The sequence below is a fragment of the Carex rostrata genome, chromosome 24, assembly GCF_964058835.1.
Source record: "Carex rostrata chromosome 24, lpCarRost1.2, whole genome shotgun sequence".
Classification (NCBI taxonomy): Eukaryota; Viridiplantae; Streptophyta; class Magnoliopsida; order Poales; family Cyperaceae; genus Carex; species Carex rostrata.
In genome coordinates this window covers 8,068,739-8,139,817 of record NC_135941.1, presented here as the reverse complement: position 1 = coordinate 8,139,817, position 71,079 = coordinate 8,068,739, and the positions used below count along the sequence as shown (strand labels likewise).

At 33.7% G+C, this 71,079-nt stretch overlaps 7 protein-coding genes, 5 long non-coding RNA genes and 1 other non-coding gene across 16 annotated transcripts in view; 9 read left to right on the top strand and 4 right to left on the bottom strand.

Annotated features, from left to right (window-relative positions):
- Positions 1-2,399: 2,399 nt before the first annotated feature.
- Positions 2,400-2,473, top strand: TRNAT-AGU (transfer RNA threonine (anticodon AGU)). Its single transcript has one exon. It is a non-coding gene; the product is annotated as a tRNA-Thr (tRNA).
- A 496-nt stretch (positions 2,474-2,969) lies between these two features.
- LOC144575595 (GDSL esterase/lipase At2g42990-like) lies at positions 2,970-8,439 on the bottom strand. Its single transcript, XM_078325792.1, has 3 exons — positions 8,043-8,439; positions 3,471-3,966; positions 2,970-3,369 (listed from the first exon to the last, which is right to left on the bottom strand). The coding sequence occupies exons 1-3, from the start codon at positions 8,415-8,417 to the stop codon at positions 3,179-3,181; spliced, it is 1,062 nt and encodes a 353-aa protein (XP_078181918.1). The 5' UTR covers positions 8,418-8,439; the 3' UTR covers positions 2,970-3,178.
- A 4,356-nt stretch (positions 8,440-12,795) lies between these two features.
- On the bottom strand, positions 12,796-13,304 carry LOC144575651 (uncharacterized). Its single transcript, XR_013518487.1, has 2 exons — positions 13,218-13,304; positions 12,796-13,117 (listed from the first exon to the last, which is right to left on the bottom strand). It is a non-coding gene; the product is annotated as an uncharacterized LOC144575651 (long non-coding RNA).
- A 5,254-nt stretch (positions 13,305-18,558) lies between these two features.
- On the top strand, positions 18,559-20,350 carry LOC144575768 (uncharacterized). Its single transcript, XR_013518524.1, has 3 exons — positions 18,559-18,676; positions 18,751-18,871; positions 19,719-20,350. It is a non-coding gene; the product is annotated as an uncharacterized LOC144575768 (long non-coding RNA).
- Positions 20,351-20,673: 323 nt separating this feature from the next.
- On the top strand, positions 20,674-23,713 carry LOC144575697 (uncharacterized). Of its 2 annotated transcripts, XR_013518501.1 has the most exons (5): positions 20,674-21,173; positions 21,290-21,351; positions 21,669-21,827; positions 22,542-22,810; positions 23,223-23,713. It is a non-coding gene; the product is annotated as an uncharacterized LOC144575697 (long non-coding RNA). The 2 variants fall into 2 exon arrangements; XR_013518502.1 differs by lacking the exon at positions 21,290-21,351 and having other exon boundaries at positions 20,675-21,173.
- A 3,487-nt stretch (positions 23,714-27,200) lies between these two features.
- LOC144575591 (GDSL esterase/lipase At2g04570-like) lies at positions 27,201-29,269 on the bottom strand. Its single transcript, XM_078325787.1, has 4 exons — positions 28,886-29,269; positions 27,919-28,411; positions 27,382-27,603; positions 27,201-27,329 (listed from the first exon to the last, which is right to left on the bottom strand). The coding sequence occupies exons 1-3, from the start codon at positions 29,267-29,269 to the stop codon at positions 27,410-27,412; spliced, it is 1,071 nt and encodes a 356-aa protein (XP_078181913.1). The 3' UTR covers positions 27,201-27,329; positions 27,382-27,409.
- Positions 29,270-40,724: 11,455 nt separating this feature from the next.
- Positions 40,725-41,423, top strand: LOC144575650 (uncharacterized). Its single transcript, XR_013518486.1, has 3 exons — positions 40,725-40,800; positions 40,917-41,001; positions 41,102-41,423. It is a non-coding gene; the product is annotated as an uncharacterized LOC144575650 (long non-coding RNA).
- A 5,910-nt stretch (positions 41,424-47,333) lies between these two features.
- On the top strand, positions 47,334-49,664 carry LOC144575816 (uncharacterized). Its single transcript, XR_013518535.1, has 3 exons — positions 47,334-47,668; positions 47,922-48,023; positions 49,323-49,664. It is a non-coding gene; the product is annotated as an uncharacterized LOC144575816 (long non-coding RNA).
- A 938-nt stretch (positions 49,665-50,602) lies between these two features.
- Positions 50,603-52,535, top strand: LOC144575659 (mediator of RNA polymerase II transcription subunit 11-like). Its single transcript, XM_078325869.1, has 3 exons — positions 50,603-50,797; positions 50,891-51,007; positions 51,974-52,535. The coding sequence occupies exons 1-3, from the start codon at positions 50,735-50,737 to the stop codon at positions 52,148-52,150; spliced, it is 357 nt and encodes a 118-aa protein (XP_078181995.1). The 5' UTR covers positions 50,603-50,734; the 3' UTR covers positions 52,151-52,535.
- A 1,443-nt stretch (positions 52,536-53,978) lies between these two features.
- On the top strand, positions 53,979-56,332 carry LOC144575593 (uncharacterized). The gene is made up of 2 exons (XM_078325789.1): positions 53,979-54,386; positions 55,936-56,332. Exons 1-2 carry the CDS (start codon positions 54,049-54,051, stop codon positions 56,153-56,155), a joined length of 558 nt encoding a protein of 185 aa, XP_078181915.1. The 5' UTR covers positions 53,979-54,048; the 3' UTR covers positions 56,156-56,332.
- A 1,862-nt stretch (positions 56,333-58,194) lies between these two features.
- LOC144575470 (phosphatidylinositol/phosphatidylcholine transfer protein SFH9-like) lies at positions 58,195-62,454 on the top strand. Of its 3 annotated transcripts, none has more exons than XM_078325622.1 (11): positions 58,195-58,394; positions 58,524-58,552; positions 59,442-59,525; positions 59,658-59,711; positions 59,801-59,878; positions 59,999-60,052; positions 60,145-60,204; positions 60,302-60,397; positions 60,640-60,741; positions 61,142-61,222; positions 61,844-62,454. In XM_078325622.1, the coding sequence occupies exons 1-11, from the start codon at positions 58,340-58,342 to the stop codon at positions 62,171-62,173; spliced, it is 1,023 nt and encodes a 340-aa protein (XP_078181748.1). In that variant the 5' UTR covers positions 58,195-58,339; the 3' UTR covers positions 62,174-62,454. The 3 variants fall into 3 exon arrangements, with proteins under 3 accessions (XP_078181748.1, XP_078181747.1, XP_078181750.1); XM_078325621.1 differs by having other exon boundaries at positions 60,637-60,741; XM_078325624.1 differs by having other exon boundaries at positions 58,280-58,394; positions 59,413-59,525; positions 60,637-60,741.
- Positions 62,455-64,126: 1,672 nt separating this feature from the next.
- On the bottom strand, positions 64,127-66,252 carry LYC (lycopene cyclase). The gene has a single exon (XM_078325620.1). The coding sequence runs from the start codon at positions 65,930-65,932 to the stop codon at positions 64,433-64,435; it is 1,500 nt and encodes a 499-aa protein (XP_078181746.1). The 5' UTR covers positions 65,933-66,252; the 3' UTR covers positions 64,127-64,432.
- A 4,615-nt stretch (positions 66,253-70,867) lies between these two features.
- Positions 70,868-71,079, top strand: part of LOC144575479 (cellulose synthase-like protein E6) — a 4,445-nt gene continuing 4,233 nt past the window's right edge. Inside the window, exon 1 of the mRNA XM_078325636.1 lies at positions 70,868-71,079. This exon is cut by the window's right edge and continues 153 nt beyond it. Coding sequence (XP_078181762.1) covers positions 70,967-71,079 — 113 coding nt within the window. The 5' untranslated portion in view covers positions 70,868-70,966.

Below are 71,079 nucleotides of genomic sequence, written 5' to 3'. Positions count from 1 at the left end.
AATTAAATAGATTAATATAACATTTATACCTCGTTTCCAAATTCATATTAGAATGCAGACCGAGTGAGAAGAGTGACTCAGGGAATGACTCGTCTCGGAGCACCAGACGTCTGGTGCCTCTATCGGTTATCCACCAGGACTAACCGGAGAGCGGTTTATTTCTTTTGCCATAAATACTATAAACCACGAGATTTTGCAAAAAAACACTATTCACCGAGAAAAGACGAAAAACGTAAAGACGAACTTGCAATTATTCAGATTCACTAATAAGTAAAACTGAAATACTGCGAAATTTAGGAAAACACTATTCACCAATCCCGTAAATATTATTCTCAACAACCCGAAATATTATACGTTAATTACGTATAACTTTCTTTTCAAATTCAAAACACTATTTGGGAGAGAAACCAAGAAAGATAGAAAATAACGATTCGATTCGACACGAAACGATACGAGTGAATTAGTAACTTTCTCTCTACCCTCACCCCTCTATTTATAGCCTTTTGTGGAGGTGTGAAATGACCGAAATACCCTCCACATGTGGCGGTTTCAAGAGGAGGAAATCAATTCAATTTTGAATGGAAGAAATCAAATTTGATTTTTGCACTTTGGCCTAATAAGCCTTGAATCGATTTGGGCTTTAATCTTAATTAAGACTTTAATTATTAATAGGTTCTAAGCCCATAATTTAAATTCATAATTAACAACAAATCAAACATATATATAATTGTCATGTACAATTATATTTCTTTCGATAACTTTTATACAACGTACCTTGTATGTTTATAAATTAACTTTTGTTTCTGCTTGTCATCTTATATGACATTTATAATTTAATTATATCACGTATAATTAATTTTAACCATCTTATTATTAATCATAATCAATTTATAATTAATCAACAAGATTCTCCGATTAGCTCCTATATGGTGTGACCTAATAGGATCTGTGTTATGTTGGTAAATAGAATTAAAACTATTCTAACTTTTATAATCATAGGAGGCACCTGGCAGAATGCACTATGACCATCCAATTACACAGATGATACTGTACTGTACAACACCATGATCTAGTAAACTATTTTACTCGTGTTAATTCTTTGTCTCATAGCTATCAGATCAGTTTCAAGGTAGGTGTGTGTCATCCTTGCAAACTTAATATTTTCTTGATCTTGAGCAGATTATCAAATATGATTACTCTTGTAATCATACCGTATGCAAATAATCTTACTCTATCAAGGGGCCCAGTGATACTATAACTCGTATAGAGATATGAGGGACAATAGTATTTTTGGTAAACCATCACTTCCTCAGCTAAGCTATGTTTCTTGAAGAGCTACCGTTATAACTGCTTTTTACGGACAGCGTTAAATAACAATCACACATACACATATCTTAGTAGGAAAGATGAATACCTCATACTGTAGAACTTAACACTGAATGAAATCATTAATGACACGAACACAATTCCATTTAATGTTTCATTCGGGGTCAGTCAAATATCATGTTACTAGAACATGTATCTGTGTGATTAAAATGACATCTCTTGTCAGTGGTCTGTAAAACTTGATCATCTTTTAATTCACATACTAACCTTGTAGCAGTAAATTAGTGTTCCTGCTAATTACCTTGGTTAGAGACTTTTTAAGAGTATATATTATCTGTATTATAAAGTTTCACAATTCTAGTCATGAACTCGGAATGATTCATAAATACAATAATACTCAAAACAACAAAATGATATATAATTAAACATCAAATTGAACAAAATATATATGATAAAATTATTGTATTATTGACTTCTATATTATTACAAATTAACAGGGTATGGGTTTGGATACATGAAAAGGTTATTTCTTACCCTTTGGGTAACTGATATAAAATAAATTATATCATAAGAATAATATTATGCTAACTTTTTACTTTTGTTTGAATGTTTTATTATTTAGTTAAGAAATTGAATTTGTTAGAAGAGATATTTTGATTTTGATTTTTTTTTGCTTAATAAAAACTATTACTTAGAATTAATTGCATATTTATATTTTAATTTTATATTAGTAATTGTGATTGCATATGTATGACATGATAAGTTTTGATGGTTTATTTGTAAAAAATAATAAAACTATTGTATTTGTATTATTTCTTATTTGCAAACTACCGTTTCGTTATCCACTAATTTTAACGGGTATGGGTAGGGTATGGTAAGGCAAATTCTTAACTGGTATGAGTAATGTTAATTCTTAGTGGATATGAGTATGAAAATGGTTCCACCCTATCCGTATCGTAAACATTGACACCCTAGTTGAGTTTGAAAGATGTGATTAAGGCTGTAAAGAAAATAGAGCAGCCATTTTGTGTAATATTTTATTAGTATTGTTTTTATTCTGCTTGAAAACAAAAGCTCTCGTAGCTCAGTTGGTTAGAGCACCCGTTTAGTAAGCGGGAGGTCTTGAGTTCGACTCTCAACGAAAGCAATAATTCATTTTGCAATTTTTTTACTGCTGCAACGTAATTAAACAGAAATAATTCAAATAATTCAGAAAAAATGACCAAAATTACAGATAAATCAGTAGACAAATTGCACATAAAAAATAGGAAAAGGATTCGCAAAAAAAAAAAAATCGCGAATCTTTCATAAATATGTTAGAGGACCCGTTTAGTATTGTTTTTGCGAATTATTTGAAAACAAAATCGTGAATCTTTCATAAATTTTCAAATTATTAACAAATTTAATGAATTATTTTAAATATATGTTGTATTGTTTTGTTTTCTTGAATTTTTTGGAATGGTTTAGGAGCACAGATCTATAAATATGGCTGTTATGTAGCATGTTTATAGTAGGCAGTTACAATATTTGTAAGATTTTCATTATAGGCAGAGCTTTGGCAACAATATAATATAATAATATATATATATAGGTTACATGTATAATTTGTTCATTTGTGTCAATTACATGCATAAGAAGATGTCTGATACATTAATTTTTATTACATTTATAGTTAGATGGAATATATATTGTTCCTTGTACAATTTCAATGGAATCAATTGGTCCCTTAATTATGTGACTCTGCCTCCAGAATTAATCTCATCTCATCTCATCTCATCTCATCTCATCTCATGCACTAATTAACTAATGAATTGTATCTTGGAAATTTAGAAATTACACAAAGTTTGGTGAATTAGAGAAACTCTCTCAAGGCCTGTAGCGTGAGATTAGCCATGAGACGGTTGATCTTCTCTGTTGGATGGAATGCATCCCAAAATAGGTATTTGGTGGCATCCGGGCATGTTAACGGGCATTTGGAGGCGCAGAGAATTCCCATTTCAAACCTTCCTGTGCCACAACAACCTTCTTCAACATTCTCAAGCCCTGTATTAATTTGTATTGTGTGTGTCAGTGTCAGTTTCTGGGAGACAAAACATGAAGAGGTTTGGTTTAATTAGATTAGAGAAATAGTGTTTAGTGTTTACCATAGTGAGAAGGATTGGTGATGATTTGAAGCACACTATCATAGACTTGTGCATATCTCAATTTTAGCCCTGGCAACTTTCTACAAAGGTTGGAAATCATCGTTTGCAATTTTGCATTGAAGTCCCACGCAACTTGATTGTATTTTGCGTTACATCCTTTACCTTTCCCAATTACATTGGTAGTTCTCTCCAACGGCAAACACCCCATCGGGCTTAACCCGGCAAATGATATTTTTCGAGCACCGAGCCGGTATATGCTTGTCAGAAACTCTGCTGCCTGACTGACAAGAAAATCTTCAAACTCTTCAACAGTGAATTGAAGGAACCTGCCTGTGACAAATAAAAAGTAGTTTTCTAAAAAGTCATTTGTGCCGATGCTGATGATGTAGATCGCTTCGTTTACAGTGTACTTTGCTCTCGCTCGACCCATGTACCGCCGTAGCTTCTTTTGGTAGTCCTTGAAGAATTCTATTTCCATCCACAGGGGGATAACAGCCTTCAATATCAAAAAACATACAAACTTAATATTCTTTCTTATTCAATCGACTTGTGTGCTTCTAGATCTAGACAAGGTACCAACTACCAACCAGTAAGAGTGAACTTGCGCCATGGCCCATGGCCCATGGGTGCTTCCAACCAGTAAGAGTGAACACCCGACACCTCTTAATTCTTCTCTTGTCCAGTTGTCCTTACTCCTTGCACCAATTGCCTTTGGCCCACATTTAATTAATTTTCAACATTAATTGTAGCTAGCTAGCTGTAGGCCTCTAGCCTATCCAACAAACGCACAATACGACGTTGCAAATTTCATTTCCTTGTTGTACCGACTTTTTTAAAAATACCCACTCAAAAAATTATTTTATTAAAAAATAACCAGATTTCAGCAAAATTTTTAAAAATACCCAAACCGCGGATTTTTTCTGCGCTCCGAAATTTTTATTCCGGGCCGCAGAAAAAATTCGCGCCCCGAAAAAAAAAAAAATTAATTTTTTTTTCCGAGCGCGGATATTTTCCGCGGGCCGGATTTTTTTTTTTTTTTTTTTTTTTATAGTTTGGAGTTAGGAAAATAATGTTTTTTTGGGAATTTTTTGTCCAACTTTGCACCCCTGATTAACATATCAAAACACCTTCAAAAAATATGAAAATTTACCGACATGTATTCTTGACTTCATAGAATAAGACTGTGAAGTTTCATACAAAATCTCAAAACAGATCGTGAGATATCGGCTCTCAAAAATTGCCCGAACTGCTGAAGGAGTGCTTCTGAGCCCAACTTTGCACCTCTGGTTAACATATCAAAGCACCTTCAAAATATATGAAAATTTACCGACTTGCATTTTTGACTTCATAGAACAAGACTGTGAAGTTTCATATAAAATATCAAAAGAGATCGTGAGATATCGGCTCTCAAAAATTGTCCGAACTGCTGAAGGAGTGCTTCTTAGCCCAACTTTGCACCTCTGGTTAACATATCAAAGCACCTTCAAAAATCATAAAAATTTACCAACATATATTCTTGATTTCATAGAACAATATTGTGAAGTTTCATACAAAATCTCAATATTGTGAAGTTTCAGAAGCACTCCTTCAGCAGTTCGGACAATTTTTGAGAGCCGATATCTCACGATCTCTTTTGATATTTTCTATGAAACTTCACAGTCTTGTTCTATGAAGTCAAAAATGCAAGTCGGTAAATTTTCATATATTTTGAAGGTGCTTTGATATGTTAACCAGAGGTGCAAAGTTGGGCTCAGAAGCACTCCTTCAGCAGTTCGGGCAATTTTTGAGAGCCGATATCTCACGATCTGTTTTGAGATTTTGTATGAAATTTCACAATCTTATTCTATGAAGTCAAGAATGCATGTCGGTAAATTTTCATGTTTTTTGAAGGTGTTTTGATATGTTAATCAGGGGTGCAAAGTTGGACAAAAAATCCCAAAAAAACATTATTTTCCCAACTCCAAACTCTAAAAAAAAAAAAAAAATCCGGCCCGCGGAAAATATCCGCGCTCGGAAAAAATTTTTTTTTTTTTTTTTCGGGACGCGAATTTTTTCCACGGCCCGGAATAAAAATTCCGGAGGGCGGAAAAAATCCGCGGTTTGGGTATTTTTAAAAATTTTGCTGAAACTTGGTTATTTTTAATAAAATATTTTTTTGAGTGGGTATTTTTTAAAAAATCGGCTTGTTGTATGCCCTTACCTATTTATCTTTTCATTTTTCTAATTCATTCTATAAATGACATTTATATTTTAAATTTTAAGTTATTAATGTTTTAAAATTGAAGACATAATAAAGAAACAAAAAATAAAAGTATTTGAACCCAACAAATACCGGAGCCTAAATAATTATCTTCTTTCTCCTACTTTTTATATCGAAAGCGAAAAAATTTTCATTAATTTGTAGCAGCTAACAGAGAAATTATAGTTTGGCAGTTGCGAATCTAATTTTTGTACTATTCTTAGGAAGCAGGAAATTAGATATTGTCTTACTCATTTGTATGAATTGTCCTTTAGCTAACAGTAGCAGTAACAGTAGCAGTAGGTTGTAGGTACCCATAACAGTAACTCATAAAGCATTAGCAATAATTAAGGCTATAAATACAATGAACTACTCAACCGCATGTCAGTCACGGCTGCTCAGATGCTTGCTATGAATGGGACATCGGTCCCAAAGAAAAGAAGAGAACAACACTTTCTTAATTTTCTACAGGGGAAATCATGAATGACCACCGTACTTGTAAAAAAGTCAAATAGTAAAAAATATATATATATATATTTCTAGAACATCACCATCAAAGTTTTAAATGTGCTGATCAAGATAACCCAATTAATTAATTAATTAATTAATTAATATATATGGGTTGATTACCTCTGTCGGCTTCTTGCTTCTAAGCATTTAAAAATGAGATGGTCCAAGGGGTGCGGGGTGCCCATGAATTAATACGGTACAAGTGGGATAAAAATATTTTCATATTTAATGTATCCTTTAAAATTACTCTTATATATATAAGGCCTAGTGGGGTTTTCTTTCAAGGAAGATAAACATTTACTGAATGTATCAAAATATATATGCATCCATTTAGATATATATATCAGACCTACTGCATGGGGTTTTCTTTCATGGAAAAAGCGGAGAGAGGAAAAATGGAGAGTGATCAAAGAACACTAGCTGCATATAAATGTGAAAAAGATGGTTGACTCATCCATCATTTATACTTTTAATTCGTCTGACAAATCATATTCTATTATTTCTAGTCATATTTTGTTCTACTTGCTCACACTTGTTACACCCACATTATATATATATGTGACCTATATATTATCAGAAGTGAAGTCAAATTTTTGAATTGTGAGAAACATGAATCGGTCAATTATATAAAGTTTTTATGTTAGAAATGCGAGTTAATTTTATAATATCATTAGTCATAACATTTTACTCTAAATTATATAGAAAATTATATATAAATATTTTTTTTCTTTTAAAAAAATAGAGGTCAATTGACTACATGCATTCACTCTTCATGTCTCCATCCTTGACTATGACCTAGTAGTACATTGAGAATATTGAGATTGGAATGACTAATTAAATGGGGAGCGTTCGCATGCATATGCCACATGTCTCATTGTGACTTATATTCTATATCACCGTCTTCAAAGTTCAAACTGTCAATACGAACCACTCAATATGATATTCATATTAAAATATGCTTGGAGATGAAATTATATATATATATTTTTAAATTGTTTACTTTTTTTAGATAGATACAAAATTATTGTTTTTGGATGGTACAAAAACAGTACATCTATCTTAAAAATTAGTAATTTTTTTTTCCAAATACTATAAAATTTGATCTCCAATCATATTTTAAAATGGATATGATCATGTTGAGTGGTTCGGATCAATAGTTTAAACTTTAAAATGGTGATATAGAATGTGAGGCACAATAAGACCAAAAAAAATATACGAGGCATTTGAACCCTCCTCTTCAATAAATACATCTCCTATTTTCATTTAATGAGAAGAACAAATAGTATTAACTCTTTTTTTTTTAAAAATTAAAAAGAAAAAAAATGATAAATTTCAATTTATAACCCTCAATTAACTTCCCTCCGCCTAATGGTTCCGATTTAAATATGGATTCAACAGAGGAGCTGCCAATGGAGGAATTTGGTATAACGGCAATACGGATTATCACACTGTGAGGGATGTAGGATATCAATATGTGGCTTAATTAGTTTGGATGCACATTAAATGGTCCTCTGTCGCTCAGATAATTAACAGAGAAGCTGCCAATCAAATCTTTTGGGTTTTGGCTGAGCTGCAACTTCCTTTTTTGCGTAAGTCCATAAATATTAAATTATTAATAGTGGTTGTTAGTTATAAATAATCACATGCAACAGACTAATTATAGATGTCTAGTAAAATTTTTTTATTTTTGAATGATTTTTAGTAAATTCTCTCCGTCTCCATTTATAAAATCCACAAACTCATATTATCTCTCAGTTTGTAATTGCACTAACGTCATATGAAAATCATATATAAGATAAATGTACTATAAAAAACTAACTTACCAGCACATCAGATGTGGCATTGTCAAGTCCGGTACCAGCTGAGGCAAAAGAAACCCCCTTTGCAAAATCCTTGATACTGTATGCAGGGTCAAGATATGCTGGCACAAGCGATGGCAAGCCGACTGCCTCAGAAATGAAATCAGTTGGCAGTTTGCCGTTGCAGAACCGACCCGTCGGCATTTTATTCTTCAAATCACGGCCGTACGGTGGGAAATTACTTTTCAGAATAGTACCGATCACATTATTATTACCGGGATCCACAGTTGAATCGCCGAATACTATAACGGCTGGGATGTGAGCCGCGGTGGAGAGAGAAAGAAATGTGAGAAGAATGTGAGAGAGAAGGGTGTGCTTTCTAAGGTGATGTGGTGTCATTGTGGAGAGGAACAAAGAAAGGAGAGATGGTGTCTCATGGTCTCGTTAAGGTCATTAAATAAGTCCATAGAATTGCCTGGATTAATTACACTATTAATTGCTAGGGATGAATAACACAATTGGTTTTTACTAGTAACGCAGTGCAGTTTTGATTCTATAGTTTGTGGCTGCATGAAACCCAAAACAGCTTTGTTAAAATCTTTACCCGTTTTTACAGTGCAAATTAATACTACGATAATTAAACAAGGGTCACTCACTAACTAAGGGTCTGTTCGGCTGCCACTGTGGCTATGGGAAAAAAGAAATTCACTCTGAGTGAATTTCTTTTCCTACGCGCACAGTGTTTCAGCCATTTAAATTGGATCCAAATCCAAACTCATTTTCTGTTTCTGCCTGGCAATCAAATATGTCCTAAGTGAGAGGGGATCAAGTGTGAAGAATCTTAACTGAAAGTTTGGAGATAAATTTGTTGCCATTTAAGATATTTTTTAATATAGACTAGGGGTGTCAATGGTACCTTTTTAGCCGTTTACTCGACCAGTATCTATTCGATAAGGCGGGTATGGGTAAGATTTTTTTTTTCATTAGCTTATTGGGTATGGATATGGATAAGAATTTTTTTTCGCTAAATAAATGGGTAAGAGTATGGGTAATGACTATTTCGTACCCGTTACCCTATAGGGTAATTATAAAATCTAAATATATATTCAATTCAATTTTCAACCCACTTAAATGTATATTCAATTCAATTTCCAACCCACTTAAATGTATATTCGTGTTTTTGAATTTTTATTCTTTATAAAAAATAATTTAGTTGGAATTGATTGCATATTTTTTTATTTTTTTTATTAGAAATGCAATTATGTATATGTGAAATGAATGAGTTTTTTATGTTTAATTTGTAAAATATAATAAAACTAATTATTATACTAGTATTATCCGTTATTCACCCGCTACCGTTTTCTTACCCGATAATATTAACGGGTAAGAGTAGGGTAGGGTAAGATCAATTTTTAATGAGTATGGGTAGGATATGGGTAAAGTCAATTTTAATGGGTATGGGTATAAAAATGTTTTCACCCGATCCGTACTGTACCCATTGACATCCCTAATATAGACGTTCCAATTTCATGGTAAAAAGGATGTGTACAAACTATTTTTTAGCAACTGTAATAAATAAGTCTAGTGATTAAAATGGGGGGTGGGGGGGGGGAATTTCATGTATACCCCTCAAAAATCTTGAAATTATGTATTCCCCTGCTCTAAAATTCATAATATCATATTTATCCTTCTAAATTTTAAAAAAACTCACGAATGTATCCAATTTATTGACTTTTCTATTAAAACTCATTTTAAATTTCTAAAGTACCTATTTATCCTTTATTAAAAAAAATGCAGTATGTGTAACAAAAAATGTTATATCTTCTAAGGACAAATAGTTCATTTCTCTACGTGTGACACATACACATACACATACATAATGACATTTAGACATGCTTGTGTGTGTCACAGATAAGCAAATGAACAATCTCTCAAAACCGACCAACTAGAGGATTTAATAATTTAAGGGATTTAATAATCTCTTAAATATGCTACATATTTTTATTTTTTTTAATAAAAGTGGGTACTTTATAAATTAAGTAAATTTGGAAGTTTTTGAAATTTGGAAGAGTAAATATGATATCATGATTTCGAAATTTTTTTAGGAGTATACATGAAATTTCCCCAGTAAACTATTAATCTTTATTATAGGAGATTGTATGTTCAAAATTAATATAGTGTCCATATTAAGAATGATTTGAGAATTTTCACCCTCATTTCTTGCAAGTTCACAGATGTTGTTTTGTTACATCCTATCTTATCTTTCTTTTTTATTAATTCTCCATTTCCAAAGGGGTAAAAGTTATTGCGTCCTTCAATATATATATATAGGAATTAGGAGCAATTCTATAATTAATCATAATTAATTTGCAAATTGCAATTGCTGCTCACATCTCCTCTCTCTTCTCCTATTTTTCTTCAATTTGTTACCAAAGCTGCGCTGAGGAGACGTCCGATGCCCCTTTTCATGCTCGCACGTCCAGTACGCCTCCCATTGCTGCCTCGCCTCGCCCACAGGTCATTTGACACGGTCGAGATCGCATCTCATAAGTGCTTGGTGATTGCAACTATAGCAGCTATAATACATAAACTAGTATCGTGTCCGTGCGATGCAACGGGATATATTATAAGAAAATGAAAACATATTTTTATTAAAAAAAATATTTCAATAAAAATAATGATTATTTTGTTAAAAAAGTAATGATATTACATAATTGTTTGAAATAGAATTTGACATGATAGAAAACTACTTTTAAAAAAATGGCAACCCATGAATACAAGTATCACATAATTCCTATATTTTGAAATTTCACGAAATCCTACCTCTATTTCAATATTTATTGATTTATTTTCCTATAAATAAAAAATCGGGGTTTTCTTCGCTGTGATATGAACTGTTCCACCCTGTATATTTTGTCATATTTATACTTCTGATATACCTATTTGTCAATATTGAGCTTTGCAGCTATGCTGGTGATTACATGTTTCGATTTTTGAATTTGAAATTAAAATTATACCGAACTTTGTTAAAATAGAAAGAAAATTGTTTCTGCTTGCCATTTAATATGATCATATGTTGTGAAAAATAATGCATTGTACTCAATAATGGAATGTACTTCGCAAATGTATTGTGTTCAATATATTTTGATATCGATCAGATGACTCGAAACAAACAATGTACTCATAGGGTTCAAATACACCCAAATTTTTGTGCATCCAAATGCACCCTATATTTCAAATTCTTTTTCTCCATTTTCAAAGTCCGAATAGTTAATCCGAACGGTTAGATGCGATCTATATATTAAGATGTGCTTGGAGACCAAATTTTACATTTTTTGAAATTTTTTTACTATTTATTAAGCCACTTTGAAAATCGCTGATTTTACATTTTCTGAACCATTGGATCAGCGATTTTCAAAGTGGTTTAATAAATAGTAAAAAAATTCCAAAAAATGTAAAATTTGGTCTCCAAGCACATCTTAATATATAGATCGCATCTAACGGTTCGGATTGACTATTTGGATTTTGAAAACGGAGAAAAATGATTTGAAAGATAAGATGCATTTGGGTGCATTTGAACCCTCCTCTGTATTTTTTTCTTATCTTGAGAACAACTTTTATTGCAGTAAAAAAATTATTGCGGGAATTATTTTGTTAGAACGCAAGAAAATTATATTTTATTTTTTATATTAGCTGGAGAATACAAAAGTTGATCCACATTGTTGGAAATAAATCTGCTGCGATTCCAAAGAATCGCAGGGTCTCCTGCTATTTCAATTGAACCGTTCATTTATTTTGAGATTCGTGCATAAAAATCAACTGCTTGTGAGATTCGTGCATTTCAAAAAATTTAACAGTTTGATTTGGAGTAGCAAATCACAGCAGATTTATTTCCCGTATAGTTTATAGTAGGCAGTTTTGGACTATCGGTTACAAATTTAAATTAAGAAATGTAGTCTACAATCAATATATTTTCTCCTCGTATATAACATACTTAATCTTAATCAACTAAACATTTTCAAATAACGTGTTTTAATATACTGTTTTATTGTAAAATTTACATTTTTTCTTAGTTATATCAATTGTCTAAATTTTACATGTTATCTTTATTATATTAAAGAAAAATATGTGCGTAAAATAACTAATAATTTGAACCAAAATAACGCACAACTTCAGCATTTACACTTAATAAAAATGAGAACTTTCAGTTCAGTACTGGGACTCCAAATTTGATTATTTGAATTATCACCGTAAAGATGGTAATTAACGCAAATATAATAAAACAACAGAAGCCTCTCGATCTTAAATATAATCTTTGATTGCGCAGGTCAGATCACACATATGCCAAGAGCAACAGCGCCAATACTTCAATTTAAGAACAAAATAAAACTCTAACATTAATAATTATCAGAGCAAAAAGAAAACATCCTACACCCAAATACAACCTTTAGATGGATCAAAACTTGGTAAGAGAATCTTATGAACCAAACAGGCAAACAGATTTAAAACATATAATGTCTAAAAAAAAGATTTAGGAATCAGTCTTGACTATTGTGCTCAACATATGCTGAATTTGTATAAATTACTGGTCTCAACTCCCTACCGAGCACCAGCTGAAGCTTGTGCAGCCACTTGAGCAGGCTCAACAATGTTCTTCGCCAACATATAGGTACGCATGTTCAAATTCTTCAAGCTTTCTATTATTTGTTCATGCCTGTAAAACAGATAGGACAAAATTAATTGTTATTCCTGCAAATTGACAAGCTCACAACTAATGATGATACACAAGTATGATCAGTACTGATACCATACCAGCTAATGGATTCTACAAATAGAAACTGAATAATGTGCTTCCCAAAATATACATGCCATTTTTTTGGTATTGGCCCACTTTATTTCAAATTGTTGCAACTGGATGGTGGTACCAGTGGAGTCAAGAATGAGGCTAAAAATGGACACAAAAGTTATCAAATTAAATTAGAAAACAGAAATAAAATTGACAACAAAAAAGCTAGATCCGATGAACATACCTCCAAGAGCGCCCGAGCGGTGTTGCACCTTACTGACCTCGAGCATATCGGCCACCTCTTTTGCACAATCTGCTACAGAATCAAACTGTTCTTTAATCTCCTCTTTAAAAATTAATGAACATAATTTCATCTCTTAATAAAAATAATTAAAATTAGAGAAAGAGCTAACCTTAGCAATCAAGACAGTTTCTGCTTCATTGTAGTATGAGGCCAGCTTTTCATATTCCAGTACAAGCTTTATGCAATACCCACACCTATTCAAATATATTATTTTTTTTGTTAAATGAAGAAATAAAATATGAAAAAGTAGATTAATTGTTCTTGAAAACATATATTAAAATTAGAATGGTTGAATTAATATGGTTCATACCTTATACCTCACTCAAGACCTCCCGGTATACTATATTTTTTGTATACACTCCTGGGGCATCAATTTTATCTTTCCGTTTCAACATGACTTTTGTTGTTCGTCATGACGTACCTCTTGATAATGTGACATATAATTGGCAGTGCGAAAATTTTTTATACAACCAATGTAGACTGTATACAAAAAAAGAGATGTATACAACTGACATTGTATACAACTGATAGTCCTCTGAATACCTCTTGACAAAAAAAAGAGATGTATACAACTGACACTGTAATTCTTGTTCTGACTGTAAAATGCTTGTCAATTTTAACATAAGATTGAGAAAAATGTATATAAAATACAAAGGGGAAAAGTGATAATTATAAAAGTACCATCTCTAATGGTCTGAATGTCCATCTCACACTGAGCAATCTTATCTGTTAGTTTGTAATAATCTAGAAGTCAATAATACGATAAGTTAATCATAAAGCTTTGTTCATGAATTGAATGTTTATTTATATATCATTTTGTTGCCTTGAGTATTATTGCATTTGTGGATCATTTCGAGTTCATGACTGAAATTGTGAAACTCCATAATATAGATAATATATACTCTTAAAAGGTCACTAACCAAGGTAATTAGCAGGAATACTAATTACCGCTATAAGGTTAGTATGTGGATTAAAAGATGGTTAAGTTTTACAAACCACCTGACACGAGATGTCATTTTAATCACATAAATACATGTTCTAGGAACATGGTATTTGACAGACCCCGAATGAAACATTAAATAGAATTGTGTTCGTGTCATTTATGTTTTCATTCAGTGTCAAAGTTCTACAGTATGAGGTATTTATCGTTCCCACTAAGAAATATATATGAGTGAGTGTTATCTAACGCTGTCCGTAAAAAGCAGCCATAACGGTAGCATTTCCATATGTATAACTTAGCTGAGGAAGTGATAGTCTACCAAGAATACTACTTGTCCCTCGTATCTCTATACGAGCTATAGCATCACTGGGCCCCTTGGTAGAGTTAGATTATCTGCATGCAGTATAATTACAAGAGTAATTATATTTGATAATCTACTCAAGATCAAGAAAAGATACAGTTAACAAGGATGACACATATCTACCTTAAAACTGATCTGATAGCTATGAGACAGAAGAACTGACACAAGTAAATTGTTTACTGGATCGTGATATTGTACAGTACAGCATCATCTGTGTAATTGGATGGTCATGATGTGTTGCCAGATGCCACCCAAGACTAACAGAAGTTAAAACAGTTTTAACTCTGTTTACCAACATAACACAGATCCTATTGGGTCACACCATATAGGAGCTACTCGGAGAATCTTACTGATTAATTATAAATTGATTATAATTAATATTAAGATGGTTATAATTAATTATACGTGATATAATTAAATTATAAATGTCATTTAGAATGACAAGCAGAAACAACAGTTAATTTATAAACGTACACGTTACGTTGTATAAAAGTTACCGAACAATAACCGAAAAGAAATATAATTGTACATGACAATTATATATATATGATTTGGAATTTTAATTGTTAATTATGGGTTTGAATTATGGATTTAAAAGCCCAAAATCAAAGCCCAACACTATTCATGCCTTAATGGGCCAAGGGCAAAATGGTATTTTTTCCCTTAGTGCCGACTTCCCATGTGTTGACATGTGTCATGTGAGGTGGCAAGGGTATTTTGGTCATTTCACATGATAAAAGGGTGAGGTGTCAAGGGCTTTTGGTAAATAGATTTGTTTTGAGGGGTATTTTGGTCTTTTGCAAACCTCCTCAAAAGTCTATAAATAGAGGGGTAGGGGTAGAGAGAAAGACTCACTAATTCACGTGTTAATCTGATTACTTCGTTAATCGGTTTTTCTCTCTTCCTTGATTTTGGTTATTTCGAGATTAGGAAATAATATATTTTGTGTAATCCTGCGGTTTAGCTTTTAAGCAAAACCGAGTTACTTCGGGACACAAATATATTTATTTCATCATTTTCTCGGTGAATAGTGTTTCTGCAGAATTCCGCGGTTTACGGTATTTCTGGCAGAAGAAATAAATCGCTCTCCGGTTAGTCCTGGTGGATAACCAATAGAGGTATCACACGCGTGATACTGCGAGTCGATTCCATCCCTGGTGAGGCTCTACTCACTCGGTCTGCATTCCAACTGAGATTTGGAATCAAGGTATAAATTGTTATATTAATCTATTTAATTTGTAAATAGATTTAATGCTTTAGAAAATCAATTATGGAGTAGATCTGTAAATGAATTAAATGAGGTTTTGATGCCGAAGGAATACTGAAGGTGGACCGCCTTGGAAGGTTTCCTGACATACCTCGTTTAATTTTTAGCTTAACTTAACCGTAAATTTTTGTTTTACACACTTCCGTTGTTAAGCTAAACTAATGGGTTTGAACCGTTCCATAATTATCTTCATGCTTCAGCTGAATTTCACATTGCAATCCAAAGACCAAATTAAAGAAAACATCTACTTACAGTATTGGAACCAAATGAAAAATAACACAAATTACAAGGTAGAAAGTATAAACATGGGTAAAATAAATCCACTAACCAAATCATCCCTTATTTTCATCAGACGACCTACGCAAACATTTGATTATTGTCTTATTTCCTGCAAACAGTGATAGAAGAATATTATCTATACCTTGCTTAACATAGGTTTCGATGATTGACCTTTTTGTAGGAGTGCATGGCTTTGAGTTTACTTCCATTAGTTCCTGAAAAGGAAGAAAAAGAAACAAAAAGGCATTACAAACCTAGGGTTAGCAGGAGAGGGCGGCTGGGGGCGTCGGAAGTGGCCGGCCAGCGTCCGGAGAGGTCGCAGGGAGGAGAGACATCGAATAGACTTAGGGGACGGGGAGGGGAGACTCAGGGGACAAGAAGACTCAGGGACGGGAAGACTCAGGGGACGGCTCCTTCGGGAATCGAATTAGTTTTTTTTTTTGCGTTTGGGAAGAAAGGGTCGGGGAGGGGAATAAGGGGATGGCGCAGCGAATTTTTTTTTTACGGATCAGTGAAATTTTTTGCATATCTGTGAAAATATGTGTGACAATACGTGTGGCGGGTATAATTTTCACTAAATTTAGACTTCTACACAGAAAAATAGTGTATTTAATCAAAAGAAGACAAATTATTTGTTTAGATGGTTCAGATTCAATCTGATTTTAGATCAATAAATCTCAATCATTAGACTTTCTGTCATCTAATTCAATTTAAGGTGTATAATATAGAGGAGAGATATATATTCCTTTAGGCCATAGCTACTAGTTAACAACCGATCCAAAATTACGCCATAACAACAACAACCGAACAAAAATATAATTATTCTGTTCCGAAATAGGTAGAGCAGCTTCGACCTCACTCACCCCTCTCTTTCTTCTCTAATTCATATGCGACCACAATAAATTAAGGCATTCACCAAAGCAGGGGAACAATCTGGAAATGTATATATATATATATATATATATATATATATACAAGTTTATGACTTAAAGGTTGAATGCTCAATCTGATCATAAGTAAAATTTAATTAATCCAATATAGCATGTGTCATTGTGTTGCATTGGGTGCCAAAATTTTACCATGTATGTATTTCCTTTCTCGTTTTCTTGCATTTCATGAATCTCACTGCACAAGGCCATGTCCCCTAGGTCCTAACCTAAGTAGACTAGACACTGTTTGGCATTCCTCTTTAGTGAATATCCTTATATCCAGTGTCAGATGCTATAATTGCAATGGTACAGCGTGGCTACAGTTGACAGTTGTAGCTCTTAATTAGCGGTGAGCTGTTCGGACTTGGGACATTAATTAATTAATTAATTAATTAATTAAAATATAGAAGACAGATGAAGCAAATTAAACATGAACAGCCTATATATCATTTCTTTTAAGTTTTAATAGTAATTCCTTAACAAAATTATTTGACAGTAAGATATTAATTAGTTCCTCTGCTTATACACAATTCTGACACAAAAGGGAGACAAAAAGTCATTTCCATAGTCAGACTCAGATATTGAATAATCTGTCGGTTGATATATAATATATCTGCGCGCAGCTACTGAAACCTCGCTGCAGTTTCTTTTGCTATATTATATTATATTATATTATATTATATTATATTATATTATATTATATTATATTATATTCTATTATATTATATTATATATGCTGCTATCATAACCTTGTTGTTAATAAAGATGGCAATCATTTATGGGGCCGAAGATCACGTTGCGCTGCTCAACAATGCGAAAAAGTTAGGAATGATCATGCTGTTTAGAAATTCATCCCCGCTAAACAAGTTTTTTTTTTTTTTTTTGAGAACCAATGTTTGATCTAGTAGCAAATATAATACTCTCTGTGTGGGTGATCATAGGTTCGAAATCCAAATTGAGAAATTATTTGTGAATATTAAATAATTAGGTTGCTTGACCTCCAATTTTTACTAAAAAGAACAATTTTTTTAAAAATATTATGCAAATTATGAATATGAAAATATATTTAGTAGGATTCTTGAAGAATCATTAGGAGATGTTTTTTTTTATATGGCTTTTTGTTTATTTATAAGTATGATTTGAATCTAATTATTAAACATTATCTCTCCTCCTTATTAAGAAACTTAATGTCTAGATTCTGCAAGGGTTGTGATTAAAAGTTGAATTTTCGGATTGAATATCAGTCCTTCAATCATATAACTTTTTTTTTTTATTAAATTTTTTTCTTATGTGTAGAAGTCTATATTTAGTTAAATATTTATCCGCTGCACGTAATGCCATGCACCATTTCGATTCTAAGATCTGTAAAAAACTTTCGCTGGGTGCGCCTCCCTCCCCGATCCCACCCCTCCCTTCCCGATCCCTTCTTCCAAAAAAGAAAAAAAATCCTAGAAATAGAGAGAGAAAGGAAAGAAGGACTGCGACTGCGACTGCGACTCCGCCTTCCTTCACCGTCTGCACTGCGACTCTAGAAAATCAATTTTTCATAGAGTTTAGGGTTTAGGCCAGATCAGGTACCAAACTGTATATGAATTCATTTTTCTAGCCATCTCCAACTTTTTACAGTGAATATTACTGGATGTACTTTATATATTTGAAAGGTATATTTGAAAGGGATATTTGAAAGGGAGAGTGGGATTTGTGCAACAGAGGCTCAGGCCATTGGTTAGAGATGGTGCGAGGGTTAGAGATTGTGGAGCCCACAAGTCAGTCAGTCTGAGATTTAAATTAGGTTTTCTTTTGTCATTCTCTCATCTTTGCCAAGATTAATTGTCTAATTATTTAAGAGGTCTAAATATGTTGTAGATGTTAGCTATTTTTTAAAGAAACTAGCCGAGAGGTCATCAATACAAGATGATGTCATACAATTGCCGATTAGTCACTGCCATGGCTACAATTACCTCAGATTTTCATATTCCTTTTCACAGTAAGTCATATTTTAATTTTAAGGTTATCTTCTTTACTGTCATACATAAACAGTGATTGCTCTTGTTTCTTTCAATGATTGCTCTTGCTTGGTTCAATGATTGCTGTTGTTTTCACAGGAAGCACAATTTAGAATCTGAACTTTGGATCTTTATCTTTCAATGATTGCTCTTGTTTCTTCTTCACCGTCATACATAAACAATGGGTCTAAAGCACTAAAACCTGATCTTAATCTCTCAATGACCTTTAAACAGTCCCCTAAGCTTAACCATCCACTTGTACCAGCAACCAACACAAGCAAACTACAAAAACACCTAAACTGGTACTTTGCATCCCAAAAATAGCCTCCAATTGAAGAGAAAATGAAAAACACTGTTTCCAGGTCGAGTTGGACAAAATTGTTATACATGAACATAGAGGACACTCATGTGAACACACTGAAAAAAGAATTTCTTGATTTGGAATTTTCTACTATTTATAGTGAATATTTGAAATCCAACTTTTCAAAATGAGGCTAATGTAGAAATACTGCTGTCAGTCTGAAATTTGTCAGTTAGAAAACCACCTGTTCATATTAGATCCTGAACCATGAAAATTCTGAAATTAATTAGGTATGGGGTTCAAGTATTGCTGGTCATTTCCATATAAATAACTCCTACTTTGGCCAAGTCAATTAATCACAGTAAAATTGTGAAATCAGGTTGTCAGAACAGTGGACAGCAGCTAAAAATTAAATTACCAGCAAATACCCCTGCAAAAAAATATACATTTAACATATAATGCTATATCTTTACAAGTATGAATTTATCAAAAATTGATGATTTGAAACCTTGATGTGTCTTTTACAGTTTTGATGCAGCAAATTCCCATAGTGTAAGGCATTACAAACTCAGAAAAGTTAGTTTTGAACTGCAAAGGAGCTACAAGGTACTTTGTTTTGATTCAGTAGTATATATTTTTCTATCACTATCACAATTACTAAGCATGGGGTTTAAACTATCACTGAATACTTTGTGGGTCTGAAACTGAAGTCAAAATGGTATGAATTAGCTATATAAGTACCACCATCTACTGACTTGAAAATCATAAAGCACTACATCCAACAGAACCAGATATTAAAACAAAAAATTATACATTTTTATAGGAGTGATGCTACGGTACTATGCATAGCACATATTGGTTCATACTATGGATCACTATCTCCATCTTCAAGGTCTAAAAACTTTCGAACTGAACCGTTCAACATCATGATCTCTATATGAAAATGTACTTGTAGATCAAATTTTACACTATTGTATATATTTTTACTTTTTTTAGATAAACGAAATAACTTAATCTGAAGAAATAGTAAAAAAATCAATAAAATTACTATGGAGATCATGTTGACAGTTTAGATCGACTGTTTGAACTTTGAAAACAAAGCTATTGATACATAGTACAGATCGATCCGCGCTATGCATAGTACCATAAACTCACTCAGCATTACCAGTTTGGACCATGCTATGATATCTCTTCTCTCCTCCTTATTAAGGAGTTTAATGTCTAGATCCTGCAAGGGTTCTGATTTACTGTTTTTTTTGTTGATTGAAGCTGAGTCATATAAACAAATAATCTGCTTTCTTTTGATTAAATATACTATTTTTCTGTGTAGAAGTCTAAATTTAGTTCAAATCAGACCCACTACATGTATAGTTACACATCTTATCACAAATATTTTTGTTTTGCACCATTGAATCTGAATCAAAAATCTTGGAGATTGAATCTCAGATGTGGAATTTTTTTCGCTAGAACTCGAGCGCTGCGCTCTTCTCTTCTCTATCCTAATCCAATCTGCGCCGCCTCCTCTTCACATCCCTTCTCTTCGCTGCGCCTCTTTCTCCTATGTCGCTTTTTTTTCCTCGCTCAGCACCTCCTTATTTCTCTCGTGCGCCTCTCTGCTCCGTCTCTCCCAATCCCTCTTTGCCCCGTCTCTCCCAAACCCTCTTTGCCTCCCCGTCTCACCGCCTCTTTGCTCACCTCAGAGAAGTCTCCTCTCCAATCCCTCTCTCCGCTGTTCTCCGATCAGACCACCACGCTGGTGGCACTTGTTCTGACAGGAACGAACGGAGCGCTCTTTGATTCCGTCTTGTTGTGCTGCCGGCACGGTCTCCGCTCGGGAGAGGAGACCACTGAACGTGGAAGCGAACTTCTTCGTGGTGAGAAGAGCATAATCTGTCTTCTCTGCTTACTCTTTCATCAAATACTGCTATACCAGTAAGACAAGAGCAAAACTCTAATCTCAGTCTTACCGATGGATGTCTCATGTATGTACTTTTCTCTCATTTTTATCAAGATAAAACTCTCTTGGAGTAATCAATATACCAATTTCAACTGATTAATTTTTCCTAGCTTAGCTAATCAATATTGTACCAATATGCAGGGCCAATACAAACTGTCAACATACAGTTAATTAAAGAGAGGTTGATGTGATAATTAGAATGGGTGAGGCCTTATACTCATCTGGGGGCTACTTCTGTGTTTTGTCTTAGAGGGTTAAGTAAGTTTAGGTTAATGGTTCGCTTTGTAATGAAATTGGTCTGGCTACTTTTTCTAAAACAAACAAACATGTTGTATAAAATAATAATTAGTCACATTAACCGAAATTTCAAAGCCGTGTATAATTTAGGACCTTCTTAACCCAAAAGAAGAACCAAAAAATAAATTAGAAAGGATAAGTGCTAAAGGTCGTTGTGTAACTGTGTGCCACTAAAAAAAAATAAATCAGAATGTACTCAATTGATCTATGTTTCATATTCTAGCACTTGTGTCAGCAAAGTGATGTGCGGAGGGGAGGAATAGAACTAGAGGGGTGGATAGTGTAGAGACTTGAAGTCGAACCAGAGAGGGTGAGAGCGACGTGCGCAGTAGAGCTAGGAGGCAGAGACGATGCTTCAATGCACATGGTTCGGGCTATAAAGGTACAGTCTATTACCTGACAAAATTTCCAGCGAAATCTCTGTAAGAAATGGTTGACCTTGTCTTCTCTTTTCAAATGTGTTAATAACCTATGGGCATATTTGAGGACCAGTTTTAACTTCAACAACGAATTATGGGTGTTTTGGAGAGTAGCAAACAGAGCTTTTCGGTAAATTTGTTTGTTTTATAATGCAGGGTGTTTTTTTTTCATAATTTAAGGATCAAATTCCTTGTTTATGGATATAATTTTCTTACAATATAATTACGAGCCTTCTCTTGGTTAGTACTAATCTACTCTTATCGAGGTCCTTAAAAATTTGTATACATTAACATTTAAGTGCCGTGACTCATTTTTCATGGCTGCAAGTCTTGGTCACTTTCAAGTTTCATCACGTAAATGACTCTTGAGCATAGTAAATGTTAGGATGTTTGCCTTAACCAAATATTTGCAAATTTTATTTCGTATGGCATTAAAAGCTGCAATCAAAATTCACTGTTCTTGATTTTTTTTAATCCAGATTTGATAAAAAGGCATTACCTGAGTTCGAAGGAGAATACTTATCAACTCCTAACACGTGTCCATCAATGAATTGTAAAAGTTGGTGTTATACCTCAAACAATTTTGGGTTAGTTGTAAATTTGAAAAATACAAGGTGCTATCTGGAAATACATTTTTATGTAAGGTGCGATTGCAAAATTTTTGGGTACATTTGCAGGATCTGTATTATGCAGACGCAAGGAGAATAGCAGTAATCGGACTGGGTCCTATAGGATGTGCGCCACATGTCATGTTGCATAGGAGCAGGAACAGTGGATTGGATAGAAGGAATTGTGTGGTTGATGTGAATGATCTGATCGAGGGATACAATGCTATACTAGAAACCAGGCTGCAAAAATCTGAGAAATGAGCTTCCAAATGCTCAGATTTTGTTCTGTGATGTGTACGAGGGTAATTTGGAGATTATCTCAAATCCTAAAATCTATGGTACTAACTTCCTCTCTCTTTATTGTTGGATATTATATACTTATGTTGTTGTGTAAGTGCTGATTTATTAGTTAAAGTGAATAGAAGCTGTTTGTACTGTATGCTCGGATTGAGAATTAAATTGATTTGCCTTTCTTCTATCCAAGTTGCAACAGAGACCTTCACTTCTCAAACTTGAAATAGGTATTTTAATACAGGTATATATGTGTACTTGTTATAGCATACATGTCATTATTGACACAAGGCAATTCAAGGAATAATTGGGCCTACCAAATTAAAAACGAATAATGTTTGATAGCAGAAGGTAATACCTTAAAATAGCACCATTTGTGTAGTAGTGTTATCACCACAGTTAATGCTACATCAAGTCATTAACTGGTATCTTCCTTCATTTGTTTTCCTTTTCCAATAGGATTTGAAAATGTGCAAGGTCCATGTTGTCGGGTGGGCCCGCTTACCGGTGTACCATGTAAGGCTAAGGATATGGCATGTGTTGAGCCGCATAAACATGTTTGGTGGGATCCATATAGCATCACTGAGGTCGTGAAATTCTCTGCTTGATGATTGGTCATGGTCAAATTCCTCATTGACCAGCATTTGTCGACTTGCGCCATTGCAAGACTTAGCTTGAAATGGGCTTGAGTTGGAGATAGATATGGCTCCAATAATTAATTAGGATGTATATTCTTCCACTTTTTGTAACATGGAAAATTAGTTTGATTGTTTTTTTGTTCTTCTTTGGGGGGTCAAAGACCAAATATAAAACCCAATATATGACAAGGTGAGATCGTTGTAGAACATGCCCCGATATTCCTTTGTAAAGAGAAACAACAAGATGTCAAGAGAACACAGGAATAACTACTGTTGGTGTAGTTCAAATAATGAAGATAAGACTTTTTAGTTCATTGGTAACAGACTAACTAATAAGTTCATGAAAATATCCCAAATAGAATTTGAAGAGCATGAGTTCATGAAAATATGATTGAATTTATTACAACCAATAAGTTCCCTGGAATATTTTATTTCTGGACTGGGGGAATTTGTTCTGATCTACTGGATGAATCACTACAGAGAAAAAAGGTTTTAGGACTTGTAACTGAAAATGTTCCCATCGAGAGAAATTTCAGTATATTGTCTGATATGCTGATACTATTATTCCCCCCTAGACAGAAACAACACCTTTGATGATTTGAAAAATTCAGATGCGGTACCGTTTACCTAACTCTTGCTTTCTTGAACCATTACCTAACTATTTTTTTCCTTTTTACATTTTGTTGTTCATTATTTGCTTAATTTAAATGGGACAAAAGCAAGCTCCTGAGGCGCATGCGAATTTAAATATTATTTGACAGTACAATTAAGGTTTAAGAGGATAACTACCTGAACCGAGTACTTTGTTGAAGACTTGAAGGGACTAAAAGAACGGGTACAAATAGGAATTTTCGATTATTGATGTCTTCTTAATTCTTATCATAATTATTGCCTTCTATGTCCACTAATTAAATAACATATGCTTTTAAATTTCACCTGAATTATTTTTGTAATAAAGTGAACTAGAAAGGAATTTTTATTAGAAAATTTATAGAATACAGGTACTAATTATATTAGAGTATTAAACAAAATAATATTAATCACTTTAGTGTTCAGAGTACTCTCATAAAAATAATTGCATATTTTTGTAACATAATTTGATTGTTTCTTTTTAATATGAATAAATTTCTATAAATAAGGTCATAATAATAAAACAATATGAAAAAAATAAAATTAGTATACTTTTACTTTTCCATCAAAATGAACAAGCATAAATGAAAATACATGAGCAGAGGCGGTAGTACAATTGACTAGAATTTTAAGACCAGTTCCAAATAATTGGTAAGTAACGTACACTGGTACAGTGGTATGCTTGTACACTGTCTCATATGAAATAATTGAAATCCTTTTACAGATGCATAGTAGACACTACCCTGAGCATTTAGAAACAATTTTCACATTATTATGGTTGTGAAATATTTCATTGTCGTCATTTCAGCAATTAAAAACAACTAAGGCGCTGAAGACATAATATCCCTGTTAATTTCATTTGACCTGGATTGTTGGTCTATGTCTCTAAATAGGTCAGATATGTAAGGTATCCCACTATTACCATGTCTTATTTTTTTGGAAGTAAAGGTGTCCCATTATTTCAAATGTGCCATTATATAAAGTCATTATCCTAGAGCCTTTCCTATAAAATTTCAGTATTATTTGTTCATATGTATAATGTTATAGTATGCAGGGTTACCAATTATGATCATCTTAAGTTTGTATGCAGGGTGGTGGTTGAATGGGTTTCTCAATATGTGCAAGCAGCAAATGCATCTCAGGCGAAGGCAAAAGCAATGCTGGCAGGTTGCAAGCTACTGGTAAAATAAGCTAATGGAGTGGGTACTGTATTTTCGGATTCTCAGGAAACAGTAATATCAGTTAGCAGTTATCCACCTGGTATGCATGACTGGAGATTGGCTGCTGAGGTGTGGCAAACTTGGGTAATGACAAAAGATTGCAAGATACTGGTAACATCCTTCTGTAATTGGAAAGACAGCAATATAGAGATAGCTCACAGATTGGCCAATTGGGGTCATGTAAAGAGAACACAAGTGGGTTTGTATCTCCTTTCTTTGTGAATGGGGACTGATGTAAATCGTATGTTATGAATTGATTGTGTATATATATATTTTTTTGTACGTGTGTTTTGCACAGAATGATCTCATTGATATCCAGATAATTTCATTGGGTTTATTTTTTTAATTTAAATATACTATTTTATATGAGAAATTTTTTTCTTTTATTATATATTCACGTTACAACGTACGGGCACGATACTAGTATTTAAATAGATACTCACAAGGTTTAGATTTTGTTCTCCGTGTGAGAGGTCGTAGGATTGAAATCCCGATAGAGAAATCTCTTGTGAATATTAAATAGTTGGGTAGCTTGATCTCCAACTTTTACTCAAAAAAAAAAAACAAATTAAAGAAAGATTTAGGTTATGTTATGTGAGGTTTTTAGATACAATAAATATTGATTTGCTTCTATAAGAGGACAAATATATTGCTATGGCCCTGAGATAGGGGCCAGAACAAAAATAGTTGAAATTGTGGGGATTGAATATGCTATTGTAGTATAATTTTATTTTATGAGGACTGAAGAGTCTTAGCACTTGCAAAAATTACAAAATATGAAGGAAAAAATTGTTAAGGTAGCTATAGTCATCCTACAAATCTGTAGAAAGGACAGGCAACAATGAGATTAGCTCTTAAAACCCAATATCTCAGCTTGGAACTCAGAGTCTCAACAACTAACTTCAATGGGTCTTGTGAATAAGAGTTTAAAGTTTCTTAGAACTAGCTTTTGGTCTAGTGACAGAGGTTACTAAGCAAAAACACATAATTATTGGAACTTTTCAGTTTTGACCTTTGAAATTTTAATTTTAAAAAACTTATATTATTAATCTCTCTCATAAAATGAAATTACAAAATACTTATTTATCCAAACTCTCTATCTCAATTTTTTAGTTCTGCCTCTAAGTATAGGATATATACTCGTTGTTTAATTTCTTTCTATTTAATTAGATGTGTTAATAGTTTTTCGGGAGTAATTTTGCGCATCATATCACCAATATAAATGTCCATTAATATTAATTATATATAAAGAATTGACATTTATTAAAATTTGTGTAGAATTGTCACTTAGATATGCACTATAGTGCAAAAATGCAAATCCTCTCTTTTCATTAATTGCCTTCCCTGCCATTAATTATTCCGTATAGAATGAGGTTCCAAAGTTGATTGGCAATTAAAATGAATTTAAATTGTGTCTTACTGTGGCATGTTGAATTCAAGTATTGAACAGTGCCTGCTACGTACGGACTGCTACAAACCCCTGTCACAATTTGGCATGGACCGCATGAACAGTACGAGCCTTATTGATTTTCACCACGACCGTGTTAAATGCAATCTAGATTCTTCAATATTCATTTGCTTTATTTTCATTGAATTAGTGTCTTTTCTTATTCGGTACTAAATTACATGTGGTAATTAGTACCAGTACAGTAAAATTTTAAATTTGCTAATTTAAGATCGAAAGCCCACTAACATACTAATATGGTTTTCTCTTTAAATGTTAATTACTCAAACACTACCAACTACCAATGTCCTCTGAAAACATGGTTTCCATGAAATTTGTGATAAAAAAAAAAAAAATTTAACTTTATTTCCTCCGAAATTTTTTTCATTTGATGATACTCTGGTCTTATAATTAGAACTTTTCAATATATGCAAATTTTTAAACACAATACTTTTTAATATTTTGTTAAAGAAATTACTTTCCAGTGTAGAAGACACTCAACCGGTTGTTTCTGTTTTAAAAATATAAATGCATCCATAGGAAGATAATCATTTAAAAGTACTTATTTTTCTTCTTATTGTAAACAATCCATTATCCCCTCATATAAAGTTTAAGCTTTGAACATTTTAATTATCTAATTAAGACCATATATACCAAATATGACTGGTATGAAACAATCTAACAACAGTACTGGCACAAGCATTCAGGTCTCACTCATAAAAATACAGAGAGTGTGGTATTCATCATTTTGTCTGCGATAATTTTATTGAGCTTCTCTGTTGGATGAATGGAATCCCAAAACGCATATTTACCAGCATCAGAACATGTCAAAAGACTCACGCTGTTGCACATATAGCTCATTTCAATAACACCCGTCCCGCAACAACCAACCGCCACATCTTCAAATCCTAAAAATATTTTAGTTATTGATACAAGGATTCTAGAAAAGAGATCAGTGCAAAAAGGGAGGCTATAGTCGACAGTTGGTCTTAGAATTTTTTGGTAAATAGAGTATCTGGAAGCCTATATAAATAGTTGGTGTACTTTACCTACTCCCTATCTTTGCATTAAATCGACTATAATTTGGTACCTACGATTGAAGTAACATTCACATTTATGTATTCAGTTACTATCTGTCATGTTATGTTTAGTTCATGGACTTAATTTGCTTAATTCCATATTTGAAGAAGCAAAAATCCAAGTGATAAACAAAAGGAACTTACCATAAAATCCAGGGTTTTGAATCACATCCATCAAAACACCATAGATATCTCCATAAACTAATGTGGCATTAACCAAATCTCTGTGCAACACATCCATCATCTTCTTTAACTTGACATTGAAATCGGATGCAACCGCATTGTACTCATCATTGCATTCGCCTATAGAAAATAATCTCTTACTCCTTTCCAGTGGCAAACAACCCATAGGTGGAAGTCCTATTAGATTAATTTTTCGAGCACCCAAATTGTAGAGACTTGTTAAAAATTGTTTTGAAATTTCTAAAATAAAATCCTCATATTCTGGTATAGTGTACTCTGTAGAACGGCCGCGAGGCACTGTGTAGTAGTTCTCTATGAAATCATTTGTGCCAATGCTTGCAATGTAGAGAGCTTGAGTTATGGTTTCTTGACCTCGAGTTTCTCCTTGGAAGGCTTTGAGCTTGGTTTGGTATTCTTTGAAATAGTCTAGTTCTTTCCACAAAGGTATGACAGACTGCAAAGAAAATAACTCATGATGCTAAATTTTGATGAGAGAACTATTATATGTATTAGGTATAAAGTATGTATCAGTATTTAGTAATTATGTATTGAATTTCCATGAAAAAATAACTGAAAAAAAAATAGGAAACTTGCAAACTTTCATTGAGGTCTCTCAAAGTCGATTTTATTTGGCAACATGTAGAACAATGTTGTAGCTACATAAGAAATGGATTTTTAGTTAACATAATTTGGCAGAACAGCTGGCAATCGACTCTTGTTACATCTATATTTAATTCCAGTGCTTCATATACTGTACATTATTTTGAGCTGCGGCAGAGCTTATATACTGTACCAGATTATAAAACTTTATATAGCAATATATTACAAACATATAATTATAGCATTTTAAGTTTATCTAATGAGGTTATGCATAGTACTATGCCAATTCATATTCAAAAGTAAAAGAAAACAGAGCACAAGAACTTACAAAAACATCTGATGTGGCATTATCATAGCCAGTAGCAGCTGATGCAAAACAGACAGCTGTAGCAAATTCCTTGATGTCATAACTCGGGTCAAGATATGCTGGCACAAGATTCGGCAACCCGAAAGCCTCAGAAATAAAATCAACTGCCAATCGACCATTCGAAAACCGACCCGTGGCATTTCCTCCTTGAAGATCACGACCATATGGCTTGAAATTGCTTTTAGCGACAGTTCGTATATAGTTGTTGTTTCCTGTATCAGCAGTTGAATCACCAAATATAACAATCGCCGGGATTTTTGCAATGCATGGGAGTGTCATGTAGATTATGAGTATGTGTAGGAAGAGAAGCCATTGTAATAAGCTTAGTTGCATCATTCTTATCATCTAGTACGTGTGATTAATGTTAATGAAATTTAAGTTTTGATATAATGTTAAGTTTAAATTTGAGATATGGTCTTTAGGTTAGGTCATTTCTCTCTGACTTTATGACATTGTAGGTAGATGAAATCATGAAAAGGGAGAGCAGAAAGAGAAGTTGTCACAACTACCACAAAAAATGGCATACGAAAGGGAACGAAACAGTGTAGATTGATATAAATTAAAGCAACTGTAACTGTGGCAATTAAGTAAGCTAGCTAATTAAACCAAATAATATATGTGTGATTTGTGGATGCCTCAAAATGTAGTTGTGTGGTGATGTAACTGTTAGTTAGTTGTTTATCTTAGTGGATCTTAATTTGGCTATGATATTATTGGTCTAACCGTCTATTGACCTTTTTAATTATATATATATATATATATATATATATAGGAACATGCTAGCATGCTATGCATAGCATAGAACCTCTCCGTGCAATGGCATGGATTTCGAGTTTTAAAAATCCTAACGGTCGATCCGAACCATTCATCTTGTTCTCCATATTAATATGTGTTTGGAGACCAAATTTTACATTTTTTGGAATTTTTTTACTATTTCTTTAGATTTATTGAAAATCGCTGTTTTTTTATGGTCCAGATTTGCTGAAAACAGCGATTTTCAATAAATCTAAAAAAATAGTAAAAAAACTCCAAAAAATGTAAAATTTGATCTCCAAAGACATATTAATATGGAGAACAAGATGAACGGTTCGGATCGACCGTTAAGATTTTGAAAACTTGAAATCCGAGCCGTTGCACGGAGGGGCTCTATGCTATGCATAGCATGCTAGCATATTCCTATATATATATATATATATATATATATATGCTTCTGAAACCTGTCCATTTTGTGGATACAGCAGATTTCCTGTTCATTATCATACAAGCCTCTCTCAGATCATGTGTATTTTGAGATAAATAAATATTTTGTAATTATTTTTAGGAGAGAAGTTAATGATATATATATATAATTTTTAAAGGACAACAGTAATTAAAAATTTCAATTTGTATGGGGTGGTTCCGTGCTTAGCATCCCTTCCCCTCCATCTACTTTTGCCCTCGTATGAGGCAGACATATGAAACAACACAATATTATTTCTATTTCATTTTTATTAGATATCGAGGACTAGTGTTAGTAAGTGTCTAAGGATTTATAAGGTCATGTCCGGTTGAGGGCCAAACTATATATATGGAATAAAGGGTTTAAATCTCGCTTAAGTCGTCAAATGTAATTTAATTAATTGAGTAAGATCAAAATGGCATATATAAATCGGTCTTAATTAATTAAGCTTGCAAATATCAAGTATAATATAATTCAAATATCTACATATCATCTATATATCAAACCTATTAATTATATGATTCTCAAATTACAATAAATTTATACTCGTCCCTAATTTTAATTTTGTAGAATGGGAGAATTTCATTAAACAGTTCAGCATAATTGTTTGAATTTCACATCTAATTAATTTGTACTTTGAATCTTTGATACTAAGTATATTTTACTATTTTAGTAATATTTTGCATCAAATTTTATGTAATCTATATATATATCATGTCAACGTGATTCAATTATCTAATCTATATCAATTACATGCTCTAAACGAAACGAATAACAGTAATTAATGAATAAATTGAAACAATAAATATTATACAATAAATACATCATGTATCTACTATTATAAAATATACAAAATTGTTGTTTTTCATCTCATTTATAATTTTCAATCCCCTTTTAAATTATTTTAAAAGATATAAATTATTAACTAAAATAATAAAATATTGTATAAATTAATTTTGTCAAAAAAATTACTAATTAAAAATCTACATAAAATGTTGGATGAATTAATTTTATCATAAATTGCTAAATAAAAAAATTATATGAAATATAATATGAAGAGGAGGTTCAAATGCCTCCATTTTTAGTGTCTCCATCGTGCCTCTATTTTTAAAAATAATAACTCAAAATTTAAAACTTAAAAGTCAAAATAAAACCGTTGAATATGATCTACATCATTTTATCTATGCACTTATATAAAATTATGACATTTCAACTTTGTTTTGGTTATCATCAAGAGCTTGTAAGAAAATACTAATGTGAGTAATTTCTAGAAGTTGATTTTTCAACTAATTGATTCACATAAAAAGAAAACCAAAATGTGATAAAAAAAATTTGAGGACATAGATAAAATTAAACTTTGACCGGCTATACTTAAACTACAAACTTTAACCAAATAAGAAATAACTTAGTTATGACTTAACTTAATTTAGATCTCAATCAAACATGAATAATTTTGATTAGAATAAATTGAATTGAATACTACAGTAATGAATCATATATCAATTTAGCCATTTATTAGTTATAAACATTGCTTACAGATTATTGCAAATGTAGCACATGTAAATTTGTGTTTAAGAAGTGTTCGATCCTTCCATTTTATTCTGGAATAGAAAAAAGAATAATTATATCATTCCCCTCACTCCTGTCCTCCCATTTATCCTCCCACTTTATCTCTTCAAATTATCTTCCTTAACTGTCTTTCATCCCCCTATTAATTCCGCTAAGAATTTTCATTTATCCCCGCATTAATTATACTGTCCTTTAATAACAATCATCGCATTAATTATACTGTTCTTTTAATAACAATCATCGCATTAATTAACTGTCCTCTAATAACAATCCCCGCATTAATTATACTGTCTTTTAATAACAATCCCTGCTAACAATTATTTATATATTTATTGATGTTCAAGAAAGTATTTACCATTGTTCTGACAAGTATTTATCATTATGTCTCAGAAGTATTTATCATTGTCCCTGACATGATAATACTTTGATTTGATTAAACATTACTTATTGACAAGTTCAAGAATGTATTTATTATTATTCTGACAAGTATTTATCATTATATCTGAGAAATATTTATCATTGTCTTTGACGTGCATATGTTTTACTAAAAATTGCAATTATGTCTGAGAAGTATTTATCTATGTAACATAAAATATTTATCATTATGCTTGAGAAGTATTTATCGTTGTCTTTGACATACATATATTTTACTGAAAATTGCAATTTAAAATTGATAAAATTGATAACAATAATTATTAAAAAAAAATAACGTTATATGGTTTAAATTATTTATATGAAAAATATACATTAAACTTCTGTTGGACCAATTATTATATATGAATTCATATAAAACCATAACAGATTTTAATTCATACAACATATATACATATTGCCTTTTGTGCACATGCAATCCCATGTGATCACATAACATATACTTCTCAAGATCCAATATAATATTTGTATAGAAGTTATGTCCTTACCACTTAGTTGGGCTCATGTTGCCAAAACGCTTGGTTATGATCTAGTTTGGACCAAAATTTCATACATACCTAGTTGTATTAGATCCAACATATCAAAAAAAAAGTGTGCATGTGATCCATGATATGATGCCTCTTTGTTAAAGGTCTCCAACAAAATTGCATCTTCAATGAAAAAATACAAGGATCAACATATATATGCATACATACATAAGAAAATTATAATGTGCATGCATACATACAAAAATTCTCAGTTAAAATTTTCATCCAAAATTATAAGAAAATATTTATACATAAGAAAATTGCAATTATGTCTGAAAAGTATTTATCCATATAACATAAAGTATTTATCATTATGCTTGAGAAATATTTATCATTGATGTTTTACTAAAAGTTGCAGTTATATCTGAGAAGTATTTATCCATGTAACATAAAATATTTATCCATGTAATATAAAATATTTATCATTATGTATGAGAAGTATTTATTATTGATGTTTTACTGAAAGTTGCAATTATGTTTGAAAAATATTTATCCATGTAGCATAAAGTATTTATCATTATGTCTGATAAGTATTTATCATTGGGTGAGGGGATTGTTTATTTAATGGTCCCAAGTTGTGCGGAAACAATCCAAAAAAAGAGGAAATTTTGTGCGGAGATAACTGACAAGTATTTATGAGGGGATTGTTTATTTAATGGTTCCCAGTTGTGCGGAGACGATTAAAAAACAAAAGAAATTTTGTGCGGGGGCAATTGATGGATTGATTTATTATTTCATAAATAGAGATCATTGCATAGGGATTAATACTTTGCAAATTCAAAATAAATACTTTAATGCTTCAAGTTAAATACTAACAATTTACAAAACGTTTATTAATGACTGAGCAGCCCCCCATGATTTTTTTGGCAGTCTGTGTGGATTTTTTTGCGAGAATAAAGCTGCGGGGATTGTTATCAGAATCCCAGAAAAAAAAGATTTCCTTAGGAAAAAAAATACAAATTAATAACGTATAAAAGTTAATTGTTAGCTATTTTTTGGTAGAAGGATTTTCTCTTCCGGAGAAATGTCAATTTTTTGTATCTTTGGTTGCTGAACCACCCTCTATCTTCTTCAATTATATATTTTTTTAATAATTATTTTATTAGTATTTTTTTCGTTAAAAAAATTCCACCAAACCTTCAAAAAAAATATTCGACCAAAATCCTTTTCCACCAAAATAATTATTTATTCTATTTTAGCATAAATGTGCGGTGATATATGGAGCCTAAAAAGATTTCAATGTTACTAAACTAATCTCAAATAGTTATGTGTAATCCATTTTTCTTAAAAAGCTTTTGATACTAATTACTATTGCTTTAAAGAGATGTTGTAGCCAATGCTCCTTAGTATCAAACTTAAACATTCACATCCACAAAAAAAAAAAAAAAAAAATCAAACTTAAATTAATATTTTGTGAAGTTGTTCGTATATCTAGGGGTGAGTAAATCGCTCATAACTCGTGAGCCGCTCATAACTCGCTCATTAAAAGCTCATCTAAACTCGCTCATTTATCTGCTCATTTAAACTCGCTCATTAACAACTCGCTCATTTACTTAATGAGCGAGCATGAGCATGACCCAACTCGCTCATAACTCGCTCATTAAGAATTTGCCACACCTAATCCCTGCCACATTTAATCTTATGTAATTCTGTATAACATCAACCTTGCCTCATTAAAATTGATAGATAATGAGCATAGTTTCATATTTAATTATGTGTAATATAATGAGTACAATGTAACATTTAATTCTGTGTAATATACTAATATTCATAGTTTCATATTTATTATTTTTGTAAATCGGCAGAACCAAAACCTCCGCCAAAAGCCCAAAACAAGTAATAGTCATAACAACTCGCTCATTTAAATGAATTATGACAATTTGTTGGATTTTATTATGATGACTTTTAACAAATTTTGTTATGCGTGGGCACATTATATAATTTTGTTATGAGTCATAAGTCATAACTCGTGAGCCGCTCATAACTCGCTCATTAAAAGCTCGCTCATTTACAACTCGCTCATTTATCCGCTCATTTAAACTCGCTCATTAACAACTCGCTCATTTACTTAATGAGCGAGCATGAGCATACCCTAACTCGCTCATGCTCGCTCATTAATCACCCCTACGTATATCCATACTCTTTAAACATGAATAATGAGTTGCCATTTGAACCGAAAGTTTTTTACTTGACACTTTAAATAAATCATAATTAAATGATTATCACCTCAATATATTTCAAAACATACCACCCACGTCAACTCAGTCCGCGCATCAAATTGGGCTGGTGCGCAGACTAAGTTAGCGCACCAAATTGGCCACTGCTGCCCAGTATGCACATAAAAAACACCAGTTTAGTGCGCCAACTCAATATGCGCATTCCCAGTCGGCGCACCAATCCAATTTGATACGTATACTAAATTGGCGTAAGTGATATATTTTAAAATATATTAATTGCGATTTTCTAATGTGCTAATTAAAAAAATTTCAGCCAACTGAACCCAGAGCAATCAAAGCTAACTATTTGACGCGGAATGGTCGACAAGCAACTTGCAGAATGCAGTTGTGTGCAAACTATTCCAACCAAAAGCAGGGATTACTTTTTATTTGAGATTTACGTTAATTAATAATTCGTATATATATGTATTAAATGAGGATGGTTCAAATGCCTCTATCGTACTTTTATTTTTAAAAACTTAAATAACTCAAAATTTAAATTATAAATGTCAAAATAAAACCGTTAGATGTGATCTATATTATTTTCTCTATATGCTCATAAAATATTATCACATTTCAATTTTGTTTTTATGTGAATTAATAAGTTGAAAAATCAACGTCTAGAAATTATCCATATTAATACAATTTTTTATAATTTCTTGGTGACAACCAAAACAAAGTTAAAATGTCGTAATATTTTACATGTGCATAGATAAAATAATATAGATCATATTCAACGGTTTTATTTTGACTTTAAAATTTTTAATTTTTAGTTATTAAAGTTTAAAAAAAATATAAGCATGATGAAAACATAAAAAATAGAGACAGTTGAACCCTCCTCCTCATGTATTAATTGCACTATCTCAAAAAAATTATAACTATTAGATATGCACAGACCAACATCTAATTGCGGTATAGATAAGTGTGTAAACAGGAAATATCCATTTCGTTCTATTCTGTATATATATTTATTCGTATTTTTATCTGTAAAACATTCGTACTTATAAATACACGCTGTCTATATCCATATCCAAATTTATGAACTACGACGGACTCCAATAATTTGCAATCCCTTAAAAGATGTATATATCTATATTCATGTATGCTTCAAATTCTCATTTTATTTAAATACTCTCTATTTTATATACTTGTCGTTTATAATAAATATCAAATACCATATAGAAAGATTGTTATAAAATATATATATAGAGAGGGAGATGGACTATGGTGCATTGCAATACATGGGCACCCGAAATTTTTAAATATACCATTATTCAAAAAGTAATAAATCAAAACACCATTTTTCTATGAAAATTTTAAAAATGACATGGCCGCATCCCCTAGAAGCGGCCACTGTTTTGGTGACCGCATCTACAAAAATTGGCCTTTATTTTGGGCCGCCTTTATGGGCTGCGGCCATGGCCGCTTCTAGGGGCGCCTTTATGTGCAAATTCACCATAGCCCATCTCCCTCTCTAGATAGGCTATGGTGAGTTGCGAAGTAAAGCGATTATTTTACTTCACGCTCATATTTTGCGATTTAAAAGTCCAAATGACCGATCCAAACCGTTCATCTTGTTCTCCATATTAATATGTGCTTGGAGACCAAATTTTACATTTTTTTTGAAATTTTTTTACTATTTATTAAGCCACTTTAAAAATCACCGATCCGGTGATCCAGAAATTTGTACTGTTTTTACTGTTCATTTAGATTTTCAGATTTTCAAAGTGGCTTAATAAATAGTAAAAAAATTTCAAAAAATGTAAAATTTGGTCTCCAAGCACATATTAATATGGAGAACAAGATGAACGGTTTGGATCGGTCATTTGGACTTTGAATCCGTGATTTATAGTCCAATGCAAAAGGGTGCCCATGCATTGCAATGCACCATAGCCCATCTCTCTCTATCTCTCCTCTATATTATACACCTTAAATTGAATTAGATGACAGAAAGTCTAACGATTGAGATTTATTGATCTAAAATCAGATTGAATCTGAACCATCTAAACAAATAATCTGTCTTCTTTTGATTAAATACACTATTTTTCTGTGTAGAAGTCTAAATTTAGTGAAAATTATACCCGCCACACGTATTGTAACACATATTGTCACAGATATGCAAAAAATTTCACTGATCCGTAAAAAAAAAATTCGCTGCGCCATCCCCTTATTCCCCTCCCCGACCCTTTCTTCCCAAACGCAAAAAAAAAACTAATTCGATTCTCGAAGGAGCCGTCCCCTGAGTCTTCCCGTCCCTGAGTCTTCCTGTCCCCTGAGTCTCCCCTCCCCGTCCCCTAAGTCTACCCGGTGTCTCTCCTCCCTGCGACCTCTCCGGACGTTGGCCGGCCACTTCCGACGCCCCCAGCCGCCCTCTCCTGCTAACCCTAGGTTTGTAATGCCTTTTTGTTTCTTTTTCTTCCTTTTCAGGAACTAATGGAAGTAAACTCAAAGCCATGCACTCCTACAAAAAGGTCAATCATCGAAACCTATGTTAAGCAAGGTATAGATAATATTCTTCTATCACTGTTTGCAGGAAATAAGACAATAATCAAATGTTTGCGTAGGTCGTCTGATGAAAATAAGGGATGATTTGGTTAGTGGATTTATTTTACCCATGTTTATACTTTCTACCTTGTAATTTGTGTTATTTTTCATTTGGTTCCAATACTGTAAGTAGATGTTTCCTTTAATTTGGTCTTTGGATTGCAATGTGAAATTCAGCTGAAGCATGAAGATAAGATTGCTCAGTGTGAGATGGACATTCAGACCATTAGAGATGGTACTTTTATAATTATCACTTTTCCCCTTTGTATTTTATATACATTTTTCTCAATCTTATGTTAAAATTGACAAGCATTTTACAGTCAGAACAAGAATTACAGTGTCTGTCACACCCCGCGGCCACGGGTCGTAACAGTCCCCCGCCGTAAGCATACAACGCCGTGTATGCTTACAAGGCTACTCACATTTCAAACCAAACAACAAGCAATTCAAACAAGTTTCTAATATATATATCAGAGTACACAGTCTGGTCAGCATATAATACAACAAAAGTATCTCATCCGGATACCAACCACGAGGCCTACCCTAAATCTATACAACAAAAGATATCTAGGGTCATATACTGGTAAGCTACTAAGGCCTACTACTCTCGTGCCTCTCCGGAATCAGTCGCACCAATACCTGTAAAATAACGGGGAAGGTGGGGGTGAGAATAAATTCTCAGTGCGAATTTGCCACATTTGAATTATTGGACTTGCAATCAAACTCCATATTCAATAATGAAACCCAAACAACAACAATGCAAACAGTTATATAAGAAAACATAAATAACAGAATGCCACTACTCGACAACAGTTAATCAACCTGAAACACAGTTTACGGAATTTCCAAGATGAATCTCAAACACAACATATATTTTGGCTTAACTCGATTCCTAACTCAGTTCAGTAGGGCTTGTAGCAACTACAGATGTTCTTTCGAGCTGAACCTTTATCAAACCCACATCTGTAGGGTTACTGACACCTACAGATGGCCAACCGCTGGACCCTTTATCTGACACCCATCTGCAACCGCTTGGCTTAACAGTTTATTAAGGTCTGGTTCAAATCATGTAAAGAAAATCCACTTTAGAATCGTTTCCAATATTCGTCATATTCAATCGACCGTTCAAATGCATTAACACGTAGGAAAATGCTACCGAGCCATAGACGTTACACAAGTCAACCACGATTTCCAATCACACATCTCATAACATAATCACCCTCCCTCGTCCCAACCGGTACTGGGAATATCGAGGGCCGTTCACCTAAGGCCATTTAGGATCCTGGGAATCCAAGTCAGCATACAGCCCGACTTGGCAAATTCATTGGATCCAAGTGCTTAACTTCGTAAATCCATTCACATACATTCACATATTCAATCCAATCGTGGTGACTTTCAATCAAGATCAGATCACAATAGATCAACATAACCTATAACCATACCAGCATGCAAATCATTCAATTCAGATCAATTCGAGTTTACTTTGATTGGGCTATGCAAATGCTCTACACAATTCAATGATGCAATCAATGATATTCAACATGACAAAACGAATACACAGTTTAATTCCTGAAAATAAAGTATCAAACAAGTCCAAGAATCCCGCACCTTAGTATGACGAGCGTACCGCTTAATTTAAGGATCGGACGTCTCGTATTGTCTCGCAAGTTCTTGCTCGACCGAGCCTACACCTATATTATACGTATACTTGGTTTAATTTGGATTCAGTGGTCCATACGTTTACTTAGGGTTTGTACAGTCCTAAATCAATTCTTATGTTTTGGTATCGATTCTTTTCGGTTCTTTCTTTCTTACCAAAATCTCACATAACGGTACACAATTCCATCTAGGCCCTCTAGCCTTATACTATTTCACTTTGGTAACCATCAATCACCGTTTCACTACTTTGGTTCTCGGATCAATTCGATTCACCGTTTGGTTAACCCTAATTTGGTCAAAACCTCAAATCAGCCGTTAAATGTTCTAAAAATTCACGATCAGGAGGCAACCCTACCGATTACAAGTCTAATTGGTCGGGTTAAACAAATCAAATCACGATTATGCCAACTTTCAATTTTGGCACGAAACCCTAGAAATCAGATTTCACAAATCGGAAGAAATCGGGAAAAAGATTGACAAACAAACTAGTAAGGAGTGTAGAGGAACTAGTCCTCGAGCAATTTGAACACAAATCTCGGGTTTGAAACGAGAATCTGAGAAATCGAGAAAATTCGAGGTTTCGAAAGAAAGAAGGAGAGAAAGAAATACCAAATAGGAGAGCTGGGAGAGATCCTCAGCTGCTTACTCGGTTCCAAAGTCGATTTCTCGCAACAATCGGGAGTCTGAAAGAAACGAAAAGTTCTCGCACTCTTTTCCTTCTCTTTGGCCGAAAATCACGCAATAATGGGGAAAATATGAAGTGAGAGAGAGAGAGAGAGAAGGTTGGATTTGAGTTTTAGGGCAAAAATCACCCTGAGTGCGGATGCCCCCATCCGCACTGCGGGTGCCTTGACCCGCACTCGGGACTTAGAAAGTTTTCAGACCAAAATCAAGAAAATCCGAGCCTAGTGCGGATGAACCCCACCCGCACTTTGGCTGGACCCTTACCCGCACTGCGGATGGACCCTTACCCGCACTGCGGATGGACCCCATCCGCACTCACTACTTAGCCGATTTTTGGACCAACACAGAATTTTAATGAGTGCGGATGCACCCCACCCGCACTGCGGATGGACCCTTACCCTCACTGCGGATGGACCCTTACCCGCACTGCGGATGGACCCCATCCGCACTCACTACTTAGCCGATTTTTGGACCAACACAGAATTTTAATGAGTGCGGATGCACCCCACCCGCACTGCGGATGGACCCTTACCCGCACTGCGGATGGACCCTTACCCGCACTGCGGATGGACCCCATCCACACTGAGCCTATAATGTTCTGAAATCTCGAAATTTCGACGCGATTTCAATTCACAATTAACTTACTTATTTAGGGAAACCTTAATTAAGGTTTAAACTTCCATTTTATTAACACAATTAACTTGATTCTTTCTTTTAAATCATTTTAATTTAATTGTAAAAATTTCGTAACGTAACAGTGTCAGTTGTATACATCTCTTTTTTTTGTCAAGAGGTATTTAGAGGACTATCAGTTGTATACAGTGTCAGTTGTATACATCTCTTTTTTTGTATACAGTCTACATTGGTTGTATAAATTTTTTTCGCACTGCCAATTATATGTCACATTATCAAGAGGTACGTCATGACGAACAACAAAAGTCATGTTGAAACGGAAAGAGAAAATTGATGCCCCAGGAGTGTATACAAAAAATATAGTATACCGGGAGGTCTTGAGTGAGGTATAAGGTATGAACCATATTAATTCAACCATTCTAATTTTAATATATGTTTTCAAGAACAATTAATCTACTTTTTCATATTTTATTTCTTCATTTAACAAAAAAAATAATATATTTGAATAGGTGTGGGTATTGCATAAAGCTTGTACTGGAATATGAAAAGCTGGCCTCATACTACAATGAAGCAGAAACTGTCTTGATTGCTAAGGTTAGCTCTTTCTCTAATTTTAATTATTTTTATTAAGAGATGAAATTATGTTCATTAATTTTTAAAGAGGAGATTAAAGAACAGTTTGATTCTGTAGTAGATTGTGCAAAAGAGGTGGCCGATATGCTCGAGGTCAGTAAGGTGCAACACCGCTCGGGCGCTCTTGGAGGTATGTTCATCGGATCTAGCTTTTTTGTTGTCAATTTTATTTCTGTTTTCTAATTTAATTTGATAACTTTTGTGTCCATTTTTAGCCTCATTCTTGACTCCACTGGTACCACCATCCAGTTGCAACAATTTGAAATAAAGTGGGCCAATACCAAAAAAATGGCATGTATATTTTGGGAAGCACATTATTCAGTTTCTATTTGTAGAATCCATTAGCTGGTATGGTATCAGTACTGATCATACTTGTGTATCATCATTAGTTGTGAGCTTGTCAATTTGCAGGAATAACAATTAATTTTGTCCTATCTGTTTTACAGGCATGAACAAATAATAGAAAGCTTGAAGAATTTGAACATGCGTACCTATATGTTGGCGAAGAACATTGTTGAGCCTGCTCAAGTGGCTGCACAAGCTTCAGCTGGTGCTCGGTAGGGAGTTGAGACCAGTAATTTATACAAATTCAGCATATGTTGAGCACAATAGTCAAGACTGATTCCTAAATCTTTTTTTTAGACATTATCTGTTTTAAATCTGTTTGCCTGTTTGGTTCATAAGATTCTCTTACCAAGTTTTGATCCATCTAAAGGTTGTATTTGGGTGTAGGATGTTTTCTTTTTGCTCTGATAATTATTTATTTTAGAGTTAAATTGAAGTATTGGCGCTGTTGCTCTTGGCGTATGTGTGATCTGACCTGCGCAATCAAAGATTATATTTAAGATCGAGAGGCTTCTGTTGTTTTATTATATTTGCGTTAATTACCATCTTTACAGTGATAATTCAAATAATCAAATTTGGAGTCCCAGTACTGAACTGAAAGTTCTCATTTTTATTAAGTGTAAATGCTGAAGTTGTGCGTTATTTTGGTTCAAATTATTAGTTATTTTACGCACATATTTTTCTTTAATATAATAAAGATAACATGTAAAATTTAGACAATTGATATAACTAAGAAAAAATGTAAATTTTACAATAAAACAGTATATTAAAACACGTTATTTGAAAATGTTTAGTTGATTAAGATTAAGTATGTTATAAACGAGGAGAAAATATATTGATTGTAGACTACATTTCTTAATTTAAATTTGTAACCGATAGTCCAAAACTGCCAACTATAACTATACGGGAAATAAATCTGCTGTGATTTGCTACTCCAAATCAAACTGTTAAATTTTTTGAAATGCACGAATCTCAAAATAAATGAACGGTTCAATTGAAATAGCAGGAGACCCTGCGATTCTTTGGAATCGCAGCAGATTTATTTCCAACAATGTGGATCAACTTTGTATTCTCCAGCTAATATAAAAAATAAAATATAATTTTCTTGCGTTCTAACAAAATAATTCCCGCAATAATTTTTTTACTGCAATAAAAGTTGTTCTCAAGATAAGAAAAAAATACAGAGGAGGGTTCAAATGCACCCAAATTTTTGTGCACCCAAATGCATCTTATCTTTCAAATCATTTTTCTCCGTTTTCAAAATCCAAATAGTCAATCCGAACCGTTAGATGCGATCTATATATTAAGATGTGCTTGGAGACCAAATTTTACATTTTTTGGAATTTTTTTACTATTTATTAAACCACTTTGAAAATCGCTGATCCAATGGTTCAGAAAATGTAAAATCAGCGATTTTCAAAGTGGCTTAATAAATAGTAAAAAAATTTCAAAAAATGTAAAATTTGGTCTCCAAGCACATCTTAATATATAGATCGCATCTAACCGTTCGGATTAACTATTCGGACTTTGAAAATGGAGAAAAAGAATTTGAAATATAGGGTGCATTTGGATGCACAAAAATTTGGGTGTATTTGAACCCTATGAGTACATTGTTTGTTTCGAGTCATCTGATCGATATCAAAATATATTGAACACAATACATTTGCGAAGTACATTCCATTATTGAGTACAATGCATTATTTTTCACAACATATGATCATATTAAATGGCAAGCAGAAACAATTTTCTTTCTATTTTAACAAAGTTCGGTATAATTTTCATTTCAAATTCAAAAATTGAAACATGTAATCACCAGCATAGCTGCAAAGCCCAATATTGACAAATATGTATATCATAAGCATAAATATGACAAAATATACAGGGTGGAACAGTTCATATCACAGCGAAAAAAACCCCGATTTTTTATTTATAGGAAAATAAATCAATAAATATTGAAATAGAGGTAGGATTTCGTGAAATTTCAAAATATAGGAATTATGTGATACTCGTATTCATGGGTTGCCATTTTTTTAAAAGTAGTTTTCTATCATGTCAAATTCTATTTCAGACAATTATGTAATATCATTACTTTTTTAACAAAATAATTATTATTTTTATTGAAATATTTTTTAAATAAAAATATGTTTTTATTTTCTTATAATATATCCCGTTGCATCGCACGGACACGATACTAGTATATATATATAGAGAGAGAGAGAGAGATGAGCTATGGTGAGTTGCGAAGTAAAACGCGTTTCTACTTCACACCGTATTTTCATTTTCAAAGTCCAAACGATCGATCTGAACCGTTAGATGTGATATCCATATTGAAATGTTCTTGGAGAGCAAATTTTACATTTTTTTAGAATTTTTTTACTATTTATTAAGCAATTTTGAAAACTGCTGTTTTGCTGTGAACAGTAAAAATTTCTGGACCATCGGATCTGCGATTTTCAAAATTGCTTAATAAATAGTAAAAAAATTCCAAAAAATATAAAATTTGGTCTCCAAGCACATTTCAATATGGAGATCATGTTGAGCGGTTTGGATCGGTCGTTTGGACTTTTAAATCGCAAAATATGAGCGTGAAGTAAAATAGTCGCTTTACTTCGCAACTCACCGTAGCCCATCTATATATATATATATATATATATAGGAATATGCTAGCATGCTATGCATAACATAGAACCCCTCCATGCAATGGCTCGGATTTTGAGTTTTCAAAATCCTAACGGTCGATCCGAACCGTTCATCTTGTTCTCCATATTAATATGTGTTTGGAGACCAAATTTTATATTTTTTGAATTTTTTTTTACTATTTCTTTAGATTTATTGAAAATCACTGTTTTCAGCAAATCTGGACCATAAAAACAGTGATTTTCAATAAATCTAAAGAAATAGTAAAAAAATTCCAAAAAATATAAAATTTGGTCTCCAAACACATATTAATATGGAGAACAAGATGAACGGTTCGGATCGACCGTTAGGATTTTGAAAACTCAAAATCCGAGCCGTTGCATGGAGGGGCTCTATGCTATGCATAGCATGCTAGCATATTCCTATATAGAGTAAAGCTAGGGTGTGATGTGCTCATCAAGAGGGTTTGGTGAGCACAACTCTAAAAGTATATCGGATCGACTTCAAACGCCGAATTCAAACCGTTGAAATCCTTATACTTCATGAGTGATGCATGTACATGAAATTTTTTGAAAGTTTCAAGTTTATTTTTACAAGGTCAAGCGGTCAAAGAAAGTAACTTTTTATAACTTAATTTATAAGTTGTTTTATATATTCAATTTTTATCATTTCTTTGACCGCTTGACCGTGTAGCAAATAAACTCGAAACTTTCAAAATTTTATATGTACATACATCACTCATGAAGTACATGGATTTCAACGGTTTGGATTTTGACTTTAAAGTCGATCTAATATACTTTTGAAGTTGTGCTCACCATATCCTCTTGGTGAGCACATCACACCCTAGTTTTACTCTTCCTATATATATATATATATATATATAGAGGTTGGCTAAGATCAAAGTGGTAGTTCCTGAGCTTTGGTGCTACCAATTCGTTTTTCAATTTTCAAAGTTCAAAACGTCAATCCGAACCGTTCAAGTTGTTCTACATATTAAATTGTGCTTGGAGACCAAATTTTACATTTTTCTGAATTTTTTTACTATTTATTAAGCCACTTTGAAAACAGGTGATCCAACGGTGGCTTCTGATTTTACTGTTTTGTTAAGCCACCATTGGATCAACGATTTTAAAAGTGAATTAATAAATAGTAAAAAAATTCAGAAAAATATAAAATTTGGTCTCCAAGCACATTTTAATATGGAGAACAACTTGAACGGTTCGGATCGACGTTTTGAACTTTGAAAATTAAAAAACAAATTGGTAGCACCAAAGCTCAGGAACTACCACTTTGATCTTAGCCAACCTCTATATATATATATATATATATATATTATAAAACTCTTATTTTTTTGTACTTATACATAGTGTATTGAAAAAACCGGACGGGTCAGACCCGACCCGGACCAACCCAAGCTAGACCCCTAGACCGGCATCGACCAATCCTAGGGTCGGGTCTAGCATGGGTTTGGTCAGGCTTTTTTTTATTTTAGACCCCAAAAAACCCGACCCTGGTGAACCCCCGACCCGTTTGAACCCGACCCAGCCCCCCCTAAACCCCTCTAAACCCATACTAAGCCGGACCTAAACCGCTACTAACCCCCACGGACCCGTACTAACTCAGACCAAACCCCTCTAAACCACACCCCCAAACCCCCATGGACCCGGACCAAACTCTCACAAACCCGTACTAACCCCCCGCTGACCCATACTAACTCGTACCCGGACCTCAGTTTTTAAATTTAAATTGCATTAGATTTGTATAGTTTCAGTCTCTATTTCTAGCTGAAACAAGCTGTTTCGGCCTTTGCAGAAAATACAGCTTTTCTGGAAAGTCCAAAACAGCGTGTTTCGATCAAGAACAGAGGCCGAAATTGCACATTTATTTCTGTTTTGAATTTTTAATGTGTTGGATTAATTTTAAAAATGTTAGATTTATTTTTAATGTGTTAGATTTATTTTTAAATTGGTTAGATATGTTAGTTTTATTTCTTATGTGTTAGATTTAATTCAAAGTAGGTTAGATTTATTTTTAATGTGTTAGATTTATTTTTCAATTGGTTAGATTTATTTTAAGAATGTTATATTTATGTTTAATATATTATGTTTAATTTTATTTGTTATTGGTTAGATATGTTATAATGATTTCAATTTATTAGTTGATTAGCTCTTTGAAAAAAAATTGGTGTTGGTTTAAAAAAAAAAAAGATTGGTGTTGTCTTAAAAAAAAAAAAAGACCCGGACCCTACCTGAACCAACCCGTGCTAAATTTGGATCAAGGATCTAATACGGATTTGGTCTAACTCTCCAAAATGAGACCCGTCGGACCCGCAGATCGTGGAACCCGTGGCCCGGGTGGGTTCGGACTGTGTGGACCCGACCCGAATTCAAAACACTACTTATACATATATAATACTATTCATTAATTATTCGTTGCAAATATCTAACAAGTCTATATTTATTAATTCTTCATTTTATATTAATATATATTTATTAAATTTTGATATTGTTTAATATCTATGTTCAAATTTATATCTGCTGAATTAAATACGGATAGGAATATATTATTTGTTCCCAAATCCGCTCCATTTACCGTATCAAATTTATATCTGAAGTAACCTAAATTTTGAGTTTGTATTCAAGTTGTATGATCAGAATCAGAACAAATTCGAATCGTATATGAGATAAAATATACGAAGTCCCTTTCATATTCGTACCAAAATACATCGGACAGTCTGGAACCAAACTCAAAATTTGAATTACTTTGGGGATCCAAATTATTCACTAAATAAGATCATCATGTAGGGTGCAGACAAATCAGATATTAATTGAATCTGTATCTTAAAAGTTAGATACGAATATCTAATATCTGAATATCTGTACGGATACAGATACAAATATAATTTTATATTTTAATTATTATGTCTAGTAGATATATACCATATAGCTTAATATATAATGAATAAACTTAATATATATATATATATATATTTATGAATATCTGATTCGTATATGTATCGATTTGTATCCGATCTTTTTGCATCCCTATTTTCAGAATTCAGATTCCCCAGGCACCTGAGGTGCAATAAGTAAATCTGGACCCATTCTTTTAACTTGGCATGAATCTCAAAGCGGATCCCTCTAGCTCCTGTACCCATTCTTTTATTACCTTTTTCGGATTGCTTAGTCCGACGTGTTAATTGCTTAAGCTATTGCTGGAATGCATCGGAATTTCTAATTAAGCAAATTTGCTTTAAAAGAAATCGTTGCTTAATGACACGCTGGCGAAATAATTGGACCAAATCATTTCTTTCTCCGTAACTCCAGCGCTCTCTCTCTCCTAAAAAAACGAAACATCTTTCACTCCATTTTTTCCTCAATTTGGCTACTACCGACTATCGTTCTTCTTGCCGATTTCTCCAATGAATTCGCCTATTTACGAACTTCATTTTGACATCTCAATTGTTGGAGGATATGTTTTATCTCAATTTCTGTATTTTCTACGACAAAATTCTCTCAACGAGGGAGAGTGGGATGGACGGGATTTGGAGCTAGGTCTTTTCTAGGGTTTGGGAGCCGAGGTGTGCTGAGTGCCAAAGTCCATCTCCGATGTGAAAAAGCTACGTGTAGCTCTGTCAATTAGAACGGTACTTCCTTTTTTCTGCTGCCCCTTTTCTCATATTTGTGGGTTTTATGCGAACAATTCTTTCTATAGCTACTGAATATGATGTTTCTACGAGTTTCTCAATATTGTTTTTCTGAAATTGTTGCTGTAATGATTTTATTTGTTGTATCGATGCCGAATTGAGTAATAATCTTTTAGTAAGGTAGAAAATTAATTGAATTCTTGGATACGACTTACTGGCTTTTTAATTTATTAAATTGTCGATGTAACCACAGGGCATCCTTCAATTAGAGGAGAGGTTTTTGGGAGTTTCTTCTTGGATGCTACGATCCGAAAAGCTCCTTTGACAAGGTCCAACAGATTAGACAAAAGAGAAGGTACTTGTTATTTTTTTATTCATTTCTTAACAGTCGGAACCAATATCCATGATTCTAGTATTAATCATGACTTGTTCATACCAGAATATAGACCAGTATGGTACCAAGCATGTACTGGAGCTGACTGCTCCTCTGGTACATTACAAATCATAGTGAAATGGTTCTTTCAATTTAAGAAGAACGAGTGTTTTCTATTCATTTTATAATTAAGCAGAACAAATTATTATTCGTACCAAAAAAAAAAAAAGCAAAACATTTTTATGGAAGGATAAAGAAATTAACATCAACTATATTGATTCATCAATCATCACTCAAAACACTCTCAAGTGTTTTGTCGTACACCTTCCTTTGATCTTCAGTCATTGTTGATGGATCCAGTTCCATAAACTTAAGTGCGAAATTCTGATTGTGCACCCTTTTAATCTCCTTGCACAACCCTTCCATAGTCTTATTGAAGCTATCAATTTTTCAATCTTCTGTAATTCAACATTATGCTGAGCCTCCAGTGCTTCCTTCTTTTTTTCTATTTCGCTTGCCAACGCCTCCTTTTGTTTTCCCTTGGCTTTTGAAAATTTCCTTCCTGGAGGGCAAGGAGAGATAACTATATCTGAATCTTCATTCGAGGTGTAGCTGTTGGTAGTGTTAGTTTTGCTTCTCTTTGAACCTGTATGTTCAGTTGATGGGGTATCTTTTGTGTTTACATACTGGCTGAGCCATTTCTCTTCTTTTTTGAGAACATCCCATGCATGCATTAAGGTAAAAATTTCACCTTCCAGATGATGATACAACTCTAGTGCTTTATTTTTCTTATCATCCTCACTCAACCCACTTTGGTAGCAATCGTGGATCTTCTTAATACAATCTGCAAACTTTGATACGGCGTGGCTTAATTTTTGCCAGCGACTTACCACGGCCGATATACTCCGTTCAGAGTTTTGATTTTGAGACTGTACATACTCTGTGTATATACATTTCCAAAAACTTTTGTCACTTTGATCCTTACCAGTTACCGGATCTTTGCTAACTAATAGCCATGCGCCACATAATTTCAGATCATCGGTTGGTGACCAACGGAGCCTTTTTTTTTCCAATTTCTTCTAATGTTGCGGAGTGCTGAAATTGATGTCTATAAATAAAGCATTGATAGAGTGATATTCAAATCATCAAACTTTATTCATACTTCCTATATATTTCTTTACACTTGTGATAAACAAAGTAATTGTTTCTTTACCATTACCTCTAAAATTATTATTTTAGTACTCTGAATCATCTCTTTGTTAATAATTTATTTGCATGCAGGGATGAACTCTTCAATTGATGAAGATTTCCCGATCGATCTTGAACAAGTTATATTGAGCGCTGGGTATATCGGGCAACAACTTTGGGATGATACACATGCCAAATTAACTTATGCCCAAAAATGATCAAACTGCAGTTGTTTTAACATTCTGGATCACATGTTCAAATTTCCATTTTCAATTATTTTGATGTTGTTGTTGTTATTTTGCAGTGTTCTAAATGTTTTGTTTAAAGTACTGATTTTGTTCATTCCAAGGACTATAATTTTGGATATGACTTACTGGTACCAGGGCTGATTGATACATCCTGTAAAGCATGATTAACTGTACATGGACAAATATTGTCCATGTGGGATGATACCTATTTCTACAACTCTCTATTTTGCAATTGATTGCTAAAGATGGATGAAACATATTTAAAATCTCAAGTTCGAAGATAAGGCAAAAATATTTATAAATGAATATATGAAATGGTCTGAATTTACCAAACCAGCGGACTTTATTTGCTCACTATTTTGCTTTAAATTATACTGTTCGAATGGAGAGAGCAAGAGCGAAAGGAGAGAGCAAGAGCGGCAGAAGAGGAGAGAGCAAGAGAAGATGAGAGAGGAGTGCGCAAGAGCATATCAGAACAGATAAAACGAGGAGAGAGCAAGAGCGAATCCAACAAAAAGAGATACCAAATAGAAAATACGGAGAAGAAGAGAAAGGGTCTCATTTTTAATTTTTGGCTGACGTGGCGTTAATTACAATCTATTAATAATTGCTGGAATGGAGTGTTTTAGCAATTATGAACCTCTTTAATTGCTAAAGATAATGACGTGGCTCTTTAGCAATTAACTTTAATTGCTCCATTGGAGATGCTCTAAACCGTCTATTTGTTTCTCAGGGGATACGGACTCCTATTTTCATGTCTTCACAGAAAAGAAAAAAAAAATGATTAGTGGGACCCAGTAGTCATCCTCCAACCGGCCCATTTAACTCTTCGTTCTTATCTTTTTGTATTTGTGACTTTCTCTCTCCCGAAATCAGCCCAAATCACCTCCCCGTGGGCCGTGGCCGTCTCCGCTCCCCTCTATTTTTCGGAAATAAATCTTGAACCTGTTATTCAGATTCTAACCGTTGATCTTTGTTGAGGTCCGTGTATGAAAAAGTCCTTCATTGAGATTTGCGTATAGAAATATTTGAACGGTTGGGATCGGGAAAACAGGAGATGTATTTCCCTATTTTTCTCTCCGGAGAACTCATCTCATATGGTAATAACTTATTTTGTCGGGTACATTAAGAGGGAAATCGACGAGCGGCGCTTGGTTAATCTTGATTCGTGAAGCAAATAGACCATTTCTTCTCCTGTTATATACCAATTGTGCATCCCAATCATCCTCTTTCCAACTAGATCAAAGAAAATAGACTATGTCAGTGTTGGGTTCACAGGGGCAGTTGAGTTCCCTCCAGCGCCTGCACTATGTTGAGAAGGTATGTAAGATTTAATCTCTCTTACTCCCGATTAAGTCTCAGAAGAAAGAGTAATCAACGATACGTTACGGGTCATTTCATTGGGCTATGTAGAGAATTGTGAGGTTGCTGGAGCTTGCAGGTGCGGCCATGGATGAATTAGGGAACGCAGGTGCCCCCAAAACTGAGGTGCTCGCTTTGCACTGTCGTCAGTTCATGATGTCTATTAAGGTACTTCTTTTATGTGTATTTGTTTGTACTAGATTGTGTTCTTTCCTCTAGTTGTTGGAGAACATGAGATAAAATTGACTATCTTAACACTAAAAGAACAGGTACTGGTACAAAGTTATGCTGGTATAAATTTATTACCTTTTTCAATCCCCATTTTTGCTGCAAAACCCTTATATATTAAAAAAATGCGAAATAAAAATAGAAAATCATATCCTGTTGGAGTACATTGTCTGTAATTTCTGATAGAATCAGTCTGCAATTTGAATCTCTTATTGTGATTCTTATTATTCTCTGTGTGACTGAACTCTGACAAGGATGACAGTACTAGATTGTTTTTGTATCGTATTTTTTTGCTTTTGTAACTTACTACTGGTATTAAACCATCCATTGGCTGTTATAATCAGCAACAGTTGATCCATGGGGCTTGTTTTGGATTGGTACCTTTTGTTTTTCTTTACTGGCTTGACTGGGGTCTAACATAAAAACATGACCAAAAATATATTGGATCTTTTGGAAACTGTACCCGGCTATTTCTTTTGTGGCATTTGTTAATGACACCCAACATCTTTAAATTTATGATTGGTATATCTATTGTCAATTTTATCAAATGATCTTTTGATGAAGCATTATTGTGGATCAAATTATTGCTCTCTGGCTAGCTTTGAGGAAAATATTTAATTTTTGAGTTATCAATGGAAGCCTGATTTAGATAATATTGTTTTCTGTTAATTGGTTATAAAGCAATTTGGTCAAGTCAATACAATATGCTTGAGGGTATTTTAGTTAATTCTGTCTTGTTTAGTCTGGGCTCTTCTGATTGGCTGTTAATTGTAAACATAGGAAATGTGAGATGTAAACTAGTTGGTGCATAAGTAACCAAATAACCGTGATCCTTATCAGTTCAGAATCCATATCTTAACTGAAGTTGACCAACCAGATATTTTTTAAATAATTGAAACAATGCAGGAAATCCAGACAACATTGCGCGAGGAAATCAAGGGCACATGTGAGTACCGGCCCTTTGAGAAGTGTGATTACAATTCAAGAATTTCCAATGAAATATGTTGTAAGAAGCTTGAGCATATAATCGAGCAGTTGGATGCCATGCAGCAGAATATTGATCAGTGTTCTAATAATATGTAAGCACCGTCATTACTTTTCTTCTTTGAAGAAGATATTGTTTTTTTTTTTTTTTTACGAAGGATTTTAAATGACTGCTGTGGTCAATACCAGTACTGAATGTTAAGGTTGAGTTAGGTTTACTGAGGTTATAAATGAAAATCCTTAGGAACTGTTAGATATGCTTAGTGTACCCACTATGATTATCTTTTGCAAATGATGACTGATGCCAGGTGAGTTGTTGAGTTTACATGCGGTTTCATTGCTGTCACCTGTGGAAACATTATATTATGTTCTTTTTTTGAGCTTGTGTACGAATGTGCCTACTTTATGTGGTATTAGCATCCATGATTGTACTGGCATAAATTACATAAGTTGGTTTCACTAATGAACACTGGTTTTGGTTTTGGTTTTGAAATTTTCATCACTTGAAATGAGCATATGAGAGGATGTGGTATTAATTTTGTATGAGTGAGGCTATGGTACTATGTATCGTGCACATTGGTCCGTAGTTACAACAACAACAACCAAGCCTTTAGTCCCAAGCAAGTTGCTGTTTGGATCAATATCTAAAAGTCCAAATATTCTGATATGAACCGTTCAACATAATCACCGTATGAAAAAGAGGATGTGGTATTTATTTTTTTGTTCTTTGTCTTTTCTTATTTTTGCCCATTATGGTCAACTTTTGTAAATAACTTCTTTTATATATATCAATCCAATTGCCCCCAACCTTCAAAAAAAAGAAAATGTACCTGCATATCAAATTTTCTTTACTATCAAACTATCTAAAAAGATAGTAAAGTATTCTAAAAAATATAAAATTTGGTCTGCACGTATTGATCATATTGAACAGTTCAGATTAACTGTTTGAACTTTGAAAACAAAGATATTGATCCAAAGTACGGATCAATGTGTGCCATGAATAATACCACCTCACTCATTTTGTATTTAATACATTTTAACTGGTAGAGAGCACATTCAAGGACATGTTTGCTGAATTGCATTTGAAGGAATTACTGAGAGTAAGGAAGAAGGTACAAATCAATTAAGAAAAGCGAACCCACATACTTTCAAAGCTTGGATTTGCTAAGTTAAGGAACCCACCATCTGAATCAACAGCATTTTCAAAGCTTATTTCCATCTGTAACCCTGTTTATGTTAAATTAATGCCCTATATACTCACAAGTTTAGACTGATGATTAAATAAGTTGATTGTGTATAGTTTAGCATGTCTAGTAGCATTTCTCCAAAAGTCCAAAAAATAAGTTAAAAAAAACACTGAAAGGCTTGTAATTTCACCACCAAAAAATTTCAATCATAGCCGACGGTCCTCATTGAAGGTTATTGATCTAATTTTCAATTAAAATTGTTTTTCAGCATCTTACTTAGGAATAGACACGAATTTTACTTGGGAATAGTTTTTGTTACGCTATTTTAATCGCTTGGACTAAGGCAAAATATTAGGCCACTCAATATGAAGATTAAATGGTGGTAATTAAGAATATGCAATTCTAGCTGATAGAAGCAATCAATAACCGTTTATTCTTAATAGTGGCCCAATTAATCAAATCCATTAAAACTTTTGAAGAATGAGTAATAGTCCAACTAGTTATATATAGTATACTAATACTAGTACTAGTACCTGACGGAATGCAAGGCGAGCTTTAGAAGACAGGGACAAGGCCTCAGCCCTCAGGCCTGCTATACTTATCCAGACCCATAATACATTTAGCAGGAATGCAGGATGATTTGTCGCTACATGGTTTGTAATTTGGCAAAGTCCGATGGCAAAAGCGGAAATTGCTAAAGAGGAAATAAACAGCACGAGAAGATGAGCGAGCCATCTGGACCTTTCTCTTCAATTCTTATTTTCTTATCCTTATTTCTTCCCACCGCTCTCTCTCTCTTTCTCTCTCCAAATGATGGCTGCTGTAAGTGTAACCTCACTGAAGTTCCTTCACCTTCCCTTCTCCACATCCATCTCTTCCCGTCAATTGCCCTACCACCACCTCCCTCTAAAATCCCAAATCAACAATGGCAACTTGCTTGTGTGTAAAGCGAACACGGAGAATTACAATGTGGAGATGGTGCTAGACGAAGACGACCCCGCGGATTTGTATGTGGATTACTTCGAGAGGGAGGTCGCGAAATCCGGGCTAGCCCAGGAGTGGAGGAGGAGAAGGTTTCACGAGACTCCAAAGGAGGAGCGCAAGCGCAAGAGTCGGGACCAGGCTCGCAATCGGGCTCGGGATCGAAGGTGAGCTTCTTCGTAATTATGGTACAGCCAAACCGGAATTTTAATTAATGTTTCAGCATTTTATGACTTCCATTTGTTAGCTTAGCTGCAAATAAGCCATGACCTTGTACCTCTTGCTGTAAGAAAAGAAAAACTATGCATAAGTAGATTAAATGTCAACTTATAATTAGAGAGGGAAATTAATGTTTCTAATTTTGTTTTTTCTTGTATGATTATATATCTCTATCATGTCATGGATGTGCTTTGCATATTTCCTTAATTACAAAACATAGGATAAATTATTAGTACCATATTACTGGACCAACAATCCAACAACAAATGCCAAAACCGGGCTAGCCAAATTTACCAGTGTGCTTCAGGAGATGCATTACTTTTCATTTTAAACTAAAATCGACACTAAACTCTACAACAAGAAAGATATATTGGATAAAGGTCAGGTTTCTCGAATGAACCAAGTGCATGTTAACAATGACAATTTTCTTTCCAACATTTCATCTAATACACTATTACTGTACAATTTGACCTGCTCTAAAGGACTCATTTGGATAAAGGTCTCGGGCAAAATTCCATCAGGAATCCCAGCCAAATTTAGACATGATGACCTGTCCGTACTGTTACTGTACTGTGGTACTAGTACTAATTGTTGCCAGTATGGTGTAGTCCATTATTTGGTCTGGTAAGTATAGTGTATTAATGCTGAGGTATATAGCAGGCACCTTATTGAGGATAGGTCTCATAGTTTGGATGATTGTGTGTTCAGAAAAATTGTCAGAACCTCACTGCAATACACTCTGGACTTTTTAATATACTTGGTACTTGGAAGTTGTCAGTTTACACAAAATATTGTTTTACTTGTAATAAATATTTTTTGAGTAAGAGATGTTCTCTTTTTGCAAACTGATGCCTTTTATGCGAAAAGCTAAAATACTTTTGAATGAAGGACTAAACCTGTGTGGGTTGGGTGCTGAGTCATGACCCACTTGACTGAGCCTGATTTGTCCTGACCTGCTTCAGCGAGGATATGATTGAAATTAGGTTGAGTGAGGCTATGGTACTATGCATAGCACGGATTGGTCAGTACTATGGATCTATATTTTCATTTTCAAAGTTCTAATGGTTGGTCCAAACTGTTCAACATGATCTCCATATGAATATGTACTTGCAGACTAAATTTTACATTTTTTAGAATTTTTAACTATTTTTTTAGATAGGTAGAAAATTACTGCTTTTGGATGGTCCAAATTTTCAGATCAAGTGATTTTCTACCAATCTAAAATAATAGTAAAACAATTCTAAAAAATATAAAATTTGGTCTACAGATATATTTTCATATGGAGATCATGTTGAGCGGTTCGGATCGACGGTTAGTACTTTCAAATTGAAGATATGAGTCCATAGTGTGGGCCAATATGCGCTATGCATAGTACCATAGCCTCACTCAGTTAGCTGTGTCTGTGCCAACACTACCGTCCCCATATTTTAGTGATTGTATCAAGAAAAATGTAACAGTGTATTTTAAACCTGGACTGTTTTTTATTTCCATTTCCAGACGAGCATCTGGAAAACCTCGTGTCTTTAAACGCAAATATGACGACGATTACGACTACGATGATGACGACGACAATCCAGATGAGGCTTTCTTAGGAACTGCTCTGGATAATTTGCTGGACCCGGAATACCAGGAGGGCAGCCTCGATTTACTTGAGATTGACGTGCCTGACGTAGCGTGGCAACCTGATGGCTCTGGCATATTCCCTGTTAACAATTAAGTGTTGTTCTATTTGTGTTTCCTTTTTTTTTTTTTACTTTTTAAACTTTGTCTCAGATTCACCTAGGCAATGCAGTACAAGAGTTGTTATGATTCTTATTTGAGTTGTGGTGAATAAACACAAGGCTTAAGTTTAATTTCTGTATACAACTCTACTTGTTAGCATTTATATTCCCTATTTTTTGGATTTTGAGATTTTCAATAGTACTCGCCATATACTTTAGATTTTTTTTTTTTTTTTTTAAATAAACCTGATACAAAACCATTTAATGGTGCTTGTACAAGCACCACATAAAGAAAAATTATAAAAATAGACTTCACCGAGACACTGCTTTAATGGAGGAAGAGGAACACACAATTCTTCCCTCCAACGAGGTAGTACCTTCACTGTCTTGGTGGATTGTTTTTTTTTTTTTTTGTAACTTTCACTCGCGTGGTGTTTGTTCCATTAAATAATTTTGTACCATATTTATTTAAAAATAAAAATTCTATACTTTAGGTCATATTAAAAAATATATATTTTAATAAAAATCGTTATGCAGAATATCACGATTACATCCGCTATAATTTTTTTTTTCGAACCTCGTCATGGACCACAAACTGTTATTTTATATAAATATATAGTCTACCGAAAACCGAATTACTGAAAATTGTTACTTTAGATATTAGGTGATCAACGATAAATAAAGTAATTCATGGACTCACAAATGTCTACATTTTTTTTCAATATTGATTTATTTTAAATTAATTAATGCATTATAATGTTTTTTTTTTATTTCGTACGAGCATATGAAGTTAAGATATTGAAACTTTTTTTACAAGTCTCAAAGTCTTTCAAAAATTGATTGAGGTCGACAGATCAATTACCTTTTAATACGGGTATTTGAAATCTTGATGTGTGATTGCTACATTGAATAATTAATTTAATTCCTTTTATATCTAAGCAAGACACGGCACTCATTAAATAGTAAGCTTTAAAAAATAATTTCAATCCGGTGTCTATAAACTCAAAATTTTAAAATACAAAATTTCTGTAATTTAATTTTGGTAAATTTTGTACTTTGTCACGAATTGGTCACTCAACTTTTAATTTGTCTCAATCAAATTATTGAACTTTTTATTTGTTTCAAATTAGTTATTCTATGACTTTTTCATCCAAAATGCTAACGGAAATATGCTCGTTCCGTTCAAAATGCTAATGGAATATGTTAGTTCCATTCAAAATTGTAACGGAATGAGCATATTCCGTCCAAAATACTAACAGAATGAGAATATTTCGTTAGCATTTTGAATGGAAAAATTATATCATGACTAATTTGGGATAAATAAAAAGTTAAGTGACTTAATTGAGACAAATTAAAGTTGAGTGACCAATTATAACAATGTATAAAGTTTAGTGACCTCAATGAAAATTTACTCTTTAATTTAGGTCAAAAGCCTGAGCTGAGAGAAACGTGTCACTGTCATTAAAAATAACAAAAGGATTGCAGGGTCTTAATATTGCACTGTCATCTAAATTCTAAAGGAAGCAAATCTGCTGCGATCCTAAAGATTGCAGGGTCCTGCGATTTTAATGCCAACCATTCATTTATTAGAACGTAGGAATCTCAAAATATATAAACAGTGGAGATTAGAATCGTTAGGACCCTGCAATGCAATCCTTTGGAATCGCAGCAGATTTATTTCCGCATCTAAAACATTTCCCTCGTTAGTCATTTTCTAATCACCTTTTGTAAACGGTGCTGTGTCTTAAAATCTTAATAGCCTATTTAAGAGGATACTTCCCCAAAACAGGAGCTTAAGAAAATAACATATAGGTCAAAATCTCAGCCTTTGGATTTACATCGCGCGCACTACGAAGAAATCTAGAAAAGCGCAATTCGCGATCGGGACAGTTGGAATTTAATCGGACGGTTTAGATCGCGTTGGGAAATAGTGTTTATAAAGTCGCAACTTATGACAGCCACAGCCCAGTAGCCCACACCCCACAGGCAGCAGCATATGCCAATATGCGATATGCGTTCTCGCAGCAAAAGTAGCAATTTCCTTAAAAAAAACTCCATCAAAAAAGAATTCGAAGCGTGAAGAGCAGAGCCGGAGACTCAGAAGGGAAAGAGACTTTGGTTCTTCTTCTTCATCGCTTTGTCTTCTCCAATCTAAAACACACTATCGATTTTGTTCCTCAATGGGGCAAGCCGCTGAGGAAGCGATCCACCAGCTCTCCGCTCTAATTGACCAAGGTACTCAAATTTCTCTCCAACTTTTATCTTCTACTATTTCATTTTCTCTCTCTCTCTCTCTCTCTCTCTCTCTCTCTCTCTTTTGTTTCTCATTTGTCATTTGGTTTAACTTCTTTTGGATTGATCCAGCTGACGCGCCAATCAAGAGTACCTTTCAGGTATTAATTTTCCACCTTTTGTATTTAACATTGGATCTCACTACTTGTCTTCGTCTTCGTACTCGTATGAGGATCAGCACTTGTTTTAGTGTTAATTTTCACCATTAGTGCAAATATGCACCCCATAAGTTCATATTGGCTCAATTTAGAACTACATGCATATTGCGTTACTTCAGGTCAACTCCAAAATTCTTTCTAGTAACAGCAAATTTATAATTTATTTAGAAATTTTTCATTCCATAGCAGTTTGATTTCTTTGTTATTCTAAATGTAATTCAAACAGAAAAGCAAATTTTTTTTTTTTTTTTTTTTTTTTCATTTTGTTGGTCTCCGGCTTGGAACAAATTCTTTTTTTTTTTTCATTATTGTATTCCTTTCCATCGTGTAAAGATAAAGCAATATGTTCTAGCAGGAAGAACATGACTTAGCAACTCTAATTTATTTATTGAAATATATAGAGTGCTGCTGGAGCTGGACCACACCCTTTTGATTAATACCAGCATGTGGGCTCCACAGTTCAGTGGTTCATAGCATATTTTAAGTTCTTGTTGAATTGAGAGAGTTAATTTAAGTTCATGAACTGTCTTTTTATTTTAATTTCTTCTGTTATTAAAATAAAGTAGCCGGGAATTTAATTTTGACAAAGGAGACCAATTAGATATTTTTCTCTCTTGTTTTAATTAAGATACGTATTTAAAAATTTAAATAAGCCTTGTAAGGTTGCCAAGTCACACCAATCTTTTGACCTAGTTTTTTTTTTTTTCTTTTCATTGTTTGTAGTAGCCATGTCTTGATATTTTTCATCTAATATTTGAATATTGCATTGTATAGTAACTTGGATTTTGGATAATAAACCTTAGGTTATTTACTATAGCTGATTTGCTAACAGATAATGCATGACGGGTACCCGACCGAAATATTCACCCGTTTTCTGAAGGCCAGAGATTGGGATGTAACCAGAGCTCATAAATTGGTACTTTTTAACTTAATTGATCTAGGACATTGTATTAGTAATCTCATTTAGATGTTATACAATAATAGTATAAATGGCTCAAAATTTGTTTGTAGCATTGTTGTATCCTAATAATATTTGTATTTGTTTTAGCTGATAGATTGTTTGAATTGGAGGATACAAAATGATATTGATGACATTTTGTCGGTGAGTAAACTGTACTTTTCTTAACTACTACAAATTTTCACTCCAATAGAATATCTCTTTTTTATTAAGGTTAATTATTTTCCATGCAGAAACCTATAGTTCCGAGCAATCTATATGGATTAGTCCGTGATTCACAACTCTATGGGATGTCAGGATTCTCCAAGGATGTATACATCTAATCATTTTCTACTCTACTATAAACTAATTTCTCCCTCTATATATAAAAGTTGTTATACTTCACAGCATGTATTTAACTTCTGCTATACAATTGCCTTTTTGTGGGACAGGGAATTCCAGTTTTTGCTTTGGGTGTTGGTCGTAGCTCATATGACAAAGCATCGGTACTTTTGTAGATTTGTTTTATTTTATATATTTTGTTCAATACATGAGACCAAAACATGAGTAACTTTTTGTATTGCATTGCTATTTTCAGGTTCATTATTATGTACAGTCACACATACAAATAAACGAGTATAGAGATCGGGTGGTCTTGGTGAGTTTTTAAAGAATTCATAATAAAGCCGTTTTTACTTCTTTTTCTTTTCTTTTGCCATTTATTATTTTTTTTTACCTGTACATTTTCTCTTTAGCCGGCCGCAAGAAAAAAACATGGCAGGCATATAAACACGTGCATCAAAATTTTGGATATGACTGGTTTAAAGCTTTCAGCACTTGGCCAAATGAAGGTACTTCCTTTTTGTATTTCCTTCTCTTGAGAGTCTAATCCAGGTGTTTCAAGCAGTCTGTACATTATTACACGACATGTAATGTTGCACCTTACAATAAAGTATCAACTCATAGTGTATTCATGATAATGTAAGAAATATTAGTTATTCCTTTTGTTTTATTTTTAAATTTTCTAATGTAGCCCTAGCTAATTGGCAGGTGCAATAAATAAAGTCTCATTGTGCACTTTGCATTTTAGCAGATACTGACAACCATATCAACAGTTGATGATCTAAATTATCCGGAAAAGACAGAGACATACTACATTGTCAATGCTCCTTATGTTTTCTCAGCTTGTTGGAGGGTACGTGCGTACATTACACAGTGCATTTTATTTTAATGTTACTAAAATTACTGTTTTGTATCAACAAGTCATATTTGAGTCTATGGCACCCTTTATTTTATTTTAGTCTTTTTGGAAGAATTTGTTCCTTCCACAACTTCTAAATACTAACGACAAGAAATTAGGTCAGAAAAGAAGAATATTTCAATTGTAAAATAGAAGGAATATGAAAAAATATTAACTTGCATTTAAATTCAGAAATAACAATAGAAGTTAAATTCCAAGGTTTGATGGTAGTAATGACTCACTAGTTCAACATTTGGGTCTAAACAAAGTGAGATTCTATTATATTATCAAGGTAAAATATCATTCTCTATAGTTAAAAACTTACAAAAAAAAATTGTGACTTTTTACTGGGCAGGTAGTAAAACCACTTTTGCAAGAGAGGACAAGAAAGAAGGTGCAAGTGTTGAGCGGTTGTGGAAGGGATGAATTATTGAAGGTAAACATGCACTTCTTTTATTTTGAAGAAGTTTATATACTAATTTAGTAGGGGCAATGATAAACTCTATAGCCTGGGGATTCTGAAGAAAGAAAGGGCTCTTTATACTCAACAATAATATCTCATTGGGGATTCACATTTAATGCTGATGGTTAGTTTATGTTAATAAGAATGAGACTAATTATATGTTAATCAAGTAAATTGATTAATAGCTCTATTGTTTATTAATTAGAAAATAACACCATGAAATTCATATGTCAGGTCATTGTTATAGTGACTGCACTAATTGCAGTCACTAATCAGACTTATTTGTTAAATTGATTAATAGTTAATTTTTATATGATATGGCCATATGGGATGCATAATTGGTGGAAAGTTATTCAGTAGAAATCCAATATTTAGCAGGTCCATTGCCTAGCCCGCGTGCTTTTTAATTTCCTAAAAAGTTATAAGAACCTGCTACTTTAAAGCTGTCTATAAATTTAAAAATTCCAAATAGAAAACCCAGCCCACTTGGTTTGAATTTTGTCATGTTTATAACTCTCCCAATATTTTAACTGGAAAATAATTAGCTTATTATTCATTTATATCATGGCCTTTCATTGCTACCTTTGTTACTAGATAATGGATCATTCATCTCTTCCCCACTTTTGCCGAAAAGAGGGCTCTGGTTCATCACGAAGATCAACAAATTCAGATTCTGTAGATAATTGTTACTCTGTGGAACATTGGTTTCACCAAGAAATGTACAATTATATGAAACAGCAGTCAGAAACAACAAACTATGTTGCACCGATCAAGCATGGTTCTTTTCATGTAGATGTACCTGAACCCAACCCAAAAGGATCCAAAGTGAAAATTGTCAAGACCATTGAGGCCGAAGTGCATAAAATTGCTGATCAGAATGGGATCGAGGACTCAGTTAATGGTCTGGAATTAAGCAATTTGTAACCAGTGATTTTAGAATTTATTCTGTTACTAATGTTTTTTGGGTTTTATTTGATACCCCAGAAATGTATTAAATACATTGTGTAGCCAGACTGAAGGCAATTGTAACATTTGGAAGGAAAAAAAAATATAGTCATTTGGTATAATTGGTATGAAAATTAAGATGTACAACTACTTCATATATTGGGTTTTACGCAGTTTGAATTGTATTTTGTATTTTTAGAGAAAGAAAAAACAAAACTTGTTATTTATTGTTGATAATGAAAAATTGATTTTGTTATTAGAGCAAATTCATTTGTCCTAAAGTCCTATTCCATAGAGATATTGAATAAAACGAGCTAATTATATATAGTACTACTTTCATTTTGTAATGAACAGGATAAAATCCATGAGCTCTTGAAGGAAACTACTGCATTATAGTTATATTATATGACTAAATGGCACGCAAGATATATTTGCTTTTGGCAAAAACGGATATCGAAAGTGAAAATTAATTGCTAACTTTTGCACAATCTCCTGCTTATTCCTGCATCTCTTTCGACCTCTCATTTCACTTGTCCCAGTCTATCACCACCTGTCGCTGCTATCTGCATCCTATCCCCATTCTCTCACCCAAAACCAGAATCCGGTTCTCTGCACTAACTCCGCACGGACCCTTTGATCAGCACTCCTTGCCCGGCCAAGATTTGCATCCAACGAGTAACCAACTGAATTTAGAGAATTTGACCCGCAGTGGCTGATGAAGGTACCAATGGATATATAACATGACCCGCCCAATTTTGCACCACCAATCCACTCTTCACTCTCCAAAAACCCAAAATCCACTTTCTTTCACCACCCATTCTATGTCTCTGTCTACGATCTCACTCTCTCCAAAAACCCACAACTGGTACTGAAAGAAAGTTTATTTCGTCTATATGGCATTTTTCAATGAGAAGATTTGCATGTGCACAAAGAGAATAGCGTTGTTACAGATGAGGTGAAGAGGATGATGTGACTAAGAAAACCCACATATTTAGCGGGACAAATGGTTGACACGAGGCTTATATATCAACTATAGGAGAAGAAATTGAAGGTGAGATGGAGGAGAAAATCAGCAAGAAGTGATCTTCTGGAAGACGAATGGACTCCAATGGAGGTAGAATGGCCTCTGTCAATCACTCAAAAAAAAAAAAAATGGAGGTAGAATGGATCAGCAGGAAAATTGAGTGTGTGAATTTTCTAATGAGCTGAGAAAAATGCAGTGAGATGGAAAGACTCAGCAGAGGGTTTGGATTGACAAGGAAAAACAACAACAGGAGAACAACCCCAAGTGAGAATTTTGCATTTAAAGGAGATATATCTTCTGGAAGAGTCGAGAATTTCAAGTTTGACAAGGAAGCATGGGCAATATTAGCAAATCATCACATGTTCTTTGCTTGGGAATAGCTTTTGCTTCCACATCAAAAAAATAAGTGAAAAAGTGGACCATGATTGGGATTCCAACCAACCATACTAGCAATGTATCGTTATACTGGTAGTAAATGAAGACAATCTCAGCATCTAGATATTTCTAATACAAAATCAACCAGCATATGGAGTTAAGATCTGCTACCATTACAACATGTTGCATGTACTAGCAAAATGTACAAATCCAGACCAATCTTATTCTGAACATGCTCTTCAAGCCAGTATGCACATCATAAGAGCATTTTGAAATTTCGACATACAAGACTTTTTGTCACATTTACCAATTTAGACTAGTCCAGAATATCTCGTGTCTGGTTGCTTTTGGCATGAGGAATCTCAAGTACATAAAAAAAAAAAAAATCTACTGTCCTTACCAGTAAAAATAGATGTGACAATCAGCTAATAGAAAGTTTAAAGATTCTCAGATCCCTGAACTACTTTTGAGGAGAAACTGAATTATGGACTTAACCAACACTAAAATGGAAAGAAAAAGTTGCCATTAAAATATAACAAGGTAGTGCCCTCATCATACCAGCAAGTGTGATAGCTGGTAAGGGAGCATGCCATCAGGTACCTAGATTTACCAGATACATCTTAATGTACAAGCAGCTATTTGCTTTGGAAATTAATATGGCACACGTGTGCACAATAAAGTGAAACTCTAGAATGAATCATGCCAAGTTGACTTGTCATCTTTGCTAAAACAGACACTATTTGTTTTTTTCTTCTTTCAAAGTAAAAGCAACTGTTTGTCACACCTGTAAATACAAATAGAGATAAAACATCTAAATGCTCACAGAATATACCTAGAGCCTAATATTTTTCTCTTACCAAGTTATTAATCATCCTAACCAAGGGAAGGGTACCTTTTGTCATAATCTCTAATCTTGATGAATTTGATGCATGCTTAAATAGCGACAACCCGAAGAATATAAGCTCAGGAAGGAAAAGTCTCGAGGACAAAAACCCGTGCCAATATCGGGGTTCTAAGTCAAAGAACGCATTAAAAAACCGCCTCGTCCCCTCCAAATCGAGCTTAAGCAAGATATCCATGCCGAAGCAAAAGAATTCCCTTTGCCGCCGTCGATCCATTGGCCACAATTCCCTCCAAACCGCCTCGGAAAGCGTGTCGCCAAATATTTGATCACTTGACGAATCCAAATATTTCACAATTGCATTGGCAACTATTGGAGCAGCAGCAAGAGTTCTGGCAACCATGTACCCAGTCGAGGGATGTACCATCCCAGCTGTACCGCCAATACCAACCACCCTTTGTGGAAGTACCGGTAATGGGCCCCCCATCGGTATCACGCACTTCTCATCCTCTTCTATGCTCTTAACCCTAATTCCCAAATGCTTCAACCGAGCCACCATCCTTTCTTGTATATCCTCCATGGACAGCCCAGGCCTAGCGACCAGTGATGTCTCCTCCATAAAAATTCTATTAGCTGAGAAAGGCATTGCATATAAAAAAGTAGGAATTTTTGCATTTCTTGCCTTTAATTCTGTGCTGCCTGCCAGATGTGAATCACGCCAATCCATGAAAACCATCTTGTCCAAATCAAACGGGTGTTCTTCCACCTCAGCCAAAATTCCATATGCCACTTGATACCCAGGATTGTATGGTTTATCATATTGTACAAGACATCTGGAAAAACCAGTAGCATCTAAAACTACCGTGGCTTGTATTGTAACACCATCATTACAGATTATGTAAGATTTGGTCTCTTCATGTATGACCTTGACCACCTTGGCCGGGTGAAATTTTACACCATTTGATATGCACTTTTGCATCATTTTGGATTTGAGCTGTTTTCGGTTCACTCGACCATATGGCCGGCCAAGAAGCTTTGTTTCAGTTTCATCTATATAGACAATTGCGCTACTCCAGGTGGCATCAAGACAGTCTAGAAGATCCATTGCCTCAAATTCATCTACCCAAACCCCATAATTATTAGGCCAGATTAGTTTTGGAGATGGATCAATTAAACATACTGAAAGGCCGGCTTCGGAAACCTGTTGTGCTACCGCTAAACCAGCGGGCCCACCACCAACCACGGCTAGGTCTACAACTAGACCCTTTGAAGGGTCGTATAAAGGGAGGTCGAACTCCAGGTTCTCTTTCTTCGTTTCGGGGACTAGCTCAAGAAGTGTGGCTTGTATAGAAGTTTGTTTTGAGAGCTTTTGGGTGAATCTTTTGTTGGGCTTTTGATATGGAAGGTCATGAGTTTGGATATGGTGCTTTAAAAATGGAAGGCCATGAATTGGATGGAGAAACTCGAGTCTGTTGTGGGTTCTTAGCAGTGTATCCATATCGGAATTGAGTTGTATTTTGGGTGAATTTAGGTGTGAGCTGGAATTGAAATAATAAAGCTAGAGTCTTTTACAACTGAGTATCAGAGCATGCCACTTACAAAAAAATATAGTAGGTGGAGGTGGAGGTGGAGGTGGAGGTGGAGGTGGAGGTGGAGGTGGAGGTGGAGTAGAGGAAAGAGAAATTTATTCGTCGACGGATTGGATGGGGTTACGGTACCATGTATTAGAGGGAAAGGGACAGGGAAAGGGAAAGAAGAGAGGTGAGGAAAGAATGTAGCTAACTTAGCTGGGTTTGGATTTTTTTGAGGATTTGGGAGTTGCACGATGGGACGAGGGAGACCTCTCCATTCTCCAATGAAATCAGGTCCAAGACGGTGCCATATCCTCAGTTCCTCACAAGTGAAGTAAACACAATATTTATTTATCTTTTGATATCAACCGTCCGATCAGAATCTGGACCAATCCGGAACAAGGTCGAACGAACTGGGTTCCTTCAATATTCGTGCGGATTCTGATCGGACGGTTCGGATTTAAACATAAATATTATGTTGCCTTAGCAGATATTAGAGTTGCAATCTAGGCAGCTACTGACTTATTTACATGTGGGCCTCTGGTATATTACTATATTGCTTTGCTTGCGTCAGCAATGGGACGGTGAGTCGAGGCCCCACAGGTCGGTTGCTTAGTTTTCATCAAAAAAATAAAGGGTCGGTTGCTGGTCGGCCATTTTTCATTCAATGCACAAAAGCCCTCCATCTCCTAGTGTTTGTTGACTGTGACTGACTCTATTTCACAACAATAAATTTATCTTCAATTACATATCAAATCTAAACCGAATTTTTTATTAACAGAAAATTAATAAATACCAACTTTCAAAAATGGAAACAGATTGGCCAAATCTCAGATGATACAAAAAAAAAAACAACAACACAATTTCTGGCGCATCACGTGTACGCCATATTTTAAAACGCCAGGTAAAAAAGGAGGTGGATGTCATAGTTTATTTTATCTTTATTTTCACAAAAAATCTCTAAAAAAATGATTACTTATAAAAATTGAACGTTAATTGATTAAAAGAAAGCACACTAAATGTGAATTATAATTATGCATAATCTTGACAGTCGGCTTATGATTAAAAGATTAAAAATAACAATATCACTTTATGCTACAAAAAACTATACAACAATCATGCTCTTTGGAAAATATATATATATTCAATACAGAAATCAGAAGAAAAAAGAAAATACCATCCAGTAATTATGAAAATTAAATAATTTTAATAGTACCAATATTAATTACACTATGGAAAAATATGAATCTAGTCATGATTTTCAGAAAAGCAAAATTATTTAAAGATTGTATATGGAAGCAAGAAATCCATAGAGAATTTTTTTTTATAGAAATTAATAAAAATGTAGAAAGAGAAACAAAAAGAGTAGTACAAAGATCAGTACAAATTCTACTAATTTTAAAAATTAAAATAGTTTAGATAGATAAGAATTTTTACAGTCTAAATATTGAAGCATTTTGTTATATTAAAATATTTGTATTGTTTGTATCGGTAAACAAATTACCGATCAAAAAAATCTCTGTTTTTTTGTTAAAATATTGTTATATGGCCCTTTATTAATTATTCCTGCAGATGTGGTCAGATTGAAGGAAATAAACAATATTTTAATATAACAAAATGTTTTAATATAACAAAATAATTCAATGTTTAGACCGTTGAAATTCTCACCTATCTAATTTTTTTTGATTTTTAGAATTCATAAAATTTGCACCGATCTTTTTATCAATATTAAAACCTTCGCACTCTTACTGTTTCTCTCTCAATTTTTTTTTTATTAATTTCTATAAAAAAAAATTCCAATTCATAGCGTCCACAATATATATATATATTTTTTATAGACGTCCTGAATTTGAAAATACCCAGAATTATATGGACGCTCAAAATTACAGGCGTCCACCTTAAATTCAAAAAATCAAATTAGTTCTGATGTCTAATTCGATGTTTTCGTGGCTTAATAAAAAAAAGTTCAGGTATTTGTGTATTTTGATATCTGAAATATTTTTAAAAAGGGACGTGTGTTGATTATTTTTATATTCAAATTCTATTTTCAATAATTTCGAATTCTTACAAAAGTTGACATAATAAGTTACCATTCAGTACGATTATTTTTTTACTTGAAGATCGGAACATTTAAAAAAAAAAAATTGAAGCTTAACTGACGTTTCTATATTTTTATGTTCTATCACAATATTTTATTTTTTTCAATTTTTAGGTTTCGAGGCTAACAAGTTTTTTAAATGCCATCTCAAAGTCGTCGGTGGCTTGATGCTAACTAATAACTACTAACCAGTGTTGTACATAACAATATGCAGACGTTAGACGGATATGGTACTGTCAAGCAATTAATCAGAGATAATTGGCCGATTAATCAGTTTAAATGGACGGTTTTTATAAAATTGCTACTAACAGCTGCAGTCCCGTTTCCTGAAAAACTATTTTTAGCACGGTCGAGGTCCAGTAGATTTTATTTTGGATTCAATTAATTCAAATTCTAATCAAACAATCCGGATTCAGAAAATCAAAATTAGAGTTATCTAAAAAGAGCCGAACTTGGTTGGGTAGTATGTCAGCAGTGTTGTCCTCTCGGGTAGGGTACGGGTACCTCGGGTAAACCCGAGACGGGTAACGGGTAGGACGGGTACGGGTAGGACGGGTAGTCGGGTAGAACAGATACGGGTAGGACGGATATTTTTTTTAAAAACTGTACCCTACCCATTTTATACCCGTGCTCGTCTCGGGTAACGGGTACCTCGGGTAGGGTACGGGTTTTTTTTCTGTTTTTTTTACTGTTTTTTGTGTTTTTTTTGTGTTTTTTTTTTTTTGTTTTTTTTGTGTGTTTTTTTTGTGTTTCTTTTTTACAAACCGGCGGATTTTTTTTTTTAAATTTGAATTTCAAAATTAAACGGGTTAATGGGTACGGGTTAAACGGATAAAGGGTGCGGGTAGAACGGGTAAAGTATGCAGGTTCGGATTCGGATAAATGGGTGTGGGTACGGGTACAACGGGTCCGGGTAGGAGGGTTTCGGGTACAGATTGGACGGGTTTTTCTCAAATATTGGTACCCTACCCGTCTCAAACCCGTACCCGTTTACCCGCCTATACCCGGGCACGGCCGCACGGGTACCTCGGGTAACGGGTACGGACGGACCGGGTTCGGATAACCCGTGAAGAGTATTAGCAAAACTCTACATGTCAGCATCCATATTTCAAGTGAATGGATTGATTATATTGTGTTCAAACTTCAAAGTCATGTCATGAAAGTGTACTCAACTGACTTTTTGGTCCCGACAGCGAAGCAAAGGCTACCATCAAATTGTAAAACTTTTATGGATATATTAAATTATGAGAGGGTTAACATGTCTCTATTTTTGTGCTCTATTAAATATCTACATTTAAAAAAAAATTCATAATAATTTTTTTTTAATTCATATGTCAAAATAAAATTGTTAGATGTGATTTATATTATTTATTTTTTCATATGGACAAAAAAAAATACTATCTTTTTATTTAGATTTTATATAAATCAACAAGTTGAAAAATCAACGTTCAAAATTTATCCACCTTGACAAGTTATTGATAATAATCAAAACAAAGCCGAAATGTTGTGATCTTTTACGTGCACATACAGAAAATGATATAGATTATATCTAACGGTTTTATTTTGAAATATAAATTTTAAATTTTAAGATTATAGTACTAAAAATAGAGATATTTGAACTCTCCACTTAAATTATTATGAAAGATGAGAGGTTAAAGTTTAAAAACTTAAAATTTAAAATAAACCGTAGGTGCATTTTACTTCACTTCTGAACGGATTAGGCCGGCCAGATTCTGATCTAAACAGAAATATATATATATATTCTGTTACCTCAGACTGAGAGGATATGAATTATTCCTTCCCAGCAGCCAAAGGCCAATTAAAGCTCTCTTCTATATATCTTCGGATGCTCTCTTCTCTTCTAGCCGTTTTTTCTTTATTCATTTCTTCTCCAAACCAGCAGCACCCGAACATACACATGGCTGCTTAGGCACCCATTTTTTTGTTCATAGCATTCAAAAATTAAAAAAAAAAAAAATTAAATCAGTGTGAAACTATGTTTTTTGTTCATATATTGAATCGTACAAGCATCTAACGCCTACTTATACATACAACATAGAAGCATACGTACGATACGAAACACATTACATCAATCATACGTCATCATATGATGCTTCTTCAGAATTTGATTAAAAAAATATGATGCCATTTAATTGTTATTTGAATTTGTAATGCAAAAAAAGTGACTACGTATCTAAATCTAATGCGTTTCACACTTTCACTCCCTCCCATTATTGTTTTCTCCGTTTCTATCTTTTATAAGTTTTGGGGTCGTCAAAAGTGTACTTGGACTGATTTGTTGATACCGACAGCCTGTTGAAAGCACGGGTCCGGATCCCTAAAGTAACTCAATCTTTGGATTTTGGATGGAGACCGTCCGATTCGAATCTGTCAATCGAGATTGCTTCGCGATTCGAATTCATGTCTCAGGATATGTGCGCTCCACTTCCGATAGATTACCTCGAATTCGAATCGGACGGTCCCGATTTAAAACCCAAAGATTGAGTTACTTCACTGGATTTGAACTCCTGAAAGCACCCCTAAGTAAATAACTTTTGTTAAAAAGAGCCCCCACAAATTACTCTAATATACTTGTCAGTTGTCACTCCCGGCAGTGTTTCCTAATCAAACTTCCCACTTCCCAGCAGCCAAATCTCTCTTCTTTCTTCGCGTGCTCAGTCAAAACTCAAAAGAGGAATTAGGATAAGCAATGACGCTAGCCGTTTATTTTTATATTCTATCTTCCGTTGACCATACATCATACATGACATGGTTATGTCCTACTTAATTAACTTGGCCACCTAAATTCCTACTTTCAAACACAACCAAAATTGCGACCCATTGTCCAATTGAATCAGAAGAAATGGGAGGGGAGCCTCCTCTTTTTGAAACGAAGGTTAGGGAAGGAAGAACATGGTACAAGCTGTATATGTTGTCAGTGCTTTTCGGTCATTGCTTCATATTGGTTTACAGAGC

Bases quoted from the DNA above. Each gene is read 5' to 3' on its own strand.
- LOC144575593 (XM_078325789.1), top strand. From the start codon at position 54,049: ATGATGGCTGCTGTAAGTGTAACCTCACTGAAGTTCCTTCACCTTCCC. The intron at 54,387-55,935 runs GTGAGCTTCTTC...TTCCATTTCCAG, and splicing joins AATCGGGCTCGGGATCGAAG to ACGAGCATCTGGAAAACCTC.
- LOC144575659 (XM_078325869.1), top strand. From the start codon at position 50,735: ATGTCAGTGTTGGGTTCACAGGGGCAGTTGAGTTCCCTCCAGCGCCTG. The intron at 50,798-50,890 runs GTATGTAAGATT...TGGGCTATGTAG, and splicing joins GCCTGCACTATGTTGAGAAG to AGAATTGTGAGGTTGCTGGA. The intron at 51,008-51,973 runs GTACTTCTTTTA...GAAACAATGCAG, and splicing joins AGTTCATGATGTCTATTAAG to GAAATCCAGACAACATTGCG.
- LOC144575591 (XM_078325787.1), bottom strand. From the start codon at position 29,269: ATGATAAGAATGATGCAACTAAGCTTATTACAATGGCTTCTCTTCCTA. The intron at 28,412-28,885 runs GTAAGTTCTTGT...TTTTCTTTGCAG, and splicing joins ATGCCACATCAGATGTTTTT to TCTGTCATACCTTTGTGGAA. The intron at 27,604-27,918 runs GTAAGTTCCTTT...AAATATTTTTAG, and splicing joins TCAAAACCCTGGATTTTATG to GATTTGAAGATGTGGCGGTT.
- LYC (XM_078325620.1), bottom strand. From the start codon at position 65,932: ATGGATACACTGCTAAGAACCCACAACAGACTCGAGTTTCTCCATCCA.
- LOC144575595 (XM_078325792.1), bottom strand. From the start codon at position 8,417: ATGACACCACATCACCTTAGAAAGCACACCCTTCTCTCTCACATTCTT. The intron at 3,967-8,042 runs GTAAGTTAGTTT...TTGATATTGAAG, and splicing joins ATGCCACATCTGATGTGCTG to GCTGTTATCCCCCTGTGGAT. The intron at 3,370-3,470 runs GTAAACACTAAA...AAATTAATACAG, and splicing joins CACCAATCCTTCTCACTATG to GGCTTGAGAATGTTGAAGAA.
- LOC144575470 (XM_078325621.1), top strand. From the start codon at position 58,340: ATGGGGCAAGCCGCTGAGGAAGCGATCCACCAGCTCTCCGCTCTAATT. The intron at 58,553-59,441 runs GTATTAATTTTC...ATTTGCTAACAG, and splicing joins CAATCAAGAGTACCTTTCAG to ATAATGCATGACGGGTACCC. The intron at 61,223-61,843 runs GTAAACATGCAC...CTTTGTTACTAG, and splicing joins GAAGGGATGAATTATTGAAG to ATAATGGATCATTCATCTCT.